The sequence below is a fragment of the Triticum aestivum genome, chromosome 6A (genome assembly GCF_018294505.1).
Source record: "Triticum aestivum cultivar Chinese Spring chromosome 6A, IWGSC CS RefSeq v2.1, whole genome shotgun sequence".
In the NCBI taxonomy this organism is placed as follows: Eukaryota; Viridiplantae; Streptophyta; class Magnoliopsida; order Poales; family Poaceae; genus Triticum; species Triticum aestivum.
In genome coordinates this window covers 189,515,817-189,587,905 of record NC_057809.1, presented here as the reverse complement: position 1 = coordinate 189,587,905, position 72,089 = coordinate 189,515,817, and positions in this window count along the sequence as shown.

Below are 72,089 nucleotides of genomic sequence, written 5' to 3'. Positions count from 1 at the left end.
CCTGCATAATGCAGGCGACGCTTGTGGAGATGGAGTGTGCTGGGCCACAAAGTCATCATCATCTTGCACTGTTGGGGTAGTTTGCGGTTGGGGAGAGCTTGGAGTGTCTTGTCTCTGTGGGTGATCAGCCCACGATGCATCCTAAGCAGTTGGCATCAGAGGACGACCAATGCTGATGAGTTCGCTGTGCGTGAGCACAGGCGATGATACCAGTTGGTGCTCGATCTGAGGAAGGACTTCATCATCTTCAACATTGTCATGGTGACCAATGTCTTCAGCAGCGGTGGGGTCAACTACTGGAATGTCTTCAGCTTCAGGAGCCTCTATGGAAGCAGGCTCATGAATTACCATCCGTTGTTCTTGATGCGAATAGGCAGGACGAGCAACCGAGATGGGATGAACAATAAGGGGCTCTGTGGGAGCTGCCCGATCTTTCTTGGTTTTGCGCTTATTCTTGGAGGGAGCGACATCAGAAGCTTCAGGATGTTTCCTCTTTCTGGCTTCAGCCTCGGCAGCCCTTGTCTTCTTTAATTCTGAAGCCACTGTGGGGACCTTAGGCTTCGAGCCTGTCATACTGGCCGGGAAGACAATGGGATGTGCTTCCTGCCTTGTTGCTTCGGGTTCGGCCACAGCTGGCTTCTTCTTCTTCGTTGCAACCATCCTAGGATCGATGCCAGGACGCCCAAGAGCCTTGCGCTTTTCAGCTTCATTGTAGGCTTGCACGCACTTGTCAACCATACTCTTCATGCGCTCACGAGAACCTTTAGCTTCTTCGCATTTCTTGAGAAAGGCTTCCTTGAGCTCGTGCAGCATAGTCTTGAAGTTCTTGACATCTTGCACGCTGAGCTTTGACATGTGCTGCTTGAACTAAGCTTTCTCATAGTCGATATTTTGCTTCAGTTAGACGATGCGCTGAGCTAGAGCTAGCTCAGAAGCAATGGCGCCAGTGAAAGCGACGCTGAGGCCAATTGGAAGTTGCAGATCATCAAAGCTGAGATTGGGGGTTTCAAACCGCTCATCAATGAAGTTGTGAAGGATTGCTACGTCAAAGAGAGGCAAATCATTGAAGATTTCTGTTTCTTCTTTTCTCTTGATCAGTTGCTCAAGAGCGTCATCTACAAGATCTTCATCGCTAGATAGATCAATGGCGTCGTTGCGCAGAATAGTAGCAGCAGTCAGTTCTTGGCTGGTGGGTTGCAAGGGCATCTTCACTCTCGAGGGCTTGGAGATGCGTGACAAATCTTCAGACTACACACTGTGTTCAGGAGGTGCAGTGGCCAGAGGCTTCGCCTGTAAGACCTTTGGTGCAGGAGTAGGCTTTGAAGCTTTAGGCTTCTTCAGTTTCTTTGGATTCGGCGGTGCAGGCGCTTCATCAGATTCAGCGTCATCTGCAGGCTCATCCACGATTGTCCCTTGAACCATGATATGAGTGATGAGACCTTCCAGGTTGTAGAAGGGCCCAACAAGATTGGGTTCAGCTTCGCGTGTGCCATCAGCACGAGGAGCAGAGGGGCCTGGATTGAAGTCTAAGCCTCGTGACTTCTTGTTCTCTTTGGCCGAGTTCCTGGAAAACTGAAGGTTGCGCTTGAACAGATTATCATCGCGACACCACAGTAATGAAGATGGGTTTGCATCCGTAGGCTGCGGTCCACGGACCATGCAAGGATAGAAGCCTTGTTCAGTGGCTTCAGCTCTGGACTTGGGTTGAAAATTTCTGTATAGAATGTCCCCCCATGGTCGTTTGATGGCATTCTTCTCAGCATACTCCTGGGTCACGAACCTGTACTTGAACCACTCTTCTACCCAATATCTTCGAATCCATTGGATTCGAGTTTTTCGCTGATTGTAGTCCTCCTCTGGATCTGTCTTGTACAGCTCATAGAGGTCAGGAGGCAAATCTCTTGAGGTGTTGCCACGACGCTGTCTGCCACCCTTTCTTGTAGGTTTCTCAGGTGCCATGAAGCTTAAACTGAAGGGCTTCAACACGTTTAAAGGCTTCAAAGGCTTCCGCTTTCTGGTCAAACAGGAACTGGCTTCGGGAGAGTTAATGTGATGCTATAAGAATTCTACAAACGAATGCAGACTATGAGAACCAAGGGATTCTCCCATAGACATGTACCACACGAAGAACTGCTAGACGGAGTGGGAGAGGAGGCCGAGCAGTTCGATCGTCCGTGCCCTAACTTGGCGACGGAGGACACCTACGGTGATGGCGGAGAAGACAATGTCCGCGGCCGGCGTGAAGACGGCGTCGGTGAGGTCGAGGCAGCTAAGCGCTTCATCGCCGGCGTCGTCGAGGGATAGTGGTGGCGCTAGGGTTTGTGCGAGAGTGGAAGAAAGGATAATGACTGTGGTGAGGCATGTATTTATAGGGACAGGGACGACACAGTGTTATTACACAGGTGCCCCTGGCAATTCACATCTGAAGGACACGTGGCCATCATGCAACATATTGGAGGTTGTTCCACGTTCCCATGCATGCCTGGATTGTCGGGTGTTCGTTCCCACTTCTCTGGGTTTCAGGTGAAGGAATTAGCATTGAAAACAGACTTAATGTTTGTCTCTGTATCTTCTGCTGACTAGGACGCAGAGAAGACATTCGACAGTTAGAACGCATATGATTTGGACAGATTGAGTTTGAGATAAAAAGCGTAGAGAGATTAGGGTCCGATCACTTTCACTTAGTTCAAAAGATTCAACAAGGAAGATGTAGCTATAAGTGAATGCTGTAGAGGACAGAACACTAGTATGTATATATCAGAAGACAATCAAGTCAACACAGTGAAGATAATCATGAAGACAAGTTGAAATTGAAGACAAACCAAATGTGAAGACATAGCAAATATAACGTCATGGGTAAAACACTTCAAGCAGAAGAATTTAGTGGTGGCGTTACCCACAATATAGGAAGTATTAGACCCAGACACGGCGCACAATTATCGTGGCACTCCAAAGTCAAATTCCACGTTAATGTATTCACACTCAGAATGTAAGTCTTTATTGATTGAAGATATACTTTACTTCGTGTGTTGCACATCTAAGTCATCAACATGCATAAGTGTTAGGATGTGTGCCTGATCACAGGACATTTGAGGATTCCAAGATATTTAGCTCACACCGTAACTTGCAAAACCTCTTCTCATCCAAGGGCTTGGTGAAGATATCTGCCAATTTCTCTTCAGTGCTGACATGTATGATATCAATATATTCCTTCACAACATGATCTCTGAGAAAGTGATGACGAATTTCAATGTGCTTTGTCTTCGAGTGCTGAACTGGGTTGTTGGCAATCTTGATGGCGCTTTCATTGTCGCAGTAGAGTGGTACTTGCTTCAGGTGAATGATATAGTCTTTGAGGGTTTGCTTCATCCATAGAAGCTGAGCGCAGCAAGATCCAGCAGCAATGTATTCAGATTCAGCAGTGGAGAGAGATACACAGTTCTGCTTCTTTGAAGACCAACATACAAGTGATCGTCCCAGAAAATGACATGTGCCTGATGTAGACTTGCGATCCACCTTGTCACCAGCATAATTAGCATCCGAGAATCCAACTAGATCAAACTCTGAGCCCTTTGGATACCATAATCCTAGTGTTGGGGTGTGAGCCAAATATCTGAGAATTCGCTTCACAGCTAAGTGATGCGATTCCTTTCGTGCTGCTTGGAACCAGGCACACATGCAAACACTAAGCATGATATATGGCCTAGATGCACATAAATAAAGCAAGGAACCAATCATGGAGCGATATACCTTTTGATCAAACTCTTTACCATTGTCGTCGGGACCCAGATGATGTTTGGCTGGCATTGGCGTCATGTAGCCTTTGCAATCTTGCATTCCAAATTTCTTCATGCAATCTTTGAGGTATTTCTCTTGAGATATAAAGATGCCGTTGCGTTGCTGACGTATTTGAAGACCAAGGAAGAACTTTAGCTCACCCATCATGGACATCTGATATTGCTCTTGCATCATATATCCAAACTCGTCAGTGTATTTTTGATTGGTGCAGCCGAAGATAATGTCATCCACATATATTTAGCACACAAACAGTTCACCATCATATGTCTTCGTGAAGAGAGTGGGGTCGAGGGAACCAGGTTTGAAGCCTTTGCTCTTCAGGAAGTCTTTGAGTGTGTCATACCAAGCCCTAGGGGCTTGTTTGAGGCCATACGGTGCCTTGTTGAGCTTGTACACCATATCAGGATGTTTTGGATCTTCAAAGCCAGGCAGTTGTGCAACATACACTTCTTTGTCAATCTTGCCATTGAGAAAAGCGCTCTTCACATCCATTTAATGCAGAAGAATGCTATGATGATTTGCATAGGCCAGCAGTATGTGTATGGCTTCAAGTCTAGCCACAGGAGCAAATGTCTCATCGAAGTCAATCCCTTCAAATTGAGTATATCCTTGAGCAATGAGACGAGCTTTGTTTTTGACAACTTGACCATGCTCATCTTGCTTGTTGCGATATATCCATTTGGTGCCTATTATATTGTGCTTGCGAGGATCAGGACGCTTAACCAGTTCACATACATTATTCAGCTCAAACTGTTGAAGCTCTTCTTGCATAGCTTGAATCCATTCAGGTTCCATGAAGGCTTCATCAACTTTCTTGGGTTCAGATATTGAGACAAATGCGAAGTGCCCATAGAAATTTGCTAGCTGTGTTGCCCTTGAATGAGTGAGTGGACCTGGTGCATTGATGCTATTGTCACTTCTGATGTGCTTTATCTTGATGCCATAGTTGTTCATGGCTCGATTGGCGAAGTGTCTGAAGACATCCTGCACTTCAGTCTTGTAGAGGATTATATGCACCCAAGTATATCTTGAATAATCATCAACAATGACAAAGCCATAGAGACAAGCAGTAGTAGTAAGAGTTGAGTAATGAGTGGGACCGAAAAGATCCATGTGGAGCAGTTCGAAGGGTTGAGTCATTGTCATGATTATCTTCGAGAGATGCTTGGCCCTCGTCAGCTTTCCTGCTTCACAGGCACCGCATAAGTGATCCTTCTTGAACTTGACGCCCTCGATGCCTATGACATGCTTCTTTCTTGCAAGAGTGTGCAAGTTCCTCTTGCCAGCATGCCCTAGCCTCTGATGCCAGAGCCAGCATTCTGAAGCTTTTGCTAGAAGACATACGGCAAGCTGTGGTCCTGCTGAGAAATCTACCACGTACAAATCATCTTTCCGATACCTTCAAACACTAGAGACTTGTCAGATTCCATTAGAACAAGGCAACGATATTTTCCAAACATCAATCATGTTTAAATCGCAAAGCATTGAGACAGACATTAAGTTGAAACCGAGGGATTCAACAAGCATGACTTTATCCATGTGTTGATCCTTTGAGATTGCAACTCTACCTAGACCCAATACCTTACTTTTACCAGTGTCAGCAAATGTGATGTGACTTTTGTCAGATGGACGTAAGGTTGAGTCCATAAGAAGGCTTCGCTTGCCAATCATGTGATTGGTACACCCACTATCAATAATCCATTCTGAAGCAGCTGGTGTCGTACCCTACAGTGCAGTTAGGGGGATAGGCTTCACGAAGAGAATTGTGAAGCAAAAACATTTGACGAGCCAGTGGATTATGAAAGCTTAGATCAAGATTAGGACTGATAGGGCAAGTAGCAAGTGACTCAGGAACAAAGTACATAATAAGACCATTTGGGCATTTGATCTTGTGCCCTACAAGATGTTTAAGGTCCCCAGCAATAGCGTCAGGCGATTTTGGTTTTCGGCTGGAGACCTTTCCCTGCAAAAGAGAGTTAAGCTTTCTTAGCCACCCACACCTTCAAGGGTGGCTTCGAAGCAATGAGTCTAAGGGCAGCATCTGAGAACTTTGGCTTTGGAGCCCTAGCAAAAAGTCTTGCAGGTGGACAATAGTACTCATAAGAATAAGCAGAATAGTTCTTGGTCTTATGAACATGGCGGTTTGATGAACCACGCTCATATTCATAGGCCTGAGTATGGCTTCCCTGCAAAACATTTGCATTAGTGAGACTCAAGTGAGTCCTCTGTCTATATGAAGCCTTTGGGCCGTATGAATCAACATAACCACAAGAAAATTAAATCAATCATAGCAATTCATCAACCACCGATAGGACAACGAAAATCTACTTAGACATCATAGGATGGCAACACATCATTGGATAATAATATGAAGCATAAAGCACCATCTTCAAGTATAGGATACAATGGGTTGCGGGAGAGTGGACTGCTGTAGATAGAGGGGGGAAGGTGATGGAGATGTTGGTGAAGATGGCGGAGGTGTTGGTGTAGATCGCGGTGATGATGACGGCCCCCGGTGGCACTCCGGTGCCACCGGAAGCGAGGGGGAGAGAGCCCCCCTTCTTCTTCTTCTTCTTCCTTGGCCTTCTCCCTAGATGGGAGAAGGGTTTCCCCTCTGGTCCATGGCCTCCATGGCACGGGAGGGGCGAGAGCCCCTCCGAGATTGGATCTGTCTCTCTGTCTCTCTTTGTTTCTGCGTTCCCATATTCTTCCCTTTCACCGTTTCTTATATTCCCGGAGATCCGTAACTCCGATTGGGCTGAAATTTTGACACGATCTCTATCCAGAAATTAGCTTTCTTGCAGCGAAAGAATGACACCAACCGCCTTACGGGGTGGCCACGAGGGTCAGGGGAGCGCCTGACACCCTGGGGCGCGCCCCCTACCTCGTGGGCCCCTCGAGCATCGTCTCGCGTGGATTCTTCTTCCCAAAAATCATAGATATTCCAAAAAAAACTCCGTCAGTTTTTATTCCGTTTGGACTCCGTTTGATATGGATATTCTGCAAAACAAAAAACATGCAACAAACAGGAACTGGCACTGGGCACTGGATCAATATGTTAGTCCCAAAAATAGTATAAAAATTTGCCAAAAGTATATGCAAGTTGAATAATATTGGCATGGAACAATCAAAAATTATAGATACGATGGAGACGTATTAGCATCCCCAAGCTTAATTCCTGCTCGTCCTCGAGTAGGTAAATGATAAAAAAGATAATTTTTGATGTGGAGTGCTACCTAGCATAATCTTGATCATATGTCTAATCATGGCATGAATATTAAGATACGAGTGATTCAAAGCAAGTCTATCATTTGACATAAAAACAATAATACTTCAAGCCCACTAATAAAGCAATCATGCCTTTTCAAAATAACAAGGCCAAAGAAAGTTATCCCTACAAAATCGTATAGTCTGGCTATGCTCCATCTTCACCACACAAAATATTCACATCATGCACAACCCCGATGACAAGCCAAGCAATTGTTTCATACTTTTGACGTTCTCAAACCTTTTCAACTTTCACGCAATACATGAGCGTGAGCCATGGACACATCACTATAGGTGGAATAGAATATGATGGTGGAGAAGACAAAAAGGAGAAGATAGTCTCACATCAACTCGGCGTATCAACGTGCTATGGAGATGCCCATCAATAGATATCAATGTGAGTGAGTAGGGATTGCCATGCAACGGATGCACTAGAGCTATAAGTGTATGAAAGCTCCAACTGAAACTAAGTGGGTGTGCATCCAACTTGCTTGCTCATGTAGACCTCGGGCATTTTGAGGAAGCCCATCATCGGAACATACAAGCCAAGTTCTATAATGAATATTCCCACTAGTATATGAAAGTGATAACTCAAGAGACTCTCTATATGAAGAACATGGTGCTACTTTGAAGCACGAGTGTGGAAAAAGGATAGTAGCACTGCCCCTTCTCTCTCTTTCTCTCATTTTTTTGTTTTTTTTTAAATTTTGGTGGGCTTCTTTGGCCTCTTTTTTTATTTGGGCTTCTTTGGCCTCTTTTATTTTTTTGTAAAGTCTGGAGTCTCATCCCGACTTATGGGGGAATCATAGTCTCCATCATCCTTTCCTCACTAGGGCAATGCTCTAATAATGATGATCATCACACTTTTATTTATTTACAACTCAATATTACAACTCGATACTAGAACAAAGATATGACTCTATATGAATGCCTCCGGTGGTGTACCGGGATGTGCAATGATCTAGCGTAGCAATGACATCAAAAAACGGACAAGCCATGAAAACATCATGCTAGCTATCTTACGATCATGCAAGCAATATGACAATGAATGCTCAAGTCATGTATGTGATGATGATGGAAGTTGCATGGCAATATATCTCGGAATGGCTATGGAAATGCCATGATAGGTAGGTATGGTGGCTGTTTTGAGGTAGGTATATGGTGGGTTTATGGTACTGGCGAAAGTTGCACGGTACTAGAGAAGCTAGCAACGGTGGAAGGGTGAGAGTGCGTATAATCCATGGACTCAACATTAGTCATAAAGAACTCACATACTTATTGCAAAAATCTATTAGTCATCGAAACAAAGTACTACGCGCATGCTCCTAGGGGGATAGATTGGTAGGAAAAGACCATCGCTCGTCCCCGACCACCACTCATAAGGAAGACAATCAACAAATAAATCATGATCCGACTTCATCACATAACGGTTCATCATACGTGCATGCTACGGGAATCACAAACCTCAACACAAGTATTTCTACTAATCCACAACTACCCACTAGCATGACTCTAATATCACCATATTTATATCACAAAACTATTGCAAGGAATCAAACATATCATATTCAGTGATCTACAAGTTTTATGTAGGATTTTATGACTAACCATGTGAATGACCAGTTCCTATCATCTCTCTAAATAGATATAAGTGAAGCAAGAGAGTTTAATTCTTTCTACAAAAGGTATGCCCACGCTCTAACAAATATAAGTGAAGCAAAAGAGCATTCTACAAATGGCGGTTGTCTATGTAAAGAGAAACATGCAATCCAAACTTCAAATGATATAAGTGAAGCACATGAAGCATTCTATAAAGCCATACTCAAAAGATATAAGTGAAGTGCAAAGAGCACTCTATAAATCAACCAAGGACTATCTCATACCATCATGGTGCATAAAATAAAAATGAAAACTAATTGCAAAAGATGCTCCAAGAATGCACATATCGCATGAACGAAACGAATCCGAAAACATACCGATACTTGTTGAAGAAAGAGGGGATGCCTCCCCAGCATCCCCAAGCTTAGACACTTGAGTCTCCTTGAATATTTACTTGGGGTGCCTCGGGCATCCCCAAGCTTGATCTCTTGCCTCTCTTCCTTCTTCTCACATCAAGACCTTCTCGATCATCGAACACTTCATCCACACAAAACTTCAACAGAAAACTCGGTAAGATCCGTTAGTATAATAAAGCAAATCACTACTCCAAGTACTGTTGCAAACCAATTCATATTTTGTTTTTGCATTGTGTATACTGTAATATAACTTTTTCATGGCTTAATCCACTGATATAATTCGATAGTTTCATCAAAACAAGCAAACTATGCATCAAAAACAGAATCTGTCCAAAACAGAACAGTCTGTAATAATCTGAACATTCACCATACTCCTAATACTTGAAAAAGTCTACAAAAATTAGGAAAAATAAAAAAATTGTATAGGAAGACAGTGCAAAAAGAGTCAGAACCATTTGACCTTCCAGCTAAAAATGTAAAATCGTGCAGTACAGCCAAAGTCTCTGTCCTGCACCATACAAACCATCAAGCAAATGTAAACATCCTAAAGGCAAACCTTTGCACATTATTTTTATAATAAAATGGAATTGTACAAGGGGATAATTATTTTTATTGACAAGTTTCTGTAATCAAGATTCACAAAGTTTCCATGAGCATGAACAAAGTTCAAGGCTAGCTCCCACTTCAACAATGCTTGTCTTTCTCACTTTCGCTTTCCTTTTTGAAAAAGTTTTGGGTTCCCCTCCTTATTTTTGTTGTTTTTAAACTATATGAAAGCACTCAACAGAAATAAATGACTCTCTAAAACTTCCGGGTTGTCTCCCTGGCAGCGCTTTCTTTAAAGCCATTAAGCTAGGCATATAGTGCTCAAGTAATGGATCCACCCGGATCCCAAGGTATATCAAAGCCAATTTTAATTAACAATGATTTGTAATTTAGTGGTGAGCACAAGGTAACATATATCATGTAATGATGAAGTCTAACTCTCTTTCTATGCATCGGCATGTCATAAAAGAACAATTCAGGCACACAAAGTAAAGGCCAATGCATAGTATAAATAGTTTCTTGCAATTCTATCATATTGGAAACATAGAGAGGTGGAGATATAGTTCCTCTCTCATAATAATTTAAAGTAGGAGCAGCAAGCACATGCATATTATATTCATCAAAATCATCATGTGCAACGGTAAAAGGCAATCCATCAATATAATCCTTAATAAGTGCAAACTTCTCCGATATAGTGTAGTTGGGAGAATTCAAAAAGATAATAGGACTACCATGCGTGGGTGAAATAGCAACAATTTCATATTTAACATAAGGAACTATAGAAAGTTCATCTCCATAAGCATAATTCATATTGGCATCTTGGCCACAAGCATAGAAAGCATCATCAAAAAGGGATATTTCAAAAGAATCAACAGGATCATAACAATCATCATAGCAATCATCCTTCGGTAAGCACGAAGGGAAATTAAACAATGTATGAGTTGAAGAGTTACTCTCATTAGAAGGTGGGCACGGGTAGCTAATCCGCTCTTCCTCCTTTTGTTCTTCGCTCTCCTCATCATCTTTTTCATCCAATGAGCTCACAGTTTTATCAATTTCTTCTTCCATAGACTCCTGCAAAATATTAGTCTCTTCTTGGACAGCGGAGTAGTACTCAATATATGGTTCAACATAGGCATTATAAGCATAATTATCATAGCAATATTTAAATATGGCAAAATTTTCAGATTTGTAAAGAGTAGCATCATACTTTTCAATCAAAGAAGCAATTTCGTAAGCACCCTTAAAAGCAACAAATTCTTCAATTTGTTGAACATCGTAGTAACTATAAACACCCTTAGCATAAGAGGATACGATTCCATTATCACTAAATAAACATTGGAAGGGAAGGGGTTTCTTAGGGTCTTCAGAACAACAAGTATAATCATATATTTCACATAAATTCCAAGCATAGCATTGCAAGCGATGAATTCGACCCAATAGAGTTTTCCCTTTTTCAGATATTCGGTGTCGCACATAACAAGCATGCTCATCTAAAGATTTGCCCTCAACCAAGCTAGTTGGGGTTTCAGCACAAGCACAAAGGGATCGAAGATGATCCAAGTAAAAAGCTTCAGGAGTGTGATAGATTTTGAGTGGTTCTTCAACCATTGGTTCAGTAGGTACAACTATTTTTTTTGGTATTTTGCGTTTCCTACCCATAACTAAAGACAGAAAACAACTAAGAACAGCAAATAAAAATTACTTAGTGATAAAGCAAACAAGCACACACGAGAATATTCACCCCACGCTATTGCTCCCCGGCAACGGCGCCAGAAAAAGGTCTTGATAACCCACAAGTATAGGGGATCGCAACAGTTTTCGATAAGTAAGAGTGTCGAACCCAACGAGGACCTAAAGGTAGAAGAAATATTCCCTCAAGTTCTATCGACCACCGATACAACTGTACGCACGCTTGACGTTCGCTTTACCTAGAACAAGTATGAAACTAGAAGTACTTTGTAGGTGTTTTCGGAAAGGCTTGCAAGAAAGTAAAGAGTACGAAAATAAAACTAGGGGTTGTTAAGGTAAAGAAGCAACTAAAGTAAATATAGCAAGTGTGGAAGAGTGGTGGTAGGAGTTGCCAAATTGTCCCTAAGCAATTGACTACTTTACTAGACCGATAGCAAGTATTATGTGGGAGAGGCCACTGCTAGCATGTCATCCCTTACTTGGAATTCTATGCACTTATGATTGGAACTATTAGAAAGCATCCGCAACTACTAATGTTCATTAAGGTAAAACCCAACCATAGCATTAAGATATATTGGTCCCCCTTTAATCCCGTATGCATCAATTTCTATGCTAGGTTGAAGCTTCTGTCACTCTTGCCCTCCAATACATAGTCCTATCAACATACAACTAACCCTATGGTGTGATCCACGCGCGCGCTCATATGATGGGCACCAAAAGACGGCAACATAACCACAAGAAAATTAAATCAATCATAGCAATTCATCAACCACCGATAGGACAACGAAAATCTACTCAGACATCATAGGATGGCAACACATCATTGGATAATAATATGAAGCATAAAGCACCATGTTCAAGTATAGGGTACAACGGGTTGCGGGAGAGTGGACCGTTGTAGATAGAGGGGGGAAGGTGATGGAGATGTTGGTGAAGATGGCGGAGGTGTTGGTGTAGATCGCAGTGATGATGATGGCCCCCGGTGGCACTCCGGTGCCATCGGAAGCGAGGGGGAGAGAGCCCCCCTTCTTCTGCTTCTTCTTCTTCTTCTTCCTTGACCTTCTCCCTAGATGGGAGAAGGGTTTCCCCTCTGGTCCATGGCCTCCATGGCACGGGAGGGGCGAGAGCCCCTCCGAGATTGGATCTGTCTCTCTTTGTTTCTGCGTTCCCAGATTCTTCCCTTTCACTGTTTCTTATATTCCCGGAGATCCGTAACTCCGATTGGGCTGAAATTTTGACACGATCTCTATCCGGAAATTAGCTTTCTTGCAGCGAAAGAAGGTCACCAACCGCCTTATGGGTGGCCACGAGGGTTAGGGGCGCGCCTGACACCCTTGGGCCTGCCCCCTCGAGCATCGTCTCGCATGGATTATTCTTCCCAAAAATCATATATATTCCAAAAAAATCTCCATCAGTTTTTATTCCGTTTGGACTCCGTTTGATATGGATATTCTGCGAAACAAAAAACATGCAACAAACAGGAACTGGCACTGGGCACTGGATCAATATGTTAGTCCCAAAAATAGTATAAAGAGTTGCCAAAAGTATATGCAAGTTGAATAATATTGGCATGGAACAATCAAAAATTATAAATATGATGGAGACGTATCAGTCATCAATTTAATTGATGAAGGGTAAGCATAATGTATTTCTTATTCTTGTTTCATCGAGTTTATTCAACTCCTTTTTCCGGAGTGGTTCATCATATCACATTCTCAGTTCGAGATGCTTTATCTTTTCTTTTCCCGGAGTTCCAAGCTCTCGCAATTATATCATCACAGAGATCCATCTAAATCATTGCAAGGATTCACCTTGTGTTTTCAACTTCTCTTTCTTCTCGTTATCCTTTTGTTACCGGAGTTCTTCATGAAGGTTCTACATGATGGTTTCATCAAGGATTTAATTTCCTTCTTGAAGTGTTCATCAACATTCTTTTCTAAGGAGCTCAAGTATTCTTCTTCGTGCAGTCCGGAGTGCAATTCTTTCTACCATATCATTGGAGGTGGTATTATGTCATTCTTGATAATTTGAGTCATGTTTCATGATTCACATGTTGTTAAGAGTGATTTATTTTAAATCCATCAATCTCGTCATTGGAGTTATCTTGGGTTATATTTCACCTAAAACCTTCCCTGAGGATCGTTGCTATTTATGGTGCTCATATATGATCCAAGTTCTTCATCTACCCTCCCGGTGAAATAAGTTTCTCGTCTCCTCGTTCATAGCAATCCAATTCTTTTTCCCGTGAGTGGCAGGTGGTCACCTCATAATTTGAGATGCATTCCATAAGACCATATAAAGCTTATTCTTTTCGTTGTTGGTTTTCCAACAATTCCGTTCGACCCTTCCCCTAAGGATGCCTTTTCAAGCTCTTTTGTGGCAGAAGTTGGCATTTTCTTCTCCATTCTCCTATTTCAATTATTTATCGTCTATTCTTTTGTTCTGAGGCAGTATGTTGTGATTTCATCAAGTATCTCCTCATCTTACCAAGTTCTTATTCAATTCCTTTTCTTTTCAATCGGAGAGCTGCCCGAAGTTGTTCTCCCCTTTTCCTCTTTTCTAACGGAGTGTTCTCAGCTTCGTCATCTCCGTTGTATTCTTTTCTCGAAATGGCTTAACCTTTTCAAGGTTCTTTGGTTTCACTCATTGGTCAAACAAACAACTTAGTTTTACCTCTTCTTTTTCTCTTCCGTTTTCCCCTCCGATGCCATTCTTGATCTCGGGACGAGATCCTCTCGTAGTGGTGGAGTGTTGTAACGCCCCGAGACCGATGTGCCAGGTGTCCTCCATTTATTCGCTGTTGTTGCCTTGTCATTGCTTGCGCGTCATGCATGTCATATCATGTCATCATGTGCATTTCATTTGCATACATGTTTGTCTCAAGCATCCGAGCATTTTCCCCGTTGTCCGTTTTGCATTCCGGCGCTCCTATGTCATCCAGTGTCCCTTTCCACCTGCTTTCGTGTGTGGGTGTTAAACAATTTCGGATTGGACCGAGACTTGTCATGCGGCCTTGGTTTACTACCGGTAGACCGCCTGTCAAGTTTCGTACCATTTGGACTTCGTTTGATACTCCAACGGTTAACCGAGGGACCGAAAAGGCCTCGTGTGTGTTGCAGCCCAACACCCCTCCAAAATGGCCCAAAACCCACCTAAACCCCCTCCATCATCTCGGTCGTTCGATCACGATCGCGTGGCCAAAAACCGCACCTCATTTGGACTCTCCTAGCTCTCTCTACCTATATATATGTGCACCCCGTCAAAATTCGCGGACGAAACCCTAACTTCGTCCTCCTCGCGCCGCCGGACGAAATCCCCACCGCGCCGGACATGTCCGCGCCCCTCCACGTCGCTCCAGCCAATGGCGTCGCGCCATGTCGCCTCCGCCGCCGCCCTCGGCCTATCATTTTGCGCCACGTGTCCCCGCCGCCGATCCACCACCGCGCCGGCCCGCGGAGCCCATCGCGGGCCCGCACAGGCTCGGTCGCCGCCGTCGCCGCCCACAGGTGCGTGCCCGCGCCGCACCTTCGCCGGATATTCGCCGGACCTCCGCCGGATTTCCTCGCGCCGCCACGCTGGGACCCTGTCTCACATCGCCACCTCGCGCCCTGCCCGCGGAGGAAGCCCGCGCCTGCCCCGCCGCCCGTCTCCGCCGGAACGCCGCCGCAGTGCCGCGCCGCCTGGCTTCGGCCACCGTCGAGCTCGCCGGAGCACGCCCCCGTCGTCCTTCACTTCCTTGCCGCCATCCCGGGGCGCAGCTGCCTCGATCCAACCCCAGGGAGAAGCCCCGGTGCCGTCCGCCCGAAGATCCGGTGCCGCCGCCTCAGTTCCGTCCGTCCCCGTCGCCGGAGTTCCAGGTGTGCCACCGCCGAAGGAGATCGGGAGGAGCCCCGATCCGTCTACCGTTTATCGCGACCCCACACTAGGCCAGGCCGCGCCTGCCGGCCCGTCTTCCTATCCCTGCTAACCGGGCCGAAGCCCAGGGTGAGATTCTTCTAAATCCCGCCCGAGCGTCCTGTAGCTATCCTCCGCTCACCTTTTTTTTGCTAAGTGCCCAGATCTGCTTCATGTTATTGCTTACTTCTTCATGCCACAACTCTGCATCCGTAGCTCCAATCTGTGCGTGTAGCATACCAAAATGTTTGCCTCGACGAGTACATCATTTCATCTCATTGCATCATTTTCATTTGAGCTCATCTTGATGCCTGAAATGCTGTTGGAAGAGGGCTATGTGAGGAATATGTCAGATCTGTTTCAGCAAATGGCCTTTTGTCATTTTTTCCATGATTAATGTGTGCATGCTATGATCCTGAGCTCTACATGTGTTTTGTAGAGTGCCATGCCATCTTTACAGAGGTGCTTGCCATGTATTTTTCTGATCTTTGCGGTGACTAGCACAAGCATGCAAAGTAGCTTACTCAATGATGCTGATTTCAGGGACTTCGAATTTCACCAAGTCCTTGCCGTGTCATTATTTTTATGCCATATGTTCATGTTGTTTTCTAGTGATCCGTGCCTCTTTTGAGGATGATCAGTAAGGATGTTTTGTTAATATTGTGGTGCTCTATCCATCCATGTCTTTTTTTGCAATTATGGAGCACCCTAGCTTGAGTCAATCGAGCTCTACTTTTGCTATAAAATGTTCCTGGCAGATTGTTAACATGTTTAGCGATTTTGCCGAGCTTGTTGTAGTTGATCCGTGCATTCTATGTTGTTGTTCTTGCCATGTCTAGCTTCTATGCCATTTCTTCTTGATGGGTGTATGCTTAGTTTGTTATGCCATGCTCTATAGTGAGTGCATCGAGCTCGTAAACATGCCTACTCATTAACTGTTTTGCATGCTCCAGTTTTTCACTAAGTCTGAATCTGTTTATGTTTTTGCTATGTTCACATGCTTGCAATTGTATTTTCTGTTCCCTTTTGGCACAAGGTCACTAAGGGACTTTTGTTATATGCTTATAGTAGCTTCATGCCACGCCTTGATTTGCCATGATATGTTCCTGTAGCATGTAGTTTTCATGCCCTAAAGTTTGCTTCCTGATGATAAATTCCTGATTTGTGTTAATTACAAAGTCTGAAACCTGTTATCATTTGCACTTTTGCCATGCTTGTTTGAACCTGTTCATGAGTGAATTAGCCGTAGCTCAGTGTTCATCTTTTGTCAAGCATCATGATTGGATCCCTGCCATGTATTTTGTTGCCATGTTTGAGTGTTGTAGCATATTTATATTGATGCATTTAGATGGCTACTTGCTGTTAATCGCAGACCGGTGCCATATTTGTTTTGCTTGCCATTTCCAAACCGTGCATCCGATTCTGGTAATCTTTATATCGATTTCAACCGAAATCAACTCCTCTTTCCAGTGGCACTCTTGGATTTCCAAGTTGAGGCCAAGTTCAATCATTTCTTTCCAAATCATGCATATGCATCACATACCGCATCCCGCATATCATGCCATGTTCATATGTTGGTTGTTTATTATGTTGTGTGTTTATTTACGGTGTTGCTTCTTCGGGTTGGTTCCGTTAACATCGCGTTTGTGAGGACCCGTTCGACTACGTCCGTTTTTCTCCTTCATGGACTCATTCTTCTTCCTTGCGGGATTTCAGGCAAGATGACCATACCCTCGAAATCCCTTCTATCTTTGCTTGCTAGTTGCTCGCTCTTTTGCTATGCCTATGATGCGATACCTACCACTTGCTTATCATGCCTCCCATATTCTTGAGCCAAGCCTCTAACCCACCTTGTCCTAGCAAACCGTTTTGTGGCTATGTTACCGCTTTGCTCAGCCCCTCTTATAGCGTTGTTAGTTGTAGGTGAAGATTGGAGTTTGTTCCTTGTTGGAACATGGATATATTGTTGGGATATCACAATATCTCTTATATAACTAATGCATATATATACTTGGTAAAGGGTGGAAGGCTCGGCCTTATGCCTGGTGTTTTGTTCCACTCTTGCCGCCCTAGTTTCCGTCATATCGGTGTTATGTTCCCGGATTTTGCGTTCCTACCATTTAATTTTCAATGAGGTTATGCCTCTAAGTCGTGCTTCGACATGTGGGAGATATAGCCGCATCGAGGGCGTTACATGTCTATCTTGTAGTGCTTCTAATGTGTTGAAGTGACTTCTACTTAGTTACGACATCATAGGTGTGAATATGTCAAGCCATCCAGTTTTTCGTACATATTCCATCCTCGTATCATGACTTTGCCTTTCATCAGACTAGTGTTCATCAGTATCATGCATGAATGAGTTCTAAAGAGCAAATTTTATTCCTTTTTCTTGTCGGTTTGACCTCATAATGCAAAATCAATAAAGCGGAAGGAAATTGGCAAGGCATTCGATGATGGTGGTCCTTCCGAGCAACTGAAATGGAGGGTCTCTACAGATTCTACTCCGCCATCCTTCCAACAAGATTCGCAAGACAACGCAAGGCTAGACAGTCAATGGAGCTATGTAGATGATGAGCACATCTCCCCTACTCCACCATCATAGGTGCTTGCTCTAACTTGGCACTATTATATGTGGTTGCATGTTGCGTATGATGTCTAGCTTGTATTGCTTCTAACTTTGTTGAATTGCATCTGCTTACTTTACACATAATGCTTGTGAATATGACACGTGTTCCTGTTTCTAGAACATACTATGTCTGGTCACACCATGTTCTTACATCAGACTGCTGTTCTTGCATATCCCGCATCAGTCACTTATGATAAGGCACCTTTAAGGCGCCACTGTGATATTGGTTGTGTCTTGCATATGATTTCTAGCATATACTGCTTCTAATTTGTTGAAACGCCAGAAAATTTGAACTTGGCAGAGTGATATTGGTTGCACCTTTCATATGGTGTCCAACTTGTAGTGCTTCTAATTTTTTGAAATGCATTCTGCTTAGTTACCACATCATAGGTGTGAATATGTCACACCGTCTTGTTTTTCGTACATATTTCATCCTCGTATCATGTGTTTGCCTTTATCCGAGTAGTGTTCGTTAGTATCATGCATGAATGAGTTCTGAAAAGGGAATTTTATTCCTTTTTCTTATCAGTTTGACTTCACAATGCAAAATCAATATAGCTGAAGGAAATTAGTCCAGCAGTGGATGATGGTGGTCCTTTGGAGCAACTCAAACAGAGGATCTCTACAGATTCTACTCCGCCATCCTACCAACAAGATTCGTAAGACAACACAAGGTTGGACATTCAACGTAGCTGTGTAGATGATGAGCACATCTCCCCTACTCCACCATAACAGGTGCTTGCTCCAACTTGGCACTATTAATGTGGTTGCATGTTGCGTATGATGTCTAGCTTGTATTGTTTTCTAAATTTGTTGAATTGCATCTGCTTAATTTACACATAATGCCTGTGAATACGACACATGTTCCTGTTTCTAGAACATACGTGTAGATGATGAGCACATCTCCCCTAATCCACCACCACAGGTGCTTGCTCTAACTTGGTACTGTTATATGTGGTTGCGTGTTCCCTATGATGTCTAGTTTGTATTGCTTCTAATTTTGTTGAATTGGATTTGCGTAGCTTACAACTTATACCTGCAACGATCACTTACCCATAAGACACAATTAACTTGGGGGTGTGATGTAGGTTGCATCTTGCATTGTCTTCTAGCTTGTACTGCTTCTAGTTTCTTAAAATGAAACTTACGACAAGACACTTTTTACCTGATAGAGTGGTATTGGTTGCATGTTCATATGGTGCCTAGCTTTCATTTCTTCTAATTTTGTTGAAATGCCTTCTGCTTACTGTTTTTCATACATATTCCATCCTCCTATCGTACGTCTGAATATGAAATGTTGTATTTTTTTGTATATATTCCATCCTCCTATCCTGCGCTTGCCTTACATCAAAGTAGTGTTCGTCTATATCATGCATCAACCAATTATGCAGAGCTAATTTTATTCAGCTTCTTTTGGTTTGACTTCATAAGGCAATTTCAGAAAATAGGAAGGAAAAGAGTAAGTTAGGGGATGTTTGTGGTCCTCCAGGCCGACGCAAACAGAGACTCTCTAGATTTGCCACTGCTACTGCTAATGAAGTTGAAGTCCCAAGTCTACATGATGAGTTCATCTCCCGTACTCCACCATCGCAGGTGCTTGCTCTAAGTTGATAGTGTGATAATTGGTTTCATTTTGCATATGTTGTCTAGTCTGTATTTGTTCTATTTTGATTAAATTGCACCTGCTGAGTTTATACATTATACATGTGCATATGACATGCCTTTCTGTGTCTAGAATACACTGCATCTATCAATCATACCATGTTCTTACATCAAAGTACAACTGATGTGTATCCCGCATCAGTCACTCATGATTGGACGCTTTTAACATGGCAGTTTGATAGTGGTTGCATCTTGCATTGATTTCTATGTTGTACTGCTTCTAATTTTTCGAAATGCCACTTATGACAAGACACTTTTAACTAGGCAGAGAGATATTGGTTGCATCTTTCATATGGTGTCTAGCTTGCATTACTTCTATTTTTTTGAAAATCCTTCTGCTTAGTTTACACATCGTAGCTGTGAATATGTCATGACGTCCTGTTTTTCTTACATATTCCATCCTCATACGGCTGTCTTACATCAAAGTATTGCTTGTCTGTATCATGCATCAATGATTTCTGAAGAGCGATTTTATTCTTTTGTGTTGTGGGTACGGCTTGACATGGGAAAGTCAAAAAAGAGCAAGGAAAATAATATAGTAGGGAATGGTGTTACTCGTCGGGTGAAACGGAAAAGGATCTGCCCTCGAGATTCTGTTGGTACTTATAGTGCAGTAGAAGGTCCAAGTCCACCAGCTAAATCTACAAACACAGTATCACCAGTTCCACCAGCTACAGCATCCGCTTCAACTGTACCAGCATCTCAACGAGTTACTCGTTCATTTGCTTCGGAACTGGCCAGTTCCCAAGATGCCTTCACACCTAACACTACTTCCGAAGCACTGCTGACACACCATGACTTGGCAATATCAGATGAACCTCATGAGCATCAACACCAAGACGGTACCTGACCGGGTCAAGTTGAAGTTGCATGCTCCTTTATATGTACTCTCACAGTTTGATGTGCACTAACACTTTCCATATTCGTTGTTGAACTAGCACCATGGCGCAAGTGAAAACAGACATCAGGGATAATGCTTGACAGAATAACAAAATCTAAAGGATGAAGAATGGAGATCCATTTTGAGGCAGGTTTAAAAAGGCTACGTGATGCTACAGAGTCTGCCAAGTTAGTATCAGAGGCAGCCATTGCTGTTAGGTGTCATGCACGTATCCTCCGAACGTGGATCCAATACAGGAATGAGAAAGACAATACCCAGTTTAACACCTTCCTTGACCATTTATTCGTAAGTAATGTTATTCATCGCAATTTGTAATATTGTCTTGCTCTGTGCCATACTTTCTAGCTTCCTCCTAATAAGACTCACATTATTTTTTCAATAGATGAGATTCAAGTTGGATCTAAAAGATGATGCAACTAAACAAGCATGCACTCATGTTTTTTAATCTGCTCTACGACAGTATCGGTGCCACCTTAGAAAATCTCACTTTGAAGGCAAGGCTAACAATGAAATCGCCCAAACATCTCCAGTGCAATATATTACAGATGAAGACTGGACAACCCTTGTTAAACACTGGTCTGATCCAAAGTATCAGGTAGGGTATATGTATTTGATCAGACCACATATTGAACTTGTATTTATGTATGTGCCTTACAAGTGTATCTTCTTCTAGGCTAACTGTTTGAAGAACAAGACCAACTATTCTAAAGTGAAATTCCAACAAACAACAGGATCTCGTAGCTATATTGCACACTGCAGGGATCTTGTAAATAGCTGCTAGTCCCTTCTTTTTTCTGTGCCATATTATCGTATCTATATTGACTTGTTGCAAATACAGAGGAAAACCCGTGCGGACCAAAAAGAACCTGAACCAAATGTAGTGTAAATCTTCAAGGATTTCCACACCAGCAAGATGAAGGGCATGAGCACACCAGTTCAGGCCGTTGTTGTAAGTTCTTACTCCTCCTGCCTTTGAACTGATCGGTACTGTGATGTGTTCATTTAACTGCTTGGTTTGCATCCAATGCCAGTTACTCTTTTCACTTTTATACACAGTTGTCTTAACGTATCATTTCACCTTACATGGTTTACAAGAGATGAAGGATATTCTTTTGGTCTTGATCTGTAATCTAGTTGTGATGTTCACATGCGCACACAATGATACAATAGCCTATTTGTTTTATATCTGTTTGCCCATGATATGAATGATGTCATACTATTATCATCCTACTTTAAACCATGTCTATTTATCCTTAGATGTCAACGAATGTGAGGAAATAGACAATACAGTAGGCATATGTCCATCCTACATGGACATATATTTCGAAAGTGATTTTATTATGTAGTTGGCACTGCAATACATGCTAATGTATTACAGTAGTTCACCAAAATAAGTTATGTATAAACATGAAACCTAATTTTTTTCTCATTACTAACTTATCTGGTACACTAATCTACAAGTTCAAACTTTCAGCAAACTATGGAACAAATGATTGAACAGCCACAACCACCGGAAGGTGACGAGGCTACCACATGCACAATGTCACCTCTTACTGCACTGCGTCAGTATCTCTCCACTAATAGTGCAAAAAGCACCTTCCTTCGTAATTCTGGGTTGGTTGTCAAGGTAACCTCGTCCAAATCACCTTCTGAACAAAATCTTCCAGCTAGACAGAGTGATATATCTGTGCTCCAGACACAAGTCCAATCCCTAATGGACGTTGTGTCGGAAACAAGAATAGTGGTTGACAAATGTTGTGAAGATATGAATGGTTTTGAAACCAGACTATCAAACATTTACTTCGTTGTCCAAGAGCAATGCCAGAAAAAGGGAAAGATCGTGCTGCTCCATCAGATTCTACAGCCTGAAACATTAGCACTCAGGTCAAATGATCTGTGCTTCTATACATCTGATGGTGCTTTTATCTGCAAGGACTGTAAACTTTATGCCAACATGCCTTTTGTTGTATGGTTGGAATTTATTTTGTGGTGATACAACATTTATGATGCTGCCAAAGGCTGCAGTAATTACGATGCTATTTTTGTATAGTGTAGGTTTATCTTAGTAATGTATTCGGCCGATAGCTTCGTAGGAGCCCAACATGCCAACATTCGTCGGGCCCATTCCAATTGGGATAAAAATGATTCTGGGCCAAAATTTTCATGTAGCCCACTAAAAATATATGGGCCTAAATCAACATAAGCTTTCATACTTTTCTGGTAGGCGTGTGCCCATAGTGGGCCTTTAATAGGCCTAAACATAATTTGGGTCCTCAGTAATAATAGGCCGTTTACAGGTGTAAATATCTCGAGCCCATAAAAACATGGGCCTTTAATAGGCCGAAAGTAAGATTGGGCACTGATTGTGCCAAATAACCCACTGCTCTTACCAGGCCGAAATGGTGGCCCATTTACAATCCGGATAGTCCACAGGCCGAAATTCGGACGGGCCATAAATGCGCCGACCTACTACACGAGCCTTTAATAGGCCGGAAGTTCGGTCGGGCTTGATTAGTGTCATTTTTATATGGGCTGTTAGTAGGCCCGATGTGGCGTTGGGCCACATATGACCCATGGATTTCGTCCGATATTAACAGGCCGAAAGTCACAATAGGCTGAAAGTGGCCCAAATCTATAGTGGGCCTCTAATAGGCCGAATGTCAGACATGGCCAAATATGACCCATATCCTTCACGGTCATTTATGGGCCGAAAATTTCAATGGCCTATAAATGGGCCCAAATGAAGCATGACCTTTAACAGGCCGGAAACATACCAGGCCGTAATTCGGCCCAAATACTTAGCGGGTTGTTAACAGGCCAGAAGTGACCATGTGTCGTGATGATGACAAGTTTAGGACGGGCCATTGACTGACTAATTTGACATTGGGCGTACGGGCCTTAACTAAGAATGTTGGGCCTTTTGCTGGGCTGGCCCATTATGGTCTGCAAAATCTTGTGGGCTTTTAGCTGGGTGGACCCATTATGGTCCTCCAAATCTTGTGGCCCTTTAGCTGGGCCGACCCATTATGGTCCGCTAAATCTTGTGGGACTTTAGTTGGGCCGGCCCATTTAATATTTATGGGTCACTTTTGGGACGGTCCATGTGTCAACATATCATAGGTGCATCTCGCCCATTGGATGAGTGACACCTGTGCCAACGCGGAGCTGACATGTGGTTGCGTCAGCCAACGAGAATTTTACACGTGGAAAATTGGCATTGGTCGTGGCTGTTAGCGGGTTATCGGATCCAAAACCGGACCCGATAGCTTAACGACGACCCGTTATGGTGGATGCCACGTGTCGGTCACCCTTGACAAAAGCACTTCTATGACACATGATTTATCATCATGGAAGTGGACACTTCCGTGATGATAATTTTGGTAATATCATGGAACACTTCTACGGTAGCACAGGTATGACTACCTTGATTTTATCATAAAATCGTCATGGATATACATGCATCACAGAAAATGTGACCTACTGTGACAAACACGTATCATCACGGAAGTGTATTTTTTTGTAGTGTGTGGGGCCACCATCATTTGCAAGTGGTCGGGCAGGGACTGCCCCAAGATGCCGCTGGAGGATTCTGCCAAGAAGTGGCAAAACTCCTTCTTCTACGTCTGCAACCTCGGCGCGGACCACACAAACTTGCCTCCCTTCATCGACGCGCCACCACGGTCAAAGCAGAACTGGAACTACTACCCCCGGCACCCGTCACAGGAGGTGCTCAACTTGTGCCAGCGGGTGTCGGAGATGAGGGAGCGGGAAGGGCTCACCGGCACCGACCTCATCACTGCTTTCATTAGGCGTCGGGTGCTACTGCGGCAGCGGCGCACCCACATCATCGGCATGATGACCGGTCTTCAGGACCCCAAACGGATGTCAAACCTGCGCCTGGGAGCGGACCAGGTCGCCCGCCGGGTCAACGAATTTTCCAAGGTCGGTGAAAGATCGTGGATGTCGCCTAGAGGGGGGAGTGAATAGGTGCTTTAAAATAATTATGGTTTAGGCTTGAACAAATGCGGAATAAACCTAGTGGTTAATTTGACAAGTACAAAACCTACAACAACTAGGCTCACCTATGTGCACCAACAACTTATGCTAAGCAATATAAACTACTAGGTGATAGCAAGATATATGACAAGAAACAATATGGCTATCACAAAGTAAAGTGCATAAGTAAAGGGCTCGGGTAAGAGATATCCGAGGCACGCGGAGACGATGATGTATCCCGAAGTTCACACCCTTGCGGATGCTAATCTCCGTTTGGAGCGGTGTGGAGGCACAATGCTCCCCAAGAAGCCACTAGGGCCACCGTAATCTCCTCACACCCTTGCACAATGCAAGATGTCGTGATTCCACTAAGGGACCCTTGAGGGCGGTCACCGAACCCATACAAATGGCAACCCTTGGGGGCGGTCACCGAACCCGTACACTTTGGCAACCCTTGGGGGCGGTCACCGGAACCCGTCAAATTGCCCGGGGCAATCTCCACAGCCTAATTGGAGACCCCGACGCTTGCTCGGAGCTTTACACCACAATGATTGAGCTCTGAACACCACCAACCGTCTAGGGCGCCCAAGCACCCAAGAGGAACAAGCTCAAGCGTACCAAGCACCCAAGAGTATTAAGCTTCTCAACTTGTAACTTCCACGTATCACTGTGGAGAACTCAAACCGATGCACCAAATGCAATGGCAAGGGCACACGAAGTGCCCAAGTCCTTCTCTCCCAAATCCCACCAAAGCAACAAATGCTAGGGAGGAAAATGAGAGGAAGTACAAAGAAGAGAACACGAAGAACTCCAAGATCAAGATCCAAGGGGTTCCCTTCACATAGAGGAGAAAGTGATTGGTGGAAATGTGGATCTAGATCTCCTCTCTCTTTTCCCTCAAAAACTAGCAAGAATCCATGGAGGGATTGAGAGTTAGCAAGCTCGAAGAAGGTCAACAATGGGGGAAGAACATGAGCTCAAAGGATTAGGTTGAATGGGGAAGAAGACCCCCTTTTATAGGAGCTCCCGAATCCAACTGTTATGTGCTCAGTCCGCGCACGAGCGGTACTACCGCTCAGGGGAGCGGTACTACCGCCCGGGCGGTAGAACACAGAGAGCGGATCAAAACAGAGGGCGAGGCAGAGCAGTATGAGTGGCACTACCGTTGGAGCCAGCGGTACTACCGTTGGCCGCAGCGGTACTACCGTTGGCCGCAGCGGTACTGCCGCTTGGCCCAGCGGTTCTACCGCTGGGACTGCGCACAACGCCTACCACGAGCACGGGGAGAAGGAACAGGGAGGAGGGCCATTGAGCGGCACTAGGGGCGGTGGTAGCCGCGGTACTACCACACATAAGCGGTACTACCGCTCCTACTGCCACTGAACCCGACACGAGAAAACCACGTGTCGAGTCGAGGGGGTACGAGCGCGGAACCGGAGCCGAACTACCGCTTATGGCCATGGGCGGTACTACCGCTGTGGGACAGCGGTACTACCGCTTGTGGCGATACGCGGTACTGCCGCTCTGGCCCAGCGGTACTACCGTTGGTGCCATCCTAAAGACACTTCCACGAAAACAAGTATACTCCACGGAAAACCAGAACTGCCATAACTTCTGCATATGAGCTCCGAATTGAGCAAACTCAAGCTTGTTGGAAACAAGATGACGAGTAGCATCAAAACATCATAGAAGATGCAAGTGAACTCCGTTTTCGATGAACTTGAGCTTGTCATCAAGATGACCATAAGATCCAAAACTCTCAAAGAGAACCAAACAAGAACCAAGAAAGATGATGCAAGGATGCAATGGTTTGAGCTCTCAACGAACGATACGATCAAGCTACTCATTGAGAGCCCCCCTTGATAGTACGGCAATCGATCCTATAACCCGGTCTCCCAACTACCACTATGAGACCGAAAAATAGAAAACCTATCAAGGGCAAACCTTTGCCTTGCACATAGTCCACTTGAGCTAGATGATGACGATCTTGACTCCGTCAAGTTGGACCACCTTTCTTGATTGTGTTGGCTCGAAGAAGACTAGTTGATTGCTCCCCCATACTCCACCATGGGTGATCCACTCTTCGGCACATCTTCATAAATACATTGTTACCATAATGGACGGCAAACTTCAAGCATTTGATCTCTTCATGATGCTCCACTTGAACTTGCACATCGCAACCTAACCCCACAAAGAACTCTAACGAAGACCATGGGTTAGTACACAAAGCGTAATTGACAATGCTTACCATCCCACGGGATCACTTGATCCCTCTCGGTACATCTTCTACGCTTTGTGGGTTGATCAACTTGATTCACTCTTTGACTTAGTCTTGATCAACCTCTCACAAGACCAATCTTTAGGTAATTCCTTGAATAGCACCTTGGTCGACACAAACTCTCCTTGAAACCAACACATGTACTCCAAGAAAAGCCTATGGACAAAACCTTCAAATATAACTCAAGGCAACCATTAGTCCATAGAGATTGTCATCAATTACCAAAACCAAACATGGGGGCACCACATGTTCTTTCAGTCGGGCTGCAGGAGGATTGGGAGTTTGGGAAACCCCCGTACAGCCAGGCGAACCCGGCACCTGTGGTGAGTCCTTGGTCTTCGTACATTGTCGCTGGCTACTTTCTTGTTCGTCCCGACGCGACGTGGAAGGTGCTTCTGAATGCCATCCGACATCCATATGACCGGGCGCAGACGCACGTGGTGCGGGCCGGCTCGGAGGAACCCGGGGCCCACGTTGAGGGGGCGGAGGAGGGGGACACCGACGCTGGCGCAGGGTGCCATGCGAGTAAGTTTGTCTTCTATATTTCTTGAGTTGCCGAGCGCGAGGCGGCACAGGGGATGCTGACGCGAGTTGTTGGTGTAGCGGCGCCGGGTGGAGGAGGTGGACGCGCGGCTGGAGCCGCGTCATCTCAGGGGGCGGCGGCGACAAGCCGGACGCACGGGAAGGACAACGTCGTGCCCCGGGGCCCGGCCGTGAAGCGCGTGGCGAACCTGGTTGCTGGCGCGAAGCCGCCCGCCAAGAGGAAGCGCAGCGCTCCGCAGGCGATGCCGGCGAGGCCCGCCATCCCGGTGGTGCCTGGGTAAGTTCTCTTTCTCTTGAATCCGAATCGCCGAGCGGCTTTACTTGGTTCTTATTTATTCACTTCGTTGAGCTTCAGGTCACCGATCTCGCTGGTGCTGGCGGCGGCGGATGCCGCGTCCACCGAGGGCGCTGTGTTTTGGAAGACCCGAACAAGCGCCATCGATCGGGACGACACCGTGGCCTTGGCCTGGCAGGACCGGAGTAGGGTCGAGGCGGATATGGAGGCGGAGTTGGCGCAAGCATGGGTAAACGCCGCAGCGGCGTGGGCGCGAGCCGGCGAGGAGTCGGCGTGGCCCGAGATGCCGGCGGGGATGGAGCCGGCGGCGACGATTGATACGTGTCCAACGTATCTATAATTTTTGCTTGTTCCATGTTGTTATATTATCAATCTTGGATGTTTTATAATCATTTTTATATCATTTTATGCTACTAGCCTATTGACATAGTGCCAAGTGATGTTTTTTCCATGTTTTTTACATCATAGAAAATCAATATCAAAGAGAGTCCAAATGCCACGAAACTTTACAGAGACTTTTTATGGGCCAGAAGGAACACAACGGGCCCTGGCTGTGCCTGGGGGTGCCCCGAGGGGAGCACAACCCACCAGGGCGCGCCAGGGGGCCCAGGCGCATCCCGGTGGGTTGTGCCAACCTCGGGTACCCCCAGACCGCCTCTTTGCTCTATAAATACTCCAATATCCCCAAAACCCTAGAGGAATCGATGAAATATTCATCCAGCCGCCGTAGAGTTCAGAACCACCAGATCCAATCTAGACACCATCTTGGATGGGGTTCACCACCTCCATTGGTGCCTCTCCGATGATGCATGAGTAGTTCTTTGTACACCTTCAGGTCCGTAGTTAGTATCTAGATGGCTTCCTCTCTCTCTCTCTCTCTCTCTCTCTTGATTCTCAATACAATGGTCTCTTGCAGATCCATATGACGTAACTCTTTTGCGGTGTGTTTGTTGGGATCCGATGAACTTTGAGTTTATGATCAGATCTATCTCTTTTTATATCCATGAAAGTATTTGAGTTTCTTTGATCTCTTTTATGCATGATCTCTTATAGCCTTGTATTTCTTCTCCGATATTTGGGTTTTATTTGGCCAACTTGATCTATTTATATTGCAATGGGAAGAGGTGCTTTGTAGTGGGTTCGATCTTACGGTGCTTGATCCCTGTGACAGAAGGGGAACCGACACGTATGTATCATTGCTACTAAGGATAAAACAATGGGGTCTATTTCTACATAGATAGATCTTGTCTACATCATGTCATCGTTCTTATTGCATTACTCAATTTCTCCATGAACTTAATACACTAGATGCATGCTCGATAGCGCTCGATGTGTGGAGTAATAGTAGTAGATGCAGGCAGGAGTCGGTCTACTAATATTGGACATGATGCCTATGTAATGATCATTGCCTGGATATCATCATGAGTATTTGAAGTTCTATCAATTGCCCAACAGTAATTTGTTCATCCACCGTTTGATATTTTTCTCGAGAGAAGCCAGTAGTGAAACCTACGACCCCCGGGTCTCTTTCTCATATTATTTGCCTTTGCGATCTACTTTTATTTGCTTTTATTTTTAGATCTATTAGTCCAAAAACCCAAAAATACCTTGCTACAATTTATTCTTATTTATTTATTTGGCGTTCCATTTATCAATCTACTACAAATTTACCTCATGTCTGTTTGCCTATCTTGAGGCGCCGTACCCCTGGAGGGATTGACAACCTCTTTAACACGTCGGGTTGCGAGAAGTTATTATTTGTGTGAAGGTGCTGTTTACGTTGTGTTGCTTGGTTCTCCTACTGGTTCGATAACCTTGGTTTCACATCTGAGGGAAATACCTACCGCCGCTATGCTAGATCGTCCCTTCCTCTTTGGGGAAATACCAACTTAGCTTCAAGCGACATCAAATGGAATTTCTGGCGCCGTTGCCGGGGAGGATCTTCAACATATACCAGGTTCCTAATAACAAATCTCATCTCCTCACAATTTAAATTATTTCCCATTTGCCTCTCGTTTTCCTCTCCCCCACTTCACAAAAATTTGCCATTTTATTCGCCCTCTTTCTCCTTAGCCTTTTTCTTGCCGGATCTGTTATTGTGTGCAATCTTGTTTGCTACCATTGCTTGTGTTACCATGTGCCTTCTATTTGCTTGCATCTTCGCTTGCTAAAAAATCTATTTGATATGGATCGTCATCCACTTGCTAATCTTTTCAAAAGATCTGATTATGTTGAACCAATTGCTAGTGAGTTGAGTTCACTAGATTATCTTTATGAAGTTTTGCTTGAGATTTATGAATCTAAAAATTGTGATGAAGTGTTAAAAGAAGAAAATTATAAAGTGATTCATGGTTGCTCCTTTGATGAAAAGCATGATTGCAATGATGTTACTATAAATTCTTTTAATGTCAATTATGCTAATAATATGCAAAACCCCAAGCTTGGGGATGCTAATATTTCTATGTCCAGTACTTATTGCAATGATCATGATTGGGGTGATAATGATTCTTATGATCTTGAAAAGTTATTTATGCCTCATGATGAATATGCTATTGATAATAGTTTTTGCAATAATATGGAAAGTGGGTTTGTCAGACCGTCAACTTTAGGTAAAAATAGTCCCACATATTTGGAGAGTATTCAACCTTATGAATTTTTTGACAAAAGTGGGTTCGGAGAGGTCATGACTTTATTTGATGATATTCCCACTATTTTGGAAGAGCGTCAACTTTGCATGCATGTGGATCATGAAGAGAATATTTTATGTGATAGCTATATTGTTGAATTTGAGTATGATCTTACATGTAATTATTATGAGAGAGGAAAATATGGTCATAGAAATTTTCATGTTACTAAATTACCTCTCTTCATGTTGATTTTGGCAATGCTTTATTCCTTTTCCTTGCTTATGCTAGGTTTTTCTTGTCTTGATAAATTGTTCTCCCATAAAATTCCTATGCATAGGAAGTATGTTAGACTTAAAAGTGTTTTTCACATGCTTCATGATGCTCTCTTCATGTTTCAGTATTATCTTTCATGTGAGCATCATTGAAATATTATGCCTAGCTAGGGGCGTAAAACGATAGCGCTTGTTGGGAGGCAACCCAATGAATAAAATTTATTTTTGCTTTTTGCTTCCTGTTTTTGAGTGTTGGCACAATTATGCTACTATTATGATTGTATTTTTTATGTTTTAATTAGTGTTTGTGCCAAATAAAGCCTTTAGGATCTTATTGGGTGATAGTTGTTTGATCTTGCTGAAAAAACAGAAACTTTTGCGGTCGCAAAAATAATTATCATTTTTTACCAGAGAGTGATAAAATACCCACTCCACTTGCAGTAGATCAATATACAAATTTATCTGTTCTTCCTAATTTTTCGGATTTTTTGGAGTTAAAGAAGTATTCGAAATAGTCAGATTGCTACAGACTGTTCTGTTTTGACAGATTCTGTTTTCTTTGTGTTGTGTGCTTATTTTGATGGCTCTATGGTTTTATTTGATGAGTTTTTGCCATAGAAAAGTTGGAATACGGTAGATATAATGCAAGAACAAAATATGAATTGGTTTGATACATCACTTATAGTAGTGATTTATTATTCTTATACTAATGGTTCTCACAAAGGTTTTGTTGAGTTTTGTGTGATTGAAGTTTTCAAGTTTTGGGTTATCTTACAATGGATGAAGGAATAAGGAGTAGAAGAGCCTAAGCTTGGGGATGCCCCAGCATCCCAAGCTATTATCCAAAAATGAGCAACCAACTATGCTTTGGGATGCCCCCAAGTGGCATCCCCTCTTTCTTCTAACGACCATCAGTATTTTACTCGAAGCATTTTTATTCGTCACATACTATGTGTTTTCCTTGGAGCATCTTGTATGATATGAGTCTTTACTTGTTTATTTTGTGTTTTAAGTCTTGATCCCTTGCTGGACACACCTATTTGAGAGAGCAAAAATTATGTCATGACTCGTTAGAATTGCTCTCTATGCTTCACTTAAATTTTTATGAGCAATGGACTTGCTCTAGTGCTTCACTTATATCTTTTTGAGCACGGTGTGCTTAGTATTTAGAAGAAATGCTCTCTTGTTTCACTTAGATTTATTTGAGAGTTAGTAAATTTTTGAAGAAATTCTCTCTTGCTTCACTTAAATTAATTTGAGAGAAAGAAAAATTATGCTCATGATATTCACTTATATTTGTTTGAGCTTGTGAAAAGCAACATATGAAAATTAGTACCAAAGTGATAGATATCCATGAAGGATATAATAAAAACTTTCATGAAGATCATTGGACAAGATAAACTTGATTCTTAGTAATAGTTTTGAGATATGATGATGTGATATGTGAGTCATCTTGATGAGTAATTATTCTTTAGTAGGAATATTGGTGTTATGGTTTGTTATTCCCTATGCAAGAACGAAAGTCAATAGTGATGTAATGAAATTATATCCTACTTATGGTGCATTATTCGGTGTTAGTTATGCTTAATGCTCGCTTATGAGATTATTCATTTCTTGGTTGGTCGCTTCTCAATCTTTTGCTAGCCTTCATTTTGCACTAAGTATGATCACTACTCGTGCATCCAAAAACCTTTAAACCAGTTTTTCCATATGAGTCCACTATATATACCTATATGCGGTATTCTTTTGCCTTTCTAAGAAAATTTGCATGTGCCATCTCTAATTTTCAAAAATAAACTTCTCTTTTGTGTGTTTGTTTCGCTCACGGAGCGGTGAGGGGTGGCTAATATTTTCCATGCTAGATGTGTTATTCTCAAGATATGTGTTTATTCACTTATCATTGCACGAGAGTAAGGCAAAGGTATTAGCGATGCCCAGTCCCGAAATGAAAAAAAATGAACTTACTTTATGCTATCAAATAATAAATTCCTTGGAAAGTGTTGGTATGGAGGGCAACCGTGGATACGGCTAGCCATGGAAAGTGAAAGTATGGTGGAAAAGGAATAACCTTCATTTTCATTTTGGGAACCGCCTATGATATATCTAAGCAGGGAAAGTATTGGGAACTCTAAGTCATTTTCGTTGGTGGAATGGATACACCTCCCAAAATGTTTTTATCTCTAAGTTTTTCACTTTGAGCTCTGGCACCTCTACAAATCCCTACTTCCCTCTGCGAAGGGCCTTTCTTTTACTTTATGCAATTTTAATTTTTGAATTTGAGTCTCCATCTTCTCTTATAAAAGAACCAACTAGGAGGAAATATGATCGTACTTGAGTATTGGATGTAGCTAATATGCGAGTGTGTTTCATGAATGGATCAATGGTTGAGCATGATGGGAGAGGGATAACTTATTTTAGCGTTGATATTTTGAAAGACATGGTTGCCTGTTGATATGCTTGAGTATTTAAATTATCATGTCAAAACTAGACTATTGATGTGAACAATATAAAAGTCCAAATGTCCATGCTATAAAGAAAGAAATATGATATGACATGTTAGGCAGCATTCCACATCAAAAATTCTGTTGTTATCACTTCCCTACTCGAGGACGAGTAGGAGTTACGCTTGGGGATGCTGATACGTCTCCAACGTATCTATAATTTTTTGCTTGTTCCATGTTGTTATATTATCAATCTTGGATGTTTTATAAACATTTTATAGTTATTTTATATCATTTTCTGGTACTAACCTATTGACATAGTGCCAAGTGCCAGTTGCTATTTTGTCTATGTTTTTTACATCGCATAAAATCAATATCAAACGGGGTCCAAATGCCATGAAACTTTACGGAGAATTTTTATGGGCCAGAAGGAACATAATAGGCCCTGGCTGCACCTGGGGGGTACCCTGAGGGGAGCACAACCCACCAAGGCGCACCAGGGGGCCCAGGCGCGCCCTGGTGGATTGTGCCCACCTAGGGTACCCCCCCGGACCGCCTCTTGGCTCTATAAATAACCCAATGTTCCCAAAATCCTAGGGGAGTCGACAAAATATTCATCCAGCCGCTGTAGAGTCTAGAACCACAAGATCCAATCTAGCCACCATCTCGGATGGGGTTCACCACCTCCATTAGTGCCTCTCCGATGATGCGTGAGTAGTTCTTTGCAGACCTTCGGGTCCGTAGTTAGTTAGTAGGTAGATGGCTTCCTCTCTCTCTCTCTTGATTCTTGGAAGTGCGTTATATCGACTAGAGGGGGGGTGAATAGGCGATTTTTATGAAAGTCTTCAAAACGTGGGAGTTATGAAGACAAACAGCGAAGATATGCCTATTACTATGCAGCGGAAGTTAGATTACACTAGGCAAGCCATGGTCAAGTATTCAATAGAGTGAAGGCACAATGACAAATAGCTTCAGTGTAATAAGGATCAGGTAGGAAGAAGTTATGAAGCCAAACAGATCATACATTCACGTTGTGAAGATAAAAGATAGAGTAAGCATGCAATGGCTTCACAATGAGTAACAATAAGGAAAAAGGAAGTGAAGATGAAACCAGTGACTCGTTGAAGACAATGATGTGTTGGACCAGTTCTAGTTGCTGTGACAACTGTACGTCTGGTTGGAGTGGCTACGTATTTAAACCTTAGGACACACAGTCCCGGACACCCAGTCCTGAACACGCAGCTCAGGACACCAAGTCCTCACTGTATTCTCCTTGAGCTAAGGTCACATAGTCCTCGCCCAATCACTCTGGTAAGTCTTCAAGGTAGACTCCCAAACCTTCACAGACTTCGTTCACTGGCAATCCACATTGTCTCTTGGATGCTCTGAACGCGACGCCTAACCGTCTGGAGGATTCACAGTCCTCAAGTGTAATAAGTCTTTAGATCACACATACAAGAAGACTTAAGTGATGCCCAATGTTCTCTGGCTCTAGGTGGTTAGGGCTTTTCTCCTCGCTAGGAATTTTCTCTCAAAGGCTTCGAGGTGGGTTGCTCTCAAACGACAAAAGCCGTGCACTGAAATCTGAGCAACCAACCGTTTATGGTTGTAGGGGGTGGGCTATTTATAGCCACTTGGCAACCCGACTTGATTTGTCCGAAATGACCCTGGGTCACTAAGGAACTAACACGTGTCTCAATGGTCAGATTTCAAACTCTCATGGCAACTTTACTTGGGCTACAAGCAAAGCTGACTTGTCCGGCTCTGGACAAGATTCGCTCTCATTGTCTTCACTCGAAGACATAGGTTTTTGGTTTAGTCATCACTTCAGTCATTCTGACTGGTTCTCCTGGACCCCACTTAACAGTACGGTGGTTCCTATGACTCAACACAAAAGAAAAAGAACTACGAAAGATCTAAGTCTTCGAGCTCCATAGGCTTCATAACGTGTCTTCTTTTGTCATAGTCTTCAATGTGAATATCTTCATATACCACCTTTGGCTTCAATGTCTTCATACATTTTTAGGGGTCATCTCTGGTAGTAAAACCGAATCAATGAGGGACTTCTACCTGTGTTATCCTGCAATTCTCACAAACACATTAGTCCCTCAACTAGGTTTGTCGTCAATACTCCAAAACCAACTAGGGGTGGCACTAGATGCACTTACAATCTCCCCCTTTTTGGTGATTGATGACAAACTAGTTGAAGTTTTCAACGGGGAATATAGTCTGTGAAATTGTAAAGGATGAGGAATTGTCTTCATAAGTTGCAAGGGCTCCCCCTGAAGATGTGCATATAAGTTAATTTGCTTTTGGAATGCAAATGCACATGGCAGGTTGTACTCGTGGAGATCCACTTCAGCTTATGATGACAATCCACTATGCATGTGAAAGTATATGAAGATAATGACATGCATAATGGAAAATTGACGTCTGCAGAATGAGATAAGTGCGGAATTTATCGTCGCACATGCGGAATTTATCTTCGCAAAATAGGGTGGCAAACAAGTAGCAGACGACCGTCTGGTTTAAGTGTTACAACTCATAAGAACCAAATGTAAAACGAGAGTTGTAAGCACGAAGCAAAATATAGCTAAACATAAAGCACCCGCCCATATGGACCCGCTTGGAGACTATCAACCCATATGCTTCTCCCCCTTTTGTCAGTAAGGACCAAAAAGGTTGGAGACATAGAGTGTCTACTCGTTCCCAGGAGCAGCAGGGTCGTTGGAGGTGTTTGGCAGTGCAGAAGAGGGTGGTGGTGAAGTTGCATCGTCTTCATCCTCGATGACTCGTGCAGTTACTGTCGCAGCAGATGAAGAGAACTCAGAGTCTTCAAGTGATGGTGTGTTTCGCATCATAGCCCTTCTAGGAGGTGTGGTGTCAAACTTGAATCGCTCAGTGAAGCCATCCTCTTCAAGTTCAGCTTCAGTACACATCAGTGATAGCCCTTTCCATGTACAACGACAGGTTTCATGAGTAACGAAAGCATTCTTGGTGGCAAGATTTCGAAGACGATTAACATCCACCAAGAGGCTTTTCATCTGACGCTTTAGCCAGTCATGATGCCTATCTTGTTTTTGATGAAGGGCCACAAGAAGCTCTCAGTTATTGAGAACACAAGCGTGCTTCTTGGGTCTTGAAGCAGTTGCACTGTAAGTTGCTTCAGTTGAAGCAGGGTGTGGCGCATGTGTAGTGCCAGCCAAAGGATACACCCTGGAGATGGCTTCAACACCTTCATCGTTCTGAGTGAAGCTCTGGTGTTCTGCATTCTGAAGACTCAAAGGTTGCTTGACAGGCTCAGGATATATAGCTTCAGCAGAGGTATCCACATTTGGCAAGAAGATCCGATGGTTGCAGGCTGAGGGCTGATATGAGATCGCAGAGTGATGCTTGATCAGTCTCATTACCCAAGGAGCATAGAACTTTAAACCAAACAGATCTGAGCCTGATGCAGCTAGTTGGCGTATGAAGAAGTCCTGTGCGTTGAAGCATTTTCCATGAAGGATACAAAACAACAGAGTCTTCATTGCACCCTCGATCTTGGCATTTGGAGAGTGCCCTTTGATAGGCCAGAGAGTCCGCCGGATAATGTGATAGATGGTTCTGGGCAGGTACTCAAAGTCTTCAATGAAGAACTCTGTTGGATAAGGAGCATCGTGGGGCAATGGCTTGATCATGGAGAGCATCTGACTCATATTTGGTTTAGGCCTCTGGAATATGCTCTCAAGAGCTTCAGTGTGTAGTGGACAGCCTTCCTCGAAGAGTTCGCCAGGAGTGGGCAGGCCGGTGAGCTCAATGATATCAAATGCATTGGCTTTGTGATGGACATTGCCGGTCATCCACTCCAGGGCCCAAGTCTTCGGATCTCTGTTGTGTCCTTTGATGTGGAGGGTGGCATAGAATTGCAACAGAAGCTCTTCGTTCCAGTGCTCTTCATCAGTTACAAACTGCAGCAGACCCACTTGCTTGAAGCAATCCAATGCTTCCTCTAAACAGGGCAGACCAGCAATGGCTTCAACATCAAGGCGCTTGTGCGGGAAGATGCGACCTTGGTTGTATAGGATGCATGAATAGTAGCTGCGCCGAGGATAGCTCCAGAACCTATCTGATGAAATCCTTTCCCTTGAATAGGGGTTCTTGGAGCTGTTGAAGAACGTATTATCTGCCTTGAAGCTATTGATGTTAAAGGATCCAGGTGCTGATGCAGGACCTGGGAACCTCGGCAGCCTTGGGACTGGCTTCTGGACATGAGGCCTGTGCTCAACATGGTAATCAAATTGAGGACCTGCAGCAGACTCAGGAACAGAAGTGTCTGGATCAGTAGCTTCGCTGTCTTCTGAAGCTTTTGGTGGGGAGGGCTCCACATTGGCTTCAGTGTTGGTTGTGGCAGCCTCAACATTTTCAGCCTCCGCTTGACTAGTTGGAGGGTCGGTTACAAGCACGTTCTCCTGGAGAACTGCTTCTTGGTGGAGCATAGGAGTGGGCTCTTGTGGTGCTTCTTCTGCGGCTGATGCAGCCGGAATGTCTTCAGCATAGACTTGAGGCCTTGGACCTTTGCGAAGCCTGCGGAATGCAGACGACGCCTATGGGGTTGGAGTGGGCTGGGCCTCATTGTCTTCTTCCTCTTGAGGGCGATCCGCCCATGACGCATCTTGTGCAATTGGCGTCAGAGGACGACCAATGCTGATGAGTTTGCTGTGTTCATACTGAGGAAGGGCTGCATCATCTTGTACATTGTCCTGATGACCAATGTCTTCAGCAGCGATGGGGTCGGCTGCTGGTACGTCTTCAGCTTCAGGAGCCTCTGTGGAAGCAGGCTCATGAACTGTCAATTGTCGTTCTGCGTCAGGATAGACGATAGAAAGGGGTTCAACCATCAAGGGCTCTGTGGGAGCAGCCCGAGCTTTCTTGATCTTTCGCTTCTTCTGAGTGGGGGCAGAAGGAGAGGCTTCAGAGTGCTTCCGCTTCCTGGCTTCAGCCTCTGTAGTTCACGTCTTCTTGAGCTCTGAAGCGGTTGACCGGCTCTTTGGCTTTGAGCCAGTCGTTGCAGTTGGGAAGACTATTGGAACTGCTTCTTGCCTTGCTGCCTCTGGTTCAGCCATAGCAGGCTTCTTCTTCTTCTTCGCGGCCATCTTGGGGTCGATGCCAGGACGCCCAAGTGCCTTGCACTTCTCGGCCTCATTGTAGGCTTGCACACATCTTTCTGCCAGAGACTTCATCCGCTCACGTGAACCCTGAGCTTTGGCACGCTTCTTCAGAAAGTTTTCCTTAAGCTCATGCAACATGATCTTGAAGCTCTTCACTTCTTGCACGCTGAGCTTGGCCATATTCTTCTTGAACTGAGCCTTTTCATGATCAATTTTCTGCTTCAGTTCAACAATGCACTGGGCAATTGCAAGTTCTGAAGCAATAGCGCCTTGGAAGGCGACGCTGAGGCCAACGGGCAGCTGCAGATCTTCGAAGCTAATGTTTGGTGTGGCAAACCATTCGTCGATGAAGTTGTGGATGATGGCGACATGAAAGAGAGGCAAATTGTTGAAGATTTCAGCTTCTTCTTTGCTCTTGATGAGCTGCTCTAGAGCATCATCTCCAAGATCTTCATCACTTGACAGATCAATGGCTTCGCTGCGCAGAATGGCAGCAGCTGTGAGCTCTTTGCCGGTGTGTGGCTGAGGCACCTTGGCCTTCTGGGGCTTGGAGACGCAGGATACGTCTTCAGACTGCACACTGTCTTCAGGAGGTGCAGTTGGCAATGGCTTCGCCCTTGAGATTTTTGATGAAGGGGCTGACTTTGAAGCTTTTGGCTTCTTTGACTGCTTTGGCTTCGGTACAGCAGGAGCTTCATCAGACTCAGCCTCAGCTGGAGGGTCATTCACGGCAGTCCCTTGGACTAAGATGCGGGTGATGAGGCCCTCAAGGTTGGTATATGGACCGATGATATTGGGTTCTGCATCGCGTGTGCCATCTGCCCTTGGTGCTGAGGGACCAGGGTTGAAGTCTAACCCAAATTTCTTCTTATTTTGCTTCGCTGATTGTTGGGCAAACTGGAAGTTGCGCTTGAACAGATTGTCGTCACGACACCAGAGTAGTGACGACGGATGTGCATCATCGGGCTGTGGCCCACGAACCATGCATGGATAGAAGCTTTGGGCAATAGCTTCATCTCTGGACCTGGGTACAAGGTTCTTGTATAAGATGTCTCCCCACGGTCTTTTGATGGCACTTTTCTCAGCATACTCTTGGGTTGTGAAGCGGTATTTGAACCATTGTTCTGCCCAATAGCGTCGAATCCATTGGATTCGGGTCTTGCGCTGCCCATAATTCTCTTCAGGATCTATTTTATACATTTCTGCCAGGTCTTCAGGCAGATCTTTGGAAGTTCCTCCACGTCGCTGTCTGCCCCCCCTTCCTTGCTGCTGCTTCTGAAGCCATAAACTTTAACTTGAAAGGCTTCAAAACTTTCAAAGGCTTCAAAGGCTTTCTTTTGCTGGACCAACAGGAACTGGCTTCAGGAGAATTTATTTGATGCTGTAGGAATTCACACTTGGAACTGCTAGACGGAGTGGGAGATGATGCCGAGCAGTTCAATCCTCCGTGCCCTAACTTGGCGACGGAAGACACCTATGGCGACGGCGGAGAGGACAATGTCCGCGATCGGCGTGAAGACGGCGTCGGAGGGGTTGCGGCAGCGAAGCGCTTCGTCGCCAGCGTCGTCGAGAGCTAGCGGTGGCGCTAGGGTTCGTGCAAGGGTGGAAGAAGGAGATAATGACCACGGTAAGTGTGAATTTATAGGCGCAGGGGCGGCACTGTGCTATTACAGAGGTGCCGCTGGTGATTTGCATCTGAGGAACGCGTGGCCAGTTTGCGGAAGTTTGGGGTTTGTTCCATGTCCCACGCACGCCTGGATTGTCGGGCGGTCGTTCCTGCTTCTCTGGATTTTATGTGGAGGAGTGAGCATTGAAAACGGACTTTATGGTTGTCTCTATATCTTCTGCTGACAAGGACGCAGTGAAGACATTCGACAGTTTCAATAGAATGCATATGACTTAGAGAGATAGAGTTTGAGATAGAAAGCATAGAGAAGTTTGGGGTCCGATCACATTCACTTAGTTCAAAAAGATTCAACACGAAGACATAGCTATAAGTGAATGTTGTAGAGGATAGAACACTAGCATATATATATATATATATATATATATATATATATATATATCTGTAGCCAACATAGTGAAGATAATCATGAAAATATGTTGAATTCGAAGCCAAATCAAATGTGAAGACATTGCAAGATAACGCCATGAGTGAAACACTTCAAAATGGAACGTTTGGTGGTGGTGTTACCCACCGTATAGGAAGTATTAGACCCAGACACGGCGCACAATTATCGTGGCGCTCCGAAGTCAAATTCCACATTAATGTATTCACACTTAGAATGTATGTCTTCATTGATTGAAGATATACATTACTTTGTGTGTTGCACATCTAAGTCATCATATGCATAAGTGTTAGGATGTGTGCCTGATCACAGGACATTTGAGGATTCCAGGATATTTAGCTCACACCGTAACTTGCAAAACCTCTTCTCATCCAAGGGCTTGGTGAAGATATCTGCCAATTGCTCTTCAGTGTTGACGTGTATGATATCAATGTCTTCCTTCACAACATGATCTCTGAGAAAGTGATGACGAATTTCAATGTGCTTTGTCTTCGAGTGCTGAACTGGGTTGTTGGCAATCTTGATGGCGCTTTCGTTGTCGCAGTAAAGTGGCACTTGCTTCAGATGAATGCCATAATCCTTGAGTGTTTGCTTCATCCACAGAAGCTAAGCGCAGCAAGATCCAGCAGCAATGTATTCAGATTCAGCAGTGGAGAGAGATACACAGTTCTGCTTCTTTGAAGACCAACATACAAGTGATCGTCCTAGAAAGTGACATGTGCCTGATGTAGACTTGCGATCAACTTTGTCACCAGCATAATCAGCATCCGAGAATCCAACCAAATCAAACTCTGAGCCCTTTGGATACCATAATCCTAGAGTTGGGGTGTGAGCCAAATATCGAAGAATTCGCTTCACAGCTAAGTGATGCGACTCCTTTGGTGCCGCTTGAAATCGAGCACACATGCAAACACTAAGCATAATATCTGGCCTAGATGCACATAGATAAAGTAAAGAACCAATCATGGAGTGGTATACCTTTTGATCGAACTCTTTACCATTGTCGTCAGGACCCAGATGATGTTTGGCTGGCATTGGTGTTGTGAAGCCTTTGCAGTCTTGCATACCGAACTTCTTCAGGCAATCTTTGAGATAATTCTCTTGAGATATGAAGATGCCATTGCGTTGTTGTCGTATTTGAAGACCAAGGAAGAACTTCAGCTCCCCCATCATGGACATCTGATATTGCTCTTGCATCATATATCCAAACTCTTCACTGTACTTCTGATTGGTGCAGCCAAAAATAATGTCATCCACATATATTTGGCACACAAACAGTTCACCATCATATGTCTTCGTGAAAAGAGTGGGATCCAGGGAACCAGGTATGAAGCCTTTGCTCTTCAGGAAGTATTTGAGTGTGTCATACCAGGCCCTAGGGGCTTGTTTGAGGCCATACAGTGCCTTGTTGAGCTTGTATACCATGTCAGGATGTTTTGGATTTTCAAAGCCAAGCGGTTGTGCAACATACACTTCTTCTTCAATCTTGCCATTGAGAAAGGCACTTTTCACATCCATTTGATATAGAAGTATGTCATGATGATTTGCATAGGCCAGCAGTATGCGTATGGCTTCAAGCCTAGCCACAGGAGCAAATGTTTCATCGAAGTCAATGCCCTCCACTTGAGTATATCCTTGAGCAACGAGACGAGCTTTGTTTCTGACAACTTGACCATGCTCATCTTGCTTGTTGCGGTATATCCATTTGGTGCCTATTATGTTGTGCTTCCGTGGATCAGGACGCTTAACCAGTTCCCATACATTATTCAGCTCAAACTGTTGAAGCTCTTCTTGCATAGCTTGAATCCATTCAGGTTCCATGAAGGCTTCTTCAACTTTCTTGGGTTCTAATATTGAGACGAATGCGAAGTGCCCACAGAAATTTGCTAGCTGAGTTGCCCTTGAACGAGTGAGTGGACCAGGTGCATTGATGCTATCAATTATTCTTTCAATCTGCACTTCATTGGCAACGCGAGGATGTATAGGGCGAAGACTTTGCTCTTGCTGATCTGTGTTGTTGTTGGGAGGAATGTCTTCAGGCTGAGCATTGTCTTCATGTTGATCAGGTGCTGAGATGATAAGTTTTTCTTCAGGATGAGCTTCAGAAGGTATAATCTCTCCAGTTCCCATTAGCTTGATTGATTCACTAGCTGGAATCTCATCTAGCACATTTGGCAGTTGCTCTCTTTGTGAACCATTTGTCTCATCGAACCGACATCCATTGTTTCAACCACTTTGTAATGAAAGAGATTGAAGACTCTGTAGGAGTGCGAATCCTTTCCATATCCAAGCAAAAAGCCCTCATGTGCTTTTGGTGCAAATTTTGAGGTGTGATGTGGGTCCTTGATCCAGCACCTTGCGCCAAATACTCTGAAGTAACTGATATTTGGCTTCTTGCCAGTTAGGAGTTCATAAGATGTCTTGTTCAGAAGCTTGTGAAGATAAACACGATTGTTTGTATGGCATGCGGTGTCAATGGCTTCAGTCTAGAACTTTCTTGGAGTCTTGTATTCATCTAGCATCGTTCTGGCCATCTCAATGAGTGTTCTGTTCTTGCGTTCGACGATGCCATTCTGCTGTGGCGTGTACAGAGCTGAGAATTCATGTGTGATGCCCAAGGTATCAAGATATGTATCAAGGCCAGTGTTCTTGAATTCAGTGCCATTGTCACTTCTGATGTGCTTTATCTTGGCGCCAAAATTGTTCATAGCTCGATTGGCGAAGCGTCTGAAGACATCCTGCACTTCAGTCTTGTAAAGAATTATGTGCACCCAAGTATATCTAGAATAATCATCAACAATGACGAAGCCATAGAGGCAAGCAGTAGTAGTAAAAGTTGAGTAGTGAGTGGGACCAAAAAGATCCATGTGAAGCAGTTCGAAGGGTTGAGTAGTGGTCATGATTGTCTTCGATGGATGTTTTGCCCTCGTCATCTTCCCTGCTTCACAGGCACCGCATAAGTGATCTTTCTTGAACTTGACGCCCTCGATGCCTATGACATGCTTCTTCTTTGCAAGGGTGTGGAGGTTCCTCATGCCAGCATGCCCAAGCCTCTGATGCCAAAGCCAGCATTCTGAAGCTTTTGCAAGAAGACATACTGCAAGTTGTGGCCCTGCTGAGAAATCTACCACGTACAGATCATCTTTTCGATACCTTTCAAACACTAGAGACTTGTCAGATTCCATTAGTACTAGGCAACGATATTTTCCAAACATTACGATCATGTTCAAATCGCAAAGCATTGAGACAGACATTAAGTTGAAGCCAAGGGATTCAACAAGCATGACTTTATCCATGTGTTGATCCTTTGAGATTGCAACTCTACCTAGACCCAATACCTTACTTTTACCAGTGTCAGCAAATGTGATGTGGCTCTTGTCGGATGGACGTAAGGTTGAGTCCATAAGAAGGCTTCTTTTGCCAGTCATGTGATTTGTACACCCACTGTCAATAATCCATTCTGAAGACTTTGAAGACGCTGGTGTCGTACCCTACAGTGCAGTTAGGGGGATAGGCTTCACGAAGAGAATTGTGAAGCAAAAACATTTAACGAACCAGTGGGTTATGAAAACTTAGATCCAGATTAGGACTAATAGGGAGAGTAGCATGCGATTCAGGAACGAAGTACATAATGATGCCATTCGGGCATTTTATCTTGTGCCCTACAAGATTTTTAAGGTCCCCAGCAATAGCGTCAGAAGATTTTGGTTTTCTGCTGGAGACCTTTCCCTGCAAAAGAGAGTTAAGCCTTCTTAACCACCCACATCTTCAAGGGTGGCTTAGAAGCAATAAGTCTAAGTGCAGCATCTGAGAATTTTGGCTTTGAAGCCTTAGCAAACAGTCTTGCAGGTGGACAATAGTACTCATAAGAATAAGCAGAATAATTTTTGGTCATATGAACATGACGGTTTGATGAACCGCTCTCATATTCATATACCTGAGTATGGTTCCCCTGCAAAACATTTGCGTTAGTGCGACTTAGGTGAGTCCTTTGTCTGTATGAAGCCTTTGGACCGTATGATGCCTTTGGTGTGAGGTTTGTCTTCTTCATGTGAGGTGTCATGAAGACATTCACAGGAAGATTTTCCAGACACGTTTTCGGAACCCAGATCTTCTTCATAGGCGGTCCATTCCAGCAGTTAGTACCAATGTAGCTGGCAAACACTTCACCATTCTGATTCTTAAACAGTTTATAGTTTGCATCAAAGGATTCATCAATGATAATGGGGTTAGCACAAGTGAAGCCAGATAAATTGGATGGATCTGCTGAAGGTTCCTTTGCAGCAACCCATGAGGTTTTGGGGTAATGCTCAGGTTTCCAGTAAGAGCCATCTGCATTTATTTTCCTTACGAACCCAACACCCTCTTTCCTAGGGTTTCGGTTCAGAATCTGCTTCTTGAGGACATCACATAATGTCTGATGTCCTTTAAGACTTTTGTACATCCCTGTTTCAAGCAATGTCTTCAACCTAGCATTCTCATTAGCAATAGCAGTGGTATCCTCAGCAAAGGGGTTAGTTACCACATCAACAGTTGAAGATATTGCAATAGCAGTAGCAGTGGAACATTCAGCAACAGAAGTAGCATTGTCACGCTCAATGCATTTAAGACATGGTGGTTCAAATCCTTCCTGAGTGGAACTGATCTGTTCGGCGCGAAGTGACTCGTTTTCCTTTTGAAGATCTTCATGAGCCGCTCTCAATTTCTCAAGTTCTTGCTTCCTTTGAAGATAATCATAGGAAAGCTTTTCATGAGTTGTTGAGAGAGTATCAAGACGATCTTCAAGTTCCTGATACTTAACGTGAAGATTTTTTATGTCTTCAATTAAGGATTCAGATCGAGTCATTTCAGCACCCAACAGATCATCGCTTCTGTCTAACAGTTTTTGAATATGTTCCATGGCCTTTTGTTGTTCCGTTGCAATTTTAGCAAGCGTTTTGTAACTGGGTTTTGAATCACAATCAGAGTCATCGTCACTGGATGTTTGATAGTGAGTAGTGCGTGTGTTTACCTTGGCACCGCGTGCCATGAAGCAGTAGGTAGGAGTGGAGTCGTTCTTGTCATTTGCATTGGTGTCGGTGATGAAGTCATTGTCTTCAGTGTTGAAGATGGACTTGGCGACGTATGCTGTAGCCAGACTCGCAATGCCAGAATCAGACTCCTCCTCAGACTCCACCTCTGCCTCCTCAGAAGCGGACTCCTCCTCTGAATCCATTTCCTTGCCAACAAATGCACGTGCCTTGCCAGATGAGCTCTTCTTGTGTGATGAAGACTTTGAGGAAGACTTGGAAGAAGACTTTGAGTATTTCTTCTTCTTCTTGTCGTCAGAGTCATATTCCTTGCTCTTCTTCTTCCTTCTGTTCTCATTGTCCCACTGTGGACACTCAGAGATGAAGTGTCCAGTTTTCTTGCACTTGTGGCATGTTTTCTTCTTGTAGTCATGAGCAGAAGCTTCATCATTCCTTGATCTTGATCGTGAAGACTTTCTGAAGCCTTTCTTCTTGGTGAATTTTTGGAACTTTTTCACTAGCATTGCAAGTTCCCTTCCAATCTCTTCAGGATCATCAGAACTGCTGTTAGATTCTTCTTCAGATGAGGAAACAACTTTTACCTTCAAGGCACGAGTTCGCCCATAGTTTGGACCGTAGATATCTCTTTTCTCAGAAAGCTGAAACTCATGTGTGTTGAGCCTCTCAAGTATGTCAGATGGATCGAGTGTCTTGAAATCAAGACGTTCTTGAATCATCAGGGCTCGGATGTCAAACGAACTATCAAGTGATCTCAGCAGCGTCTTGACGACTTCATGTTTGGTGATCTCAGTTGCGCCGAGGGCTTGAAGCTCATTTGTGATGTCAGTGAGTCTGTCAAATGTGTGCTGGACATTCTCATTGTCATTTCGCTTGAAGCGGTTGAAGAGATTGCGAAGGACACTGATTCTTTGATCTCTCTGGGTTGAGATGCCTTCATTGACCTTGGAGAGCCAGTCCCAGACCAGCTTGGATGTCTTCAAGGAACTCACACGGCCATACTGTCCTTTGGTCACATGACCGCAGATGATATTCTTGGCAGTAGAGTCCAGTTGAGTGAACTTCTTGACATCAGCAGCAGTGACACCTTCTCCAGCCTTGGGAACGCCGTTCTCGACAACATACCATAGGTCGATGTCAATGGCTTCAAGATGCATGCGCATCTTATTCTTCCAGTAGGGATACTCAGTTCCCTCGAAGACGGGGCACGCAGCGGAGACTTTGATTATCCCTGCAGTCGACATAGCTAAAACTCCAGGTGGTTAAACCGAATCACACAGAACAAGGGAGCACCTTGCTCTGATACCAATTGAAAGTGCGTTATATCGACTAGAGGGGGGGTGAATAGGCGTTTTTTATGAAAGTCTTCAAAATGTGGGAGTTATGAAGACAAACAGCGAAGATATGCCTATTACTATGCAGCGGAAGTTAGATTACACTAGGCAAGCCATGGTCAAGTATTCAATAGAGTGAAGGCACAATGACAAATAGCTGCAGTGTAATAAGGATCAGGTAGGAAGAAGTTATGAAGCCAAACAGATCATACATTCACGTTGTGAAGATAAAAGATAGAGCAAGCATGCAATGGCTTCACAATGAGTAACAGTAAGGAAAAAAGAAGTGAAGATGAAACCAGTGACTCGTTGAAGACAATGATGTGTTGGACCAGTTCCAGTTGCTGTGACAACTGTACGTCTGGTTGGAGCGGCTAGGTATTTAAACCTTAGGACACACAGTCCCGGACACCCAGTCCTGAACACGCAGCTCAGGACACCAAGTCCTCACCGTATTCTCCTTGAGCTAAGGTCACATAGTCCTCGCCCAATCACTCTGGTAAGTCTTCAAGGTAGACTCCCAAACCTTCACAGACTTCGTTCACTGGCAATCCACAATGTCTCTTGGATGCTCTGAACGCGACGCCTAACCGTCTGGAGGATTCACAGTCCTCAAGTGTAATAAGTCTTCAGATCACACAGACAAGAAGACTTAAGTGATGCCCAATGTTCTCTGGCTCTGGGTGGTTAGGGCTTTTCTCCTCGCTAGGAATTTTCTCTCAAAGGCTTCGAGGTGGGTTGCTCTCAAACGACAAAAGCCGTGCACTGAAATCTGAGCAGCCAACTGTTTATGGCTGTAGGGGGTGGGCTATTTATAGCCACTTGGCAACCCGACCTGATTTGTCCAAAATGACCCTGGGTCACTAAGGAACTGACACGTGTCTCAACGGTCAGATTTCAAACTCTCATGGCAACTTTACTTGGGCTACAAGCAAAGCTGACTTGTCCGGCTTTGGACAAGATTCGCTCTCATTTTCTTCACTCGAAGACATAGGTTTTTGGTTTAGGCATCACTTCAATCATTCTGACTGGTTCTCCTGGACCCCACTTAACAGTACGGTGGTTCCTATGACTCAACACAAAAGAAAAAGAACTACGAAAGATCTAAGTCTTCGATCTCCATAGGCTTCATAACGTTTCTTCTTTTGTCATAGTCTTCAATGTGAATATCTTCATATACCACCTTTGGCTTTAATGTCTTCATACATTTTTAGGGGTCATCTCTGGTAGTAAAACCGAATCAATGAGGGACTTCTACCTGTGTTATCCTGCAATTCTCACAAACACATTAGTCCCTCAACTAGGTTTGTCGTCAATACTCCAAAACCAACTAGGGGTGGCACTAGATGCACTTACAATTCTCAATACAATGGTCTCTTGTAGGACAGAAGCAAATTTCCCTCAAGTGGATGACCTATGGTTTATCAATCCGTAGGAGGCGTAGGATGAAGATGGTCTCTCTCAAGCAACCCTGCAACCAAATAACAAAGAGTCTCTTGTGTCCCCAACACACCCAATACAATGGTATATTGTATAGGTGCACTAGTTCGGTGAAGAGATGGTGATACAAGTGGTATATGGATGGTAGATAATAGTTTTTGTAATCTGAAAATATAAAATAACAAGGTAATGAATGATAAAAGTGAGCGTAAACGGTATTGCAATGTGTTGAAACAAGGCCTAGGGTTCATACTTTCACTAGTGCAAGTCCTGTCAACAATAATAATATAATTGGATCACATAACTATCCCTCAACATGCAACAAAGAGTCACTCCAAAGTCACTAATTGCGGAGAATGAACGAAGAGATTATGGTAGGGTACGAAACCACCTCAAAGTTATTCTTTCCAATCAATCTGTTGGGCTATTCCTATAAGTGTCACAAACAACCCTAGAGTTCGTACTAGAATAACACCTTAAGACACAAATCAATCAAAACCCTAATGTCACCTAGATACTCCAATGTCACCTCAAGTATCTGTGGGTATGATTATACGATATGCATCACACAATCTCAAATTCATCTATTCAACCAACACATAGAACCTCAAAGAGTGCCCCAAAGTTTCTACCGGAGAATCACGACGAAAACGTGTGCCAACCCCTATGCATAGGTTCATAGGCGGAACCCGCAAGTTGATCACCAAAACATACATTAAGTGAATCACGTGATATCCCATTGTCACCACGGATACGCAAGGCAAGACATACATCAAGTGTTCTCAAATCTTTAAAGACTCAATCCAATAAGATAACTTCAAAGGGGAAACTCAATCCATTACAAGAGAGTAGAGGGGGGAGAAAACATCATAAGATCCAACTATAATAGCAAAGCTCGCGACACATCAAGATCGTACCACCTCAAGAACACGAGAGAGAGAGAGAGAGAGAGATCAAACACATAGCTACTGGTACGTACCCTCAGCCCCGAGGGAGAACTACTCCCTCCTCGTCATGGAGAGCACCAGGATGATGAAGATGGCCACCAGAGAGGGATTGCCCCCTCCGACAGGGTGCCGGAACGGGTCTAGATTGGATTTTGGTGGCTAAGGAGGCTTCTGGCGGCGGAACTCCCGATCTATTGTGCTCCCCGGTCGTTTTAGGGTATATGGAGATATATAGGCAGAAGAAGTACGTCAAGGGGGCACGAGGGGCCCACGAGGGTGGAGGGCGCGCCCCTTGCCTCGTGGCTTCCTTGTTGCTTCCCTTACGTGGACTCCAAGTCTCCCGGGTTGCTTTCCTTCCAAAAATAAGTTCCGTGAAGTTTCAGGTCAATTGGACTCCGTTTGATTTTCCTTTTCTGCGATACTCTAAAACAAGGAAAAAACAGAAACTGGCACTGGGCTCTAGGTTAATAGGTTAGTCCCAAAAATCATTTAAAATAGCATATAAATGCATATAAAATATCCAAGGTTGATAATATAATAGCATGGAACAATAAAAAATTATAGATACGTTGGAGACGTATCAGCATCCCCAAGTAGGTAAATGATAAAAACAGAATTTTTGATGTGGAATGCTACCTAACATATTTCTCTAAGTAATTCTTCTTTATTTTGGCATAAATTTTCAGATCCATAAGATTCAAGACAAAAGTTTAATATTGACATAGAACGAATAATACTTCAAGCATACTAACTAAGCAATCATGTCATCTCAAAATAACATGGCCAAAGAAAGTTCATCCCTACAAAATCATATAGTTTAGTCATGCTCCATTTTCGTCACACGAGAATGCTCTCATCATGCACAACCCCGATGACAAGCCAAGCAACTGTTTCATACTTTAGTAATCTCAAACCTCGAAACCTTCACACAATACATTAGCGCGAGCCATGGACATAGCACTATGGGTGGAATAGAATATAATGAGGGGGTTATGTGGAGAAGACAAAAAAGGAGAAAGTCTTACATCAACAAGGCTAATCAATGAGCTATGGAGATGCCCATCGATTGATGTTAATGCAAGGAGTAGGGACTGCCATGCAACGGATGCACTAGAGCTATAAATGTATGAAAGCTCAACAAAAGAAACTAAGTGGGTGTGCATCCAACTTGCTTGCTCACGAAGACCTAGGGCACTTGAGGAGGCCCATTGTTGGAATATACAAGCCAAGTTCTATAATGAAAAATTCCCACTAGTATATGAAAGTGACAAAACAAGAGACTCTCTATCATGAGTATTATGGTGCTACTTTGAAGCACAAGTGTGGCAAAGGATAGTAGCATTGTCCCTTCTCTCTTTTTCTCTCATTTTTTGGGGCCTTCTCTTTTTTTGATGGCCTTTTTTGGGCCTTCTCTTTTTTATGGCCTTTCTCTTTATTTATTTATTTATTTATTCCTCACTTGGGACAATGCTCTAGAAAATGATGATCATCACACTTCTATTTATTTACAACTCAATGATTACAACTCAATACTAGAACAAAGTATGACTCTATATGAATGCCTCCGGCGGTGTACCGGGATATGCAATGAACCAAGAGTGACATGTATGAAATAATTATGAACGATGGCTTTGCCACAAATACTATGTCAACTACATGATCATGCTAAGCAATATGACAACGATGAATGTGTCATGATAAATAGAATGGTGGAAAGTTGCATGGCAATATATCTCAGAATGGCTATGGAAATGCCATAATAGGTAGGTATGGTGGCTGTTTTGAGGAAGATATAAGGAGGTTTATGTGTGAAAGAGCGTATCATATCACGGGGTTTGGATGCACCAGCAAAGTTTGCACCAACTCTCAATGTGAGAAAGGGCAATGTACGGTACCGAAGAGGCTAGCAATGATGGAAGGGTGAGAGTGCGTATAATCCATGGACTCAACATTAGTCATAAAGAACTCACATACTTATTGCAAAAATCTTCAAGTCATCAAAAACCTCCGCACTACGCGCATGCTCCTAGGGGGATAGATTGGTAGGAAAAGACCATCGCTCGTCCCCGACCGCCACTCATAAGGAAGATAATCAAATAACACCTCATGTTTCAAATTTGTTACACAACGTTTATCATACGTGCATGCTACGGGACTTGCAAACTTCAACACAAGTATTCCTCAAATTCACAAATACTCAACTAGCACGACTTTGATATTATTACCTCCATATCTCAAAACAATCATCAAGTATCAAACTTCTCATAGTATTCAATGCACTCTATATGAAAGTTTTTATTATATCCCTCTTGGATGCCCATCATATTAGGACTAGTTTCATAACCAAAGCAAACTACCATGCTGTTCTAAAGACTCTCAAAATAATATAAGTGAAGCATGAGAGATCAATTATTTCTATAAAATAAAACTACCACCATGCTCTAAGAAGATATAAGTGAAGCACTAGAGCAAAACGACAAACTACTCCGAAAAATATAAGTGAAGCTCAATGAGTAGTCGAATAATTATGCAACTATGTGAAGACTCTCTAACATTTAAGAATTTCAGATCTTGATATTTTATTCAAACAGCAAGCAAAACTAAATAAAATGACGCTCCAAGCAAAACACATATCATGTGGTGAATAAAAATATAGCTCCAAGTAAAGTTACCGATAAACGAAGACGAAAGAGGGGATGCCTTCCGGGGCATCCCCAAGCTTAGGCTTTTGGTTGTCCTTGAATATTACCTTGGGGTGCCTTGGGCATCCCCAATCTTAGGCTCTTGCCACTCCTTATTCCATAGTCCATCGAATCTTTATCCAAAACTTGAAAACTTCACAACACAAAACTTAACAGAAAACTCGTAAGCTCCGTTAGCGAAAGAAAACAAAACACCACTTCAAGGTACTGTAATGAACTCATTCTTTATTTATATTGGTGTTAAACCTACTTTATTACAACTTCTCTATGGTTTATAAACTATTTTACTAGCCATAGATTCATTAAAATAAGAAAACAACACACGGAAAACAGAATCTGTCAAAAACAGAACAGTCTGTAGTAATCTGGATCAAACGTATACTTCTGGAACTCATAAAATTCTCAAATAAACTGCTGGACGTGAGGAATTTATCTATTAATCATCTTCAAAAATAATTAACTAAATAGCACTCTCCAATAAAAAATGGAAGCAATTCTCGTGAGTGCTAAAGTTTCTGTTTTTTACAGCATGATCAACAAGACATTCCCCAAGTCTTCCCAAAGGTTCTACTTGGCACAAACACTAATTAAACACATAAAACCACATCTAAACAGAGGATAGATGAATTATTTATTACTAAACAGGAGCAAAAATCAAGGAACTAAAATAAAATTGGGTTGCCTCCCAACAAGCGCTATCGTTTAACGCCCCTAGCTAGGCATGATGATTTCAATGATGCTCACATAAAGGATAAGAATTGAAACATAAAGAGGGCATCATGAAGAGTATGACTAGCACATTTAAGTCTAACCCACTTCCTATGCATAGGGATTTTGTGGGCAAACAATTTATGGGAACAATAATCAACTAGCATTGGAAAGCAAAACAAGCATAACTTCAAGATTTTAAGCGCATGGAAAGGAAACTTGATATTATTGCAATTCCTACAAGCATATGTTCCTCCCTCATAATAATTTTCAGTAGCATCATGAATGAATTCAACAATATAACCAGCACCTAAAGCATTATTTTCATGATGCATAAGCATAGAATTTTTATTACTCTCCACATAAGCAAAATTCTTCTCACTCGGAATAGTGGGAGTATCATAAGAGACTCGAATACTATAAATTGTTTCCACATTAAAAGAGTAATGTTCAGAAAAGGGGTAATCATAATCATGACAAGTTTTATAAATATAATCACTACTTTTTATAGCATAAGTATCATCACAATAATCATCATAGGTAGGAGACATGCTATCATCATTATAAACTTGCATAACAAAACTTGGGAGACTAAAAATATCATCTTCATTAAACATAGCATCCCCAAGCTTGGGACAAACATTAATTGCATCAAATATATTCTCAAAAACATCATCTTCATCAAACATAGAATCCCCAAGCTTGGGCCTTTTCATATCATAAGCATAATCACTCTCATAATTAATAGTATGGATAGCACCAATAGTATAGCAATTATCATATTCTTCCAAGCAAGTGCCAAAAAGATTTTCAAGATCATAAGAAGTATCATTATATTCCACAATTATATTTTCATGAGGCACAATAGTAATAGGAGCAGAATTATTTGGGAGAGATATCTTTTTAACTATCTTCCTTTTTATTTTCTTCTTCTTCACCACATCATGTGTGGGTTCAATCCTCTTTTTGGAGCTCCTTATTAATGAGATTGGTTGAATAGGAAGCTCCTCCTCGTTACCTGATTCATCATAAGAAATAATAGGATGGTATTGGGAAGTCTCTTCCCTTTCATTAGTATTCTCTTCATCTTCTATTTCTTTTCTTTTCTTTATGTAGTTGGCAATATAAGGATTTTCAATACAATTCACCGCACAATACATATAAATTTCCTCAAGATCAAAACCAAGAAGTTTATAACGGGCAAATTCTGGAAGATAGTTAGTTATACATTTCATTTCTTCATAACCCATAAGCAAACTAAGTTAATTATGATGTGCAAGAGAAATCAAGTCATCACAATTTTTGGAAACGGTTAGATCATGAAACAATTTGCATCAGATTGTTAAATGGCCACGTTCATTGCAAAGCTCATAAGTATGGCCAAGAAAATTTAAATTGTCAGCACAATCATCTAGCCTTTCTTGCAACAATTTAGTTTCTAAGTACTTATGCCTCTTGCAATATCTATCTTCCCTATTTGGTGTGTACTTGCAAACCCAATGCACTCCACAAAAATTGACATGTTTATAAGAGACATTTTCATCATAACTAGTGCAATCATCATTAGTACTAGGGATATTCAAGGAGTTCATACTAACAACATTGCAATCATTCTCATCATTCAAAGATTTAGTGCCAAACATTTTAATACATTCTTCTTCTAACACTTTGGCACAATTTTCCTTTCCATCATACTCACGAAAGATATTAAAAAGATGAAGCGTATGAGGCAAACTCGATTCCATATTTTTTTGTAATTTTCTTTTATAAACTAAACTAGTGATAAAACAAGAAACAAAAAGATTCGATTGCAAGATCTAAAGATATACCTTCAAGCGCTAACCTCCCCAGCAACGGCGCCAGAAAAGAGCTTGATGTCTACTACACAACCTTCTTCTTGTAGACGTTGTTGGGCCTCCAAGTGCAGAGGTTTGTAGGACAGTAGCAAATTTCCCTGAAGTGGATGACCTAAGGTTTATCAATCCGTAGGAGGCGTAGGATGAAGATGGTCTCTCTCAAGCAACCCTGCAACCAAATAACAAAGAGTCTCTTGTGTCCCCAACACACCCAATACAATGGTAAATTGTATAGGTGCACTAGTTCGGCGAAGAGATGGTGATACAAGTGGTATATGGATGGTAGATAATAGTTTTTGTAATCTGAAAATATAAAAGCAGCAATGTAATGAATGATAAAAGTGAGTGTAAACGGTATTGAAATGTGTTGAAACAAGGCCTAGGGTTCATACTTTCACTAGTGCAAGTCCTCTCAACAATAATAACATAATTGGATCACATAACTATCCCTCAACATGCAACAAAGAGTCACTCCAAAGTCACTAATAGCAGAGAACAAACGAAGAGATTATGGTAGGGTACGAAACCACCTCAAAGTTATTGTTTCCAATCAATCCGTTGGGCTATTCCTATAAGTGTCACAAACAGCCCTAGAGTTCATACTAGAATAACACCTTAAGACACAAATCAACCAAAACCCTAATGTCACCTAGATACTCCAATGTCACCTCAAGTATCCGTCGGTATGATTATACGATATGCATCACACAATCTCAGATTCATCTATTCAACCAACACATAGAACCTCAAAGAGTGCCACAAAGTTTCTATTGGAGAATCATGACGAAAACGTGTGCCAACCGCTATGCATAGGTTCATGGGCGGAACCCGCAAGTTGATCACCAAAACATACATCAAGTGAATCACGTGATATCCCATTGTCACCACAGATATGCACGGCAAGACATACATCAAGTGTTCTCAAATCTTTAAAGACTCAATCTGATAAGATAACTTTAAAGGGGAAACTCAATCCATTACAAGAGAGTATAGGGGGGAGAAAACATCATAAGATCCAACTATAATAGCAAAGCTCGCGATACATCAAGATCGTACCACCTCAAGAACATGAGAGAGAGAGATCAAACACATAGCTACTGGTACGTACCCTCAGCCCCGAGGGAGAACTACTCCCTCCTCGTCATGGAGAGCACCAGGATGATGAAGATGGCCACCGGAGAGGGATTGCCCCCTCCGGCAGGGTGCCGGAATGGGTCTAGATTGGATTTTGGTGGCTACGGAGGCTTCTGGCGGCGGAACTCCTGATCTATTGTGCTCCCTAAATATTTTAGGGTATATGGAGATATATAGGCGGAAGAAGTACGTCAGGGGGGCCACAAGGGGCCCACGAGGGTGGAGGGCGCGCCCAGGGGGGTGGGCGCGCCCCCTGCCTCGTGGCTTCCTCGTTGCTTCCCTTACGTGGACTCCAAGTCTCCCAGGTTGCTTTCCTTCCAAAAATAAGTTCCATGAAGTTTTAGGTCAATTGGACTTCGTTTGATTTTCCTTTTCCCTGATACTCTAAAACAAGGAAAAACAGAAACTGGCACTGGGCTCTAGGTTAATAGGTTAGTCCCGAAAATCATATAAAATAGCATATAAATTCATATAAAACATCCAAGGTTGGTAATATAATAGCATGGAACAATCAAAAATTATAGATATGTTGGAGACGTATCAATTGACAACCCCTTTAACACGTCGGGTTGTGAGAAGTTGTTATTTGTGTGCAGGTGTTGTTTACGTTGTGTTGCTTGGTTCTCCTACTAGTTCGATAACCTTGGTTTCACATCTAAGGGAAATACCTACCACCGCTGTGCTGCATCACCCCTTCCTCTTTGGGGAAATACCGATGTAGCTTGAAGTGACATCAACGGTCTTCATGCCGGCGTCGGAGGGGAGCGTGGCCAAGGTGGCCGTGTAGACGTGATGGACCTCGACTGGGAGGTCGTGGTCGTTGAGGACGACACATCACCGTGGACCGGCGAGGTCGAGCAGGTGGGGGTCGAAGGAGGTGGCGGCGACGCCATATTGGAGGAGGCGCCGCGGACGGCGCCGGAAGGAGCGCGTCGGACGCCGATGGGCGGGGCGCCGCAGGCTACTCCGGCCGTTGTGCCAGAGAGAGCGCCGGAGAGGGCGCTGGAGAGGGCGCTAGAGAGGGCGCCAGAGAAGGCGCCGACCGCGGAGGAGGCGGACAGCAGAGAGTACGCCCTGGTGCCCAGGCCAGGGGGTCATCGGTCCGTCGGGTCCAAGCCGACTTAGGTTGGGCCCAACGAAGCCTTCTTTGGGCCCTTGAGCCAGGAGGAGGCAACAATGGCCACGGTGAGCCGACGCATGCGAGGTCGGATGGATAGGATCCAGGCCTTCGCTCAGGACGAGGTGGAGCAGAGGCAGGAGCTGGAGCGCGTTGTGTTCGTAAGTTCTTTCTTCGTCTTCTGTTTTCTTTTTTGCTTCTTCTTTTAGTGGGGGCGCTCTAACGCACCCACTGGGTGTAGCCCCCGAGATTCGGGCCAACTACGTAGTAGTTGGATCCAATCTTAAACTGCCGTCTTGTGCTGATCATTGTCCCTTGCAGCAACTGGACTCCTACCGGGTAGGCGTCTTCAACCGGCTCCTAGAGAAGCATCGACAGCTCAAGGAGCAGCTTGCCATCAAGGAGGAGGCGCTCCACGTCGCCACAGGTATTTTTTCTAGCATGCTCTTCTTAGTGGGGGCGCGCTAGTGCACCCACTGGGTGCAGCCCCCGAGATTCGGGCCAACTACGTAGTAGTTGGGTCGAATCTTAAAGTAGTCCTTTGTTTCTAAGTCTTCGCCGCGTGGCCTACTGCAGCTGAGGTGTTGTCTTTGAGAACCCGGCTGTTCCGAGCTGGCTATCATTATGAGCAGCTTGTTGCCGACGCCGGCCGGCTTGGGGCTGAGGTGGTGAAGGCGAAGGCGGAGGTGACAGGGGCCCGTCAAGCGCTTGACGAAGCCGGTCGGCTGCATGAGCAGCTGGCGGGCGACAAGAGCTGGCTCGAGGCCGAGGTGGACCGCCTCAAGGCGCAGGCAGCCAAGGTCGTGGAGGCGCAACGAGCCCTTGCCAAGGCCGATGATACGTCCATTTTGCATCATGCTTTTATATCGATATTTATTGCATTATGGGCTGTTATTACACATTATTTCACAATACTTATGCCTATTCTCTCTTATTTTACAAGGTTTACATAAAGAGGGAGAATGCCGGCAGCTGGGATTCTGGGCTGGAAAAGGAGGAAATATTAGAGACCTATTCTGCACAACTCCAAAAGTCTTGAAACTTCATGGAAGACGTTTTCAGAATATATAAAAAATACTAAGCACAAGAAGTTCACCAGGGGGGCACACCCTACCCACGAGGGTGGGGGGAGTGCCCTACCCCCCTGGGCACGTCCCCCTACCTCGTGGCCCCACTGGTGGACCTCCAATGGCCATCTTCTGCTATATGAAGACTTTCGATGAGGAAACAATCATAAGCCATCTCCTCAGATGAAACTCCGCCGCCACGAGGCGGAACCTTGGCGGAACCAATCTAGGGCTCTGGCGGAGCTGTCCTGCCAGGGAAACTTCCCTCCGGGAGGGGGAAATCATCGCCATCGTCATCACCAATGCTCCTCTCATCGGGAGAGAGCAATCTCCATCAACATCTTCATCAGCATCATCTCCTCTCAAAACCCTAGTTCATCTCTTGTATCCAATTCTTGTCTTCAAGTCCGGGATTGGTACTAGTAGGTTGCTAGTAGTGTTAATTACTCCTTGTAGTTGATGCTAGTTGGTTTATTTGGTGGAAGATCATATGTTCAGATCATATATGCATATTAATACCCCTCTGATTATGAACATGAATATGCTTTGTGAGTAGTTACGTTTGTTCCTGAGGACATGGGAGAAGTCTTGCTATTAGTAGTCATGTGAATTTGGTATTCGTTCAATATTTTGATGAGATGTATGTTGTCTATCCTCTAGTGGTGTTATGTGAACGTCAACTACATGACACTTCACCATTGTTTGGGACTAGAGGAAGGCATTGGGAATTAATAAGTAGATGATGGGTTGCTAGAGTGACAGAAGCTTAAACCCTATTTTATGCGTTGCTTCGTAAGGGGCTGATTTGGATCCATATGTTTCATGCTATGGTTAGGTTTACCTTAACACTTTTTTTGTAGTTGCGGATGCTTGCAATAGAGGTTAATCATAAGTGGGATGCTTGTCCAATTAAGGACAGTACCCAAGGACCGGTCCACCCACATACCAAATTATCAAAGTACCGAACGCGAATCATATGAGCATGATGAAAACTAGCTTGACGATATTCCCATGTGTCCTCGGGAGCGCTTTTCCCTATATAAGAGTCTGTCCAGGCTTGTCCTTTGCTACAAAAAGGATTGGGCCACCTTGCTGCACTTTATTTACTTTTGATACTTGTTGCTCGTTACTAATTATCCTATCACAAAACTATCTGTTACCACTTATTTCAGTACTTGCATAGAATACCTTGCTGGAAACCGCTTATCATTTCCTTCTGCTCCTCGTTGGGTTCGACACTCTTACTTATCGAAAGGACTACGATAGATCCCCTATACTTGTGGGTCATCAAGACTCTTTCCTGGCGCCGTTGCCAGGGAGTGAAGCGCCTTTGGTAGGTGGAATTTGGTAAGGAAAATTTATATAGTGTGCTGAAATTTACTGTCACTTGTTACTATGGAAAGTAATCCTCTGAGGGGCTTGTTCGGGGTATCTTCACCCCGACCAGTAGAGAAAAGAGTTGCTCCTCAACCTACTGAACCTACTGAAAATGAAAATGTCTGCTTTGAAATTCCTTCGGGCATGCTAGAAAAACTGCTAGCTAATCCTTTTACAGGAGACGGAACAACGCATCCTGATGAGCACCTAACATATGTTGATGAAGTTTGTGGATTATTTAAGCTTGCAGGTGTACCCAGAGATGTTATTAAGAAGAAGGTCTTCCCTTTATCTTTGAAGGAAGATGCATTGACATGGTATAGGCTGTGTGATGATACGGGGTCATGGAACTACAAACGATTGAAATTGGAATATCATCAGAAGTTTTATCCTATGCATCTTGTTCATCGTGATCACAATTATATATATAATTTTTGGCCTCACGAAGGAGAAATCATTGCTCAATATTGGGGGAGGCTTAAATCAATGTTATATTCATGCCTCAATCATGAGCTCTCAAGATAAATGATTATTCAAAATTTATATGCTCGGCTTTCTGATAACAATCGCACCATGCTCGATACTTCTTGTGTCGGCTCTTTTATGACGAAGACTATTGAATTCAAATGGGATTTATTGGAAAGAACTAAATGCAACTCTGAAGATTGGGACCTCGACGAAGGTAAGGAGTCAGGTATGACACCTAAGTTTGATTGTGTTAAATCTTTTATGGATACTGATGTTTTTCGTAAATTTAGCACTAAATATGGACTTGACTCTGAGATAGTAGCTTCTTACTGTGAATCTTTTGCTACTTATGTTGATCTCCCCAAGGAGAAGTGGTTTAAATATCATCCTCCCATAGAAGTAAAAATAGTTGCACCTATTAAAGTTGAAGAAAAGACTATCACTTATAATGATCCTATTGTTCCTACTTCTTATGTTGAGAAACCACCTTTCCCTGTTAGGATAAAGGATCATGCTAAAGCTTCAACTGTGGTTCGTAAAAGCAATATTAAAACTTATACACCTCCTGAGCAAATTAAAGTTGAACCTAATATTGCTATTGTTAAAGATCTCTTGTCTGATAATATTGATGGGCATGTTATTCATTTCCTTGATGAGACTGCTAGAATTGCTAAACCTTGTGCTAAAGATAAAAACAGACCTGTGGTAGGCATGCCTGTTATTTCTATTAAGATAGGAGATCATTATTATCATGGCTTATGTGATGTGGGTGCTAGTGCTAGTGCAATACCTTACGACTTATACAAAGAAATTATGCATGATATTGCACCTGCCGAGATAGAAGATATTGATGTCACAATTAAACTTGCCAATAGAGATACTATTTCACCAATGGGAATTGTTAGAGATGTTGAAGTCTTGTGTGGGAAAACTAAATATCCTGCTGATTTTCTTGTTCTTGGTTCCCCACAAGATAGCTTTTGTCCCATTATATTTGGTAGACCCTTCTTAAACACTGTTAATGCTAAGATAGATTGCAAAAAGGATGTTGTTACTATCGGTTTAGATGATATGTCTCATGAATTTAATTTCTCTAAATTTAGTAGACAACACCGTGAAGAAGAATTACCTAGTAAGGACGAAATTATTGGTCTTGCTTCTATTGTCGTACCTCCTAGTGATCCTTTAGAACAATATTTGCTAGGCCATGAAAATGATATGTTTATGAATGAAAGAAGGGAAATAGATGAAGTATTCTTTAAACAGGAACCTATTCTGAAACACAATTTGCCTGTTGAAATCCTAGGGGATCCTCCTCCACCCAAGGGTGATCCCGTGTTTGAGCTTAAATCGTTACCTGATACTCTTAAATATGCTTATCTTGATGAGAAAAAGATATATCCTATTATTATTAGTTCTAAACTTTTAGAGCATGAGGAAGAGAGATTATTGAAAACTCTGAAGAAGCACTGTGCTGCTATTGGGTATACTCTTGATGATCTTAAGGGCATTAGTCCCACTCTATGTCAACATAAAATAAATTTGGAAGAAGATGCTAAACCAGTTCGTGATCATCAACGATGGCTGAATCCTAAAATGAAAGAAGTGGTAAGAAAGGAAATACTAAAGCTCCTTGAGGCAGGTATAATCTATCTCGTTGCTGATAGTCAGTGGGTAAGTCCTGTCCATTGTGTCCCTAAGAAGGGAGGTATTACTATCGTTCCTAATGATAAAGATGAATTGATTCCTAAAAGAATTATTACAGGTTATAGGATGGTAATTGATTTCCGCAAATTAAATAAGGCCACTAAAAAGGATCATTACCCCTTACTTTTATCGATCAAATGCTAGATAGATTATCCAAACATACACATTTTTGCTTTCTAGATGGTTATTCTGGTTTCTCTCAAATACCTGTGTCAGCCAAGGATCAATCAAAGACTACTTTTACTTACCCTTTTGGTACTTTTGCTTATAGACGTATGCCTTTTGGTTTATGTAATGCACCTGCTACCTTTCAAAGATGCATGATGGCTATATTCTCTGACTTTTGTGAAAAGATTTGTGAGGTTTTCATGGATGATTTCTCCGTCTATGGATCTTCTTTTGATGATTGCTTGAGCAACCTTGATCAAGTTTTGCAGAGATGTGAAGAAACTAATCTTGTCTTGAATTGGGAAAAGTGCCACTTTATGGTTAATGAAGGTATTATCTTGGGGCATAAAGTTTCTGAAAGAGGTATTGAAGTTGATAAAGCCAAGGTTGATGCAATTGAAAAGATGCCATGCGCCAAGGACATCAAAGGTATAAGAAGTTTCCTTGGTCATGCCAGATTTTATAGGAGGTTCATTAAGGACTTCTCAAAAATTTCTCGGCCTCTGACTAATTTATTACAAAAAGATATACCATTTGTCTTTGATGATGATTGTGTAGAAGCATTTGAAATACTTAAGAAAGCATTGATCTCTGCACCTATTGTTCAGCCACCTGATTGGAATTTACCCTTTGAAATTATGTGTGATGCTAGTGATTATGCTGTAGGTGCTGTTCTAGGGCAAAGAGTTGATAAGAAATTAAACGTTATTCAATATGCTTGTAAAACCCTAGACAATGCTCAGAGAAATTATGCTACTACTGAAAAAGAATTCTTAGCCATTGTATTTGCTTGTGATAAGTTCAGACCTTATATTGTTGATTCTAAAGTAACTATTCACACTGATCATGCTGCTATTAAATATCTTATGGAAAAGAAAGATGCTAAACCTAGACTTATTAGATGGGTTCTCTTGCTACAAGAATTTGATTTACATATTGTTGATAGAAAGGAGCTGAGAACCCCGTTGCAGACAACTTGTCTAGGTTAGAAAATGTGTTGATGACCCACTACCTATTGATGATAGCTTTCCTGATGAGCAATTAAATGTCATAAATGCTTCTCATACTGCTCCATGGTATGTTGATTATGCTAATTACATTGTTGCCAAATTCATACCACCTAGTTTCACATACCAGCAAAAGAAAAAGTTCTTCTATGATTTGAGACATTACTTTTGGGATGACCTACATCTTTATAAAGAAGGAGTAGATGGTGTTATTAGACGTTGTGTACCTGAGCATGAATAGGAACAGATCCTACGCAAGTGTCACTCCGAAGCTTATGGAGGACACCATGCTGGAGATAGAACTGCACATAAGGTATTGCAATCTGGTTTTTATTGGCCTACTCTCTTCAAGGATGCTCGTAAGTTTGTCTTATCTTGTGATGAATGTCAAAGAATTGGTAATATTAGTAGATGTCAAGAAATGCCTATGAACTATTCACTCGTTATTGAACCATTTGATGTTTGGGGCTTTGACTATATGGGACCTTTTCCTGCCTCTAATGGTTATACACATATTTTAGTTGCTCTTGATTACGTTACTAAGTGGGTAGAAGCTATTCCATCTAGTAGTGTTGATCATAACACTTCTATTAAAATGCTTAAAGAAGTTATTTTTCCAAGATTTGGAGTCCCTAGATATTTAATGACTGATGGTGGTTCACATTTTATTCATCATGCTTTCCGTAAAATGCTTGCTAAGTATGATGTTAATCATAGAATTGCACCCCCTTATCACCCTCAGTCTAGTGGTCAAGTAGAATTGAGTAATAGAGAGCTCAAATTAATTTTGCAAAAGACTGTCCATAGATCTAGAAAGAATTGGTCCAAGAAACTTGATGATGCATTATGGGCCTATAAAACTACATATAATAATCCTATGGGTATGTCTCCGTATAAAATGGTTTATGGAAAAGCATGTCACTTACCTCTCGAACTAGAACACAAGGCATATTGGGCTATTAAAGAGCTCAATTATGATTTTAAACTTGCCGATGAGAAGAGGTTATTTGACATTAGCTCACTCGATGAATGGAGAACCCAAGCCTACGAAAATGCCAAGTTGTTTAAAAAAAGTTAAAATATGGCATGATAAAAGGGTACAAAAGCGTGAGTTTAATGTAGGTGATTATGTATTGATATACAACTCTCGTTTAAGATTTTTTGCAGGAAAACTTCTCTCTTAATGGGAAGGTCCTTATGTTATCGAGGAGGTCTATCGTTCCGGTGCCATAAACATCAACAACTTGGAAGGCACAAATCCGAAGATGGTGAACGGTCAGACAATCAAACATTATATCTCAGGTAATCCCATAAATGTTGAAACCAATGTTATTGAAACCGTAACCCCGGAGGAATACATAAGGGACACTTTCCAGAATGTTTCAGACTCCGAAAAGGAATAGGTATGTGGTACGGTAAGTAAACCGACTCCAAAACAGTTTTTAAGGCAATATTTCTCCGTTTTGGAATATTTAGAAAAATAGAAAAATAAGAAGCAGTCCGGGAAGGACACAAGGGCTCCATGAGGGTGGAGGGCGCGCCCTACCCTCCTGGGCGCGCCCTCTACCTCGTGGGCACCTCGTGCGCTTTCCGGACTCCTTTTTCTTACACGACACATAATTTGGTCGGTAAAAATTCATTATATAATTTCATGAAGGTTTTGACTCCTGTATCACGCAAATATCCTCTGTTCTTGTTTCAACTTGTTTCCTGTCAGGGTTGTCAAGGGCAGGCATCATGTCATCCCCTCCTCCAACAATGGTGACAACGATTCTTAGCTAATGAAGATAGAGCTAAATAGGGAAGAACCCATGGAGATAAACAAGGATGAAGGGATCAAGAAGGCCACGGAGGATCACGCTCTCGCAGCAGAAGACATTCTTCAACTTGATCACAATCATCTTACCCCAACTAAGATCGAAGCTTTCAAGATGATTGAGTTAGCTCGTATACAGAACAAGTATCTCACACGTGAAAATATTTTGTTGAAGGAGCATATTGTTGCACTCAAGGGCATTATCCGCAAGCTGGAGGACCTCTTACGCTCGACTATCCATGATCATCTCCATCTTCTCCACCAACAAAGAAGAACTGAGCATCGGGTATGGGCACTCCCCTTGGCAACTGCCAAGCTTGGGGGAGTGCCCCGGTATCGTATCACCATCACTTTTATCTTTACCGTTTTTCTTAGTTTGATCCTTTTGGTAATATCTTGATCTAGTAGAATAAAGTTTATGGCATGATCTAGTTTCGAGTTTTGCTTTATAATCCCTCTATGTAATCGAGTCCGTGAGTTATATATAATAAAGATTAGTGCTGAGTCAAGGGCTTGATTATTTTGCCATGATCCTAAGTGAATAAAAGAAAAGAGAAATAAATAAAAAAGTAAACAAAGAGATCATATGGATCTTATGGAGAGTAATGAGCTCACATAGAAAAAGTATGATGAATAAAAGTTGTTGAGAGTTGACAAACATAGTTTTGGTCATCGTTGCAATTAATAGGAAGTAATAAAGAAAGAGAGGTCTTCACATATAAATATACTATCTTGGACATCTTTTATGATTGTGAGCACTCATTAAAATATGACATGCTAAAGAGTTTACATTAGTCAAGGAAGACAACGTAATGGGTTATGTTTTCTTACATCTGAGATAAATTATATTGTCATGGATCATTCAACATGGTTGAGCTTGCCTATCCCCCTCATGCTAGCCAAATTCATCGCACCAAGTAGAGATACTACTCGTGCTTCCAAATACCCTTAAACCAGTTTTGCCATGAGAGTCCACCATACCTACCTATGGATTGAGTAAAATCCTCCAAGTAAGTTGTCATCGATGCAAGCAATAAAAATTGCTCTCTAAATATGTAGGACTTATTAGTGTGGGAGAAAATAAGCTTTAAACAATCATGTGATATGGAAGAAATAAAAGTGATAGACTGCATAATAAAGGTCCATATCACAAGTGGCAATATAAGGTGACGTTCTTTCGCATTAAGATTTTGTGCATCCAACCATAAAAGCGCATGACAACCTCTGCTTCCCTCTGCGAAGGGCCTATCTTTTACTTTTATCTCCTACCTTGCATAAGATTCATGGTGATCTTCACCCTTCCTTTTTATATTTTATCCTTTGGCAAGCACAGTATGTTGGAAAGATCCTGGTATATATGGCTAATTTGATGTGAGTTTTCATGAACTATTACTGTTGACATTACCCTTGAGGTAAAACGTTGGGAGGCAAAACTATAAGCCCCTATCTTTCTCTATGTCCAATTAAAACTCCATACCCATAAGTATTGCGTGAGTGTCAGCAATTGTGAAAGACTATATGATAGTTGAGTATGCGGACTTGCTGAAAAGCTCTTATATATTTACTCTTTCCTATGTTATCATAAATTGCAATTGCTCCAATGACTGAGATTATAGTTTGTTAGTTTTCAATGAAGTTTATGATTCATACTTGAAATTGTGATTGAATTATTACTCTAGCATAAGAGATCATATGACAAGAATTATATAAGTTGTTGTTCTAAGAATGATGATGATGCCCTCATGTCCGTATTTTACTTTTATCGACACCTCTATCTCTAAATATGTGGACATATTTTTCGATTTCGGCTTTCTCTTGAGGACAAGCGAGGTCTAAGCTTGGGGGAGTTGATACGTCCATTTTGCATCATGCTTTTATATCGATATTTATTGCATTATGGGATGTTATTACACATTATGTCACAATACTTATGCCTATTCTCTCTTATTTTACAAGGTTTACATAAAGAGGGAGAATGCCGGCAGCTGGGATTCAGGGCTGGAAAAGGAGCAAATATTAGAGACCTATTCTGCACAGCTCCAAAAGTCCTGAAACTTCACGGAAGTCAATTTCAGAATATATAAAAATACTGAGCGCAAGAAGTTCACCAGGGGGCCACACCCTGCTCACAAGGGTGGGGGCACGCCGTACCCCCCTGGGCGCGCCCCCCTACCTCGTGGGCCCCCTGGTGGCCCTCTGGTGGCCATCTTCTACTATATGGAGTCTTTCGATGAGGAAAAAAATCATAATCTATCTTTCCAGACGAGACTCCGCCGCCACGAGGCGGAACCAATCTAGCGCTCTGGCGGAGCTGTTCTGTCGGGAAATCTTCCCTCCGGGAGGGGGAAATCATCGCCATCATCATCACCAACGCTCCTCTCATCGGGAGAGGGAAATCTCCATCAACATCTTCACCAGCACCATCTCCTCTCAAAACCCTAGTTCATCTCTTGTATCCAATTCTTGTCTCCAAGCCCGGGATTGGTACCCGTGGGTTGCTAGTAGTGTTAATTACTCCTTGTAGTTGATGCTAGTTGGTTTATTTGGTGGAAGATCATATGTTCAGATCCTATATGCACATTAATACCCCTCTGATTATGAACATGAATATGCTTTGTGAGTAGTTACGTTTGTTCCTGAGGAGATGGGAGAAGTCTTGCTATTAGTAGTCATGTGAATTTGGTATTCGTTCGATATTTTGATGAGATGTATGTTGTCTCTCCTCTAGTGGTGTTATGTGAACGTCGACTACATAACACTTCACCATTATTTGGGCCTAGAGTAAGGCATTGGGAAGTAATAAGTAGATGATGGGTTGCTAGAGTGACAGAAGCTTAAACCCTTGTTTATGCGTTGCTTCGTAAGGGGCTGATTTGGATCCATATGTTTCATGCTATGGTTAGGTTGACCTTAATACTTTCTTTGTAGTTGAGGATGCTTGCAATAGAGGTTAATCATAAGTGGGATACTTGTCCAATTAAGTACAATACCCAAGCACCGGTCCACCCACATACCAAATTATCAAAGTACCGAACGTGAATCATATGATCGTGATGAAACCTATCTTGACGATATTCCCATGTGTCCTCGGGAGTGCTTTACATCATATAAGAATTTGTCCAGGCTTGTCCTTTGCTACAAAAAGGATTGGTCCACCTTGCTGCACTTTATTTACTTTTGTTACTTGTTGCTCGTTACCAATTATCTTATCACAAAACTATCTGTTACCTATTATTTCAGTGCTTGCAGAGAATACCTTGCTGAAAACCGCTTATCATTTCCTTCTGCTCCTCGTTGGGTTCGACACTCTTACTTATCGAAAGGACTACGATAGATCCCCTATACTTGTGGGTCATCATCATCTCTGCTGATGACTACGGCCTGCTTCTGGACGACCCGGGGGGCAGCTCCGATGAGACGAGCATATACGGTGAAGGGGATGCCGAGGAGGGAGACACTGGTGCCTCGGTGAACCCGGAGGCTACCGAGGGGGAGCCGGCGGCTGCGCGACCCGGCGCTAGAGATGCTTGAGGCCATCCTGCCTTATCTTTAGTGAAAAATTCTGTTAGGTAGCAGGTCCACCCACTGGGGTTTTTTGGGTGTATGTAATGAACTCTGGCCTTGGGACTGTATAAATTATGATGTATATATTTCGTGAATGTTTGTGCTTCTACTTTTCATCTTTTGAGCCATTTTCTTGCTTGTTTCCCCTCTTGGACCTCCCCCGCGAGTCGAACGGCCGGGCTCCGGTCCATGACAAGGAGTTCGGCCTTTGAGAGGAAAGTGCGGTACTCAGGCTTTTCAAACGTTGAGCGTGAGCGGAACACCTACTGGGCCGGCTGGCGACAATCCGGCAAAGCCGGTTGGTGAGCAGCCGGTCATCCGCAGGGGTGGGCCCATGTTGGTGAAGGAAATATGCCCTAGAGGCAATAATAAAGTTATTATTTATTTCCTTATAATCATGATAAATGTTTATTATTCATGCTAGAATTGTATTAACCGGAAACATAATACATGTGTGAATACATAGACAAACAAAGTGTCACTAGTATGCCTCTACTTGACTAGCTCGTTAATCAAAGATGGTTATGTTTCCTAACCATGAACAATGAGTTGTTATTTGATTAACGGGATCACATCATTGAGAGAATGATCTGATTGACATGACCCATTCCATTAGCTTAGCACCCGATCGTTTAGTATGTTGCTATTGCTTTCTTCATGACTTATACATGTTCCTATAACTATGAGATTATGCAACTCCCATTTACCAGAGGAACACTTTGGGTACTACCAAACGTCACAACGTAATTGGGTGATTATAAAGGAGTACTACAGATGTCTCCAAAGGTACATGTTGGGTTGGCGTATTTCGAGATTAGGTTTTGTCACTCCGATTGTCGGAGAGGTATCTCTGGGCCCTCTCGGTAATGCACATCACTTAAGCCTTGCAAGCATTACAACTAAATGAGTTAGTTGCGGGATGATGTATTACAGAACGAGTAAAGAGACTTGCCGGTAACGAGATTGAACTAGGTATTGGAATACCGACGATCGAATCTCAGGCAAGTAACATACCGATGACAAAGGGAACAACGTATGTTGTTATGCGGTCTGACCGATAAAGATCTTCGTAGAATATGTAGGAGCCAATATGGGCATCCAGGTCCCGCTATTGGTTATTGACCGGAGATGTGTCTCGGTCATGTCTACATTGTTCTCGAACCCGTAGGGTCCGCACGCTTAAGGTTACGATGACAGTTATATTATGAGTTTATGCATTTTGATGTACCGAAGGTTGTTCGGAGTCCCGGATGTGATCACGGACATGACAAGGAGTCTCGAAATGGTCGATACATAAAGATTGATATATTGGAAGCCTATGTTTGGATATCGGAAGTGTTCCGGGTGAAATCGGGATTTTACCGGAGTACCCAGAGGTTACCGGAACCCCCCGGGAGCTATATGGGCCTTAATGGGCCATAGTGGAAGAAGAGGAGAGGCAGCCAGGGCTTGAGCCGCGCGCCCCTCCCCCCTAGTCCGAATAGGACAAGGAGAGAGGGGGCCGGCGCCCTCCTCCTTCTCTCTCTCTCTCTCTTCCACCTCATGAATCCTATTCCAACTAGGATTGGGGGAGAAGTCCTACTCCTGGAGGGAGTAGGACTCCTCCTGGCACGCCATATGTGTCCGGCTGGCCTCCCCCTCTTGGTCCTTTATATACGGAGGCAGGGGCACCCCAGAGAGACACAAGTTGATCCGTGATCTATTCCTTAGCCGTGTGCGGCGCCCCCAGCCACCATAGTCCTCGATAATATTGTAGCGGTGCTTAGGCGAAGCCCTGCAGCAGTAGTATGTCAAGATCGTCACCACGCCGTCGTGCTGACGGAACTCTTCCTTGACACTTTGTTGGATCGGAGTCCGGGGATCGTCATCGAGCTGAACGTGTGCTAGAACTCGGAGGTGCCGTAGTTTCGGTGCTTGATCGGTCGGATCATGAAGACGTACGACTACATCAACCAAACGCTTCCGTTGTCGATCTACTAGGTATGTAGATCATACTCCCCCTCTCGTTGCTATGCATCACATGATCTTGCGTGTGCGTAGGATTTTTTTTTTGAAATTACTACGTTCCCCAACAGTGGCATCCGAGCCTAGGTTTTATATGTTGATGATATATGCACGAGTAGAACACAAGTGAGTTGTGGGCGATATAAGTCATACTGCCTACCAGCATGTCATACTTTGGCTCGACGGTATTGTTGGATGAAGCGGCCCAGACCAACATTACGCGTACGCTTACGCGAGACCGGTTCTCCCGACGTGCTTTGCACAGAGGTGGCTTGTGGGTGACAGTTTCTCCAACTTTAGTTGAACCAAGTGTGGCTACGCCCGGTCCTTGCGAAGGTTAAAACAGAGTCAAATTGACAAACTATCTTTGTGGTTTTGATGCGTAGGTGAGATTGGTTCTTACTTAAGCCCGTAGCAGCCATGTAAAACTTGCAACAACAAAGTAGAGGACGTCTAACTTGTTTTTGCAGGGCATGTTGTGATGTGATATGGTCAAGACATGATGCTGAATTTTATTGTATGAGATGATCATGTTTTGTAACCGAGTTATCGGCAACCGGCAGGAGCCATATGGTTGTCGCTTTATTGTATGCAATGCAATCGCGATGTAATGCTTTACTTTATCACTAAACGGTAGCGATAGTCGTAGAAGCACAAGCTTGGCGAGACGACAACGATGCTACGATGGAGATCAAGGTGTCACGCCGGTGACGATGGTGATCACGACGGTGCTTCGGAGATGGAGATCACAAGCACAAGATGATGATGGCCATATCATATCACTTATATTGATTGCATGTGATGTTTATCTTGTATGCATCTTATCTTGCTTTGATTGACGGTAGCATTATAAGATGATCTCTCACTAAATTATCAAGAAGTGTTCTCCCTGAGTATGCACTGTTGTGAAAGTTCTTCGTGCTGAGACACCACATGATGATCGGGTGTGATAGGTTCTACGTTCAATTACAACAGGTGCAAAACAGTTGCACACGCAGAATACTCAGGTTATACTTGACAAGCCAAGCATATACAGATATGGCCTCAGAACACGGAGACCGAAAGGTCGAGCGTGAATCATATAGTAGATATGATCAACATAATGATGTTCACCAATGAAACTACTCCATCTCACGTGATGATCGGACATGGTTTAGTTGATTTGGATCACGTAATCACTTAGAGGATTAGAGGTATGTCTATCTAAGTGGGAGTTCTTTAAGTAATTTGATTAATTGAACTTAAATTTATCATGAACTTAGTACCTGATAGTATCTTGCTTATGTATGTTTGATTGTAGATAGATGGCTCGTGCTGTTGTTCCGTTAAATTTTAATGCGTTCCTTGAGAAAGCAAAGTTGAAAGATGATGGTAGCAATTACACGGACTGGGTCCGTAACTTGAGGATTATCCTCATTGCTGCACAGAAGAATTATGTCCTGGAAGCACCGCTGGGTGCCAGGCCTGCTGTAGGAGCAACGCCGGATGTTATGAACGTCTGGCAGAGCAAAGCTGATGACTACTCGATACTTCAATGTGCCATGCTTTACGGCTTAGAATCGGGACTTCAATGACGTTTTGAACGTCATGGAGCATATGAGATGTTCCAGGGTTGAAGTTAATATTTCAAGCAAATGCCCGGATTGAGAGATATGAAGTCTCCAATAAGTTCTATAGCTGCAAGATGGAGGAGAACAGTTCTGTTAGTGAGCATATAATCAAAATGTCTGGGTATAATAATCACTTGATTCAATTGGGAGTTAATCTTCCAGATGATTGCGTCATTGACAGAATTCTCCAATCACTGCCACCAAGCTACAAGAGCTTCGTGATGAACTATAATATGCAAGGGATGAATAAGACTATTCCCGAGCTCTTCGCGATGCTGAAAGCTGCGGAGGTAGAAATCAAGAAGGAGCATCAAGTGTTGATGGTCAACAAGACCACTAGTTTCAAGAAAAAGGGCAAAGGGAAGAAGAAGGGGAACTTCAAAAAGAACGGAAAGCAAGTTGCTACTCAAGAGAAGAAACCCAAACCTGGACCTAAGCCTGAAACTGAGTGCTTCTATTGCAAGCAGACTGGTCACTGGAAGCGGAACTGCCCCAAGTATTTGGCGGATAAGAAGGATGGCAAGGTGAACAAAGGTATATGTGATATACATGTTATTGATGTGTACCATACTAATGCTCACAGTAGCACCTGGGTATTTGATACTGGTTCTGTTGCTAATATTTGCAACTCGAAACAGGGACTACGGATCAAGCGAAGATTGGTTAAGAACGAGGTGACAATGCGCGTGGGAAACGGTTCCAAAGTCAATGTGATCGCAGTCGGCACGCTACCTCTACATCTACCTTCGGGATGAGTATTAGACCTAAATAATTGTTATTTGGTGCCAGCGTTCAGCATGAACATTATATCTGGATCTTGTTTGATGCGAGACGGTTATTCATTTAAATCAGAGAATAATGGTTGTTCTATTTATATGAGTAATATCTTTTATGGTCATGCACCCTTGAAGAGTGGTCTATTCTTGTTGAATCTCAATAGTAGTAACACACATATTCATAATGT